The sequence below is a fragment of the Aegilops tauschii genome, chromosome 5, assembly GCF_002575655.3.
Source record: "Aegilops tauschii subsp. strangulata cultivar AL8/78 chromosome 5, Aet v6.0, whole genome shotgun sequence".
NCBI classification, from domain to species: Eukaryota; Viridiplantae; Streptophyta; class Magnoliopsida; order Poales; family Poaceae; genus Aegilops; species Aegilops tauschii.
In genome coordinates, this window is record NC_053039.3 from 445516025 (window position 1) to 445586668 (window position 70644).

Below are 70644 nucleotides of genomic sequence, written 5' to 3' on the forward strand. Positions count from 1 at the left end.
GCTATCCAGAGAGCAACAGAAGGTATGGCAAGTTACAGACCTGTGCAGCGCCTAGCTTGGAGGCGCCACACTGTACAGTGCAGCGCCTGCGAGCTAGGCGTTGCACTGTAGAGTGTGGCGCCTCCAAGCTAGGCGCTGCACAGGTCTGTAGCTATCCAGAGTGCCATACCTTCTGTTGCTCTCTGGATAGCTACAGACCTGTGCAGCGCCTAGCTTGGAGGCGCCACACTGTACAGTGCAGCGCCTGCGAGCTAGGCGTTGCAATGTAGAGTGCGGCGCCTCCAAGCTAGGCGCTGCACAAACACTTAGCGAATTTTTTGCCTCAAACTGGAGGCATACCTTCTGTGGCTCTCTGGATAGCTACAGACCTGTGCAGCACCTAGCTCGGGGGCGCCACACTATACGGTGCAACGCCTAGCTCGCAGGCGCTGCACTGTAGAGTGTGGCGCCTCCAAGCTAGGCGCTGCACAGGTCTGTAGCTATCCAGAGAGCAACAGAAGGTATGGCAAGTTACAGACCTGTGCAGCGCCTAGCTTGGAGGCGCTATACTATACAGTGCAGCGCCTGCGAGCTAGGCGTTGCACCGTATAGTGTGGCGCCCCCGAGCTAGGCGCTGCACAAACACTTAGCAAATTTTTTGCCTCAAACTGGAGGCCTACCTTCTGTGCCTCCTCCCCCCTCTACTGGGTCATTTTCAGCCACAGTTTTCAACAATTCGTATAAGAAACATTAAGGTTCAAAAAGGGTTCACCACAGACATCATTTCTTAGAAAGGACCATCACAATAAGTTCCAGTTTAACATAGAGCTACCACCACTCCAAGTTCAACGACATAACAAATTCCACATTACAGGTACGACCACTCCAAGTTCAACGACATAACAAATTCCACTCTAAGTTCAACATTATAAAAAAATGTCGATGACTAGTGCTTTCCACGCTTGCTGGCTCCTCCCCCCCCCCATCTTGACGCTTATCTTCTTCACCTTCCTAGAAAGAGGAACCCGCTCCGGCTCCGGCTCCGGCTCCGGTTCGACATCGTCATCCAAATAGTCATCCAAAGCTGCCATCCGCGAGGTGCCGACCGTCCTTTTGCCTCTTTGGCCTCTTTGGGTGAAGTTTTCAGGTGTGTACTTGTTGATTCCCTTCCTAGGCTTCAACTCGTATGCAGACCGAGCCAGGTACGTCCCCAAGGTCATATCATCAGCAACCTATGCATCAACAAAAGGTATGGAAAGACCGTGTGTGAGGATATAGTTAGCAATGCATCAACAAATGGATATATATCATCATGACATACCTCTTGGGTGACCACACCCACATCCTCATCCTCGAAAGGTTCACCATGGCTCTGCCCCGAAGCGGGATCTGATGGTGTCGCCGACCTAGACCGTTCTGGTGATACATACTCGGGGTCACGACAACCGAAAAGGTTTGATAGCCGCCTTAACTTTTGGCCCTGGCGCTGCAACATGTACAAGTGAATGAGACATGGAACGTACCAACAAATGTTAAGTGCTAGTTTGAAGGAGATGTGAACCTTAATGAATGCTCGAAGTGCACCTTCCCCATCGCTTTTGCCAGCCGGGGTTGTTTCCAGAATAGTCTCGGTCTCATCAGCTGCTTTCTTGATCTAGGCACGCTATGAACAGAAACGGTATCAAAGTGTTAGGCAAGCGAAGATGTGAATAGTGCGAATGGAAAAGCAAAAAGGGCTAACCACAAAGTTCATCATTGGAGCTGAAGGCATCACTGAGTTGCCTTTCCTGACTAATGCGTTGTACTGGTGCTGGGCTACCTCATCAAAAACGGTGGGTTCTTCCAGAATCTCCTCAGCATACGCCGGCTGGCATACCTTCACGCGGGTACTTGCAAGAAACCATGTGAGATAGTTGTTGAACGCGATCGGGCAGTGCTCACGAAGATGGGCTCGTTTTCTAGCCCTTGCTTGCTCCACACTAAGAGCGAACTGCACGACATACTTCCTGTGATGGTTGGCCCAATCCTTGATCTTCCGCTGCTTTTTCCTATCCAACCTGCAAGTTAGAAACAGAATATTAGCATCATTGAAACCGTCGAGAAGCTGCTAAGTGCTCAAGGTTAATTATATCTTACGCGTGTAGCAACTTGTCCGTGTCCTCCCACTCTGGCGGGTGTGGCTGGAACAAACCAAACTGGCGGAACACCCGATGTGGCAGGTGAAGCTCAACCGCCCAGTTGCATATCAGTGGGCACCGCATATGCCAGAGATCTCTACCCCTAATGCATATCGGATTCAGCCTGAACTCTATAGGGTTACCAAAACTCTCTCCTTTTCCATACGGCTCCCATTCCACCTGCAAAATGGGATTGAATGCAAAATTGATATCGAGTTACGATACAAGCATGATAATCACTTATGCAATGTCGGTTCACCTGCTCAGGCGTGATCGCGTCCAGCTCGCTCTTGTACAACTTGTACATTACCGAGGGGTCATCCGTCGTCTCATTTAACACATCCCACTTGTAAGCCCAAGTGGGGAGCCGTAGTGGGTCGCCTTTATCGTCCCAATCCTCGTACTTCACGGTTTTCGGTCGTCCAACCGGCAAACGCTCCCAGCTCCATATGGAAAGTGCGAGCAGACAACCACCAATACCTCCAGTGTGCCTACAACAGGCTTCGTCCAACTGCACATAAAAGAGAACATGGTCAAATTTGCCGCAAGAGCGCATTGATAATGTATCAATGAAGTGAAAAGGAAACAACTTCATACCTGTCGATACAAGTAAGCTAGTGTCGCCGAACCCCAACTCCATTTGCTATCGAAGACAGTCAACGCCTTCAGCCACATCCATGGAGCATTCTTGCCTGTGCCATCAGCAAACATTGTCCTGGATATCACGTACCACATGTAGACACGAGCATATGTCTTCACCATGTCCTCATTAGCATCATCAGGGCAATGACAGAAGTTCGATGATATCCACGTGAAAGTAGCGCCCGCTGCGACTCTTTCCTTCTTCTTATCTTCTGCTTCTGGTTCCCGAGGCTCCGGAGGAACCATACCGATAAGGGCTTGCATCTGCGCGCGCCACCCATCAGAATCGGTGTTCATACATAAAGGATTGCCATCGATAGGAAGACCGGTGATCATAGCAATATGCTGCAGCGTCACGGTCATCTCCCGGTCCGAAGATGGAAAGTGTGTGTCTCCGGCCTCCAATGATCAATAAGCGCGGTGAGTGCTGCAGCATTGTTGGGTGGCGTCGACCGGCGGACCAACTGAATGAAAGGGAGAAGTCCTGCCTCCCTTACATACGGTGTGTACCGCTCATCATAGCGCATCCCTCCAAGGCTGATCCCGTGAGACCGAAGCTTCAGAGGTGCAAGCTCCTACAAACAAACAAATCATAACATTACATATGGGGCATTTGTGTTTGAAAAAAAATACGAAATTCATAACACCGGCCACTTTCAGTATTACCCGCTGCTGCACCGACATAGCGTACGACCGGTGTTGTTTGTCCCAATGATCATCGAGAAGCCAAACCATCCTAACAATTTCAACAAAGCATTCTTGTCAACACGATTATCTTTTCAATTTAAAAAAACTAAAGTAGGTCTACTACATGCAAGATTCAAAGCATATGTATCCAAAGCATTTTTCTCAATACGAGTATAATTTCAATACAAATAAACTAAACTAGGCCTACTTCATACAAATAACTTTTCCATAGAAATAACATGTCAATCTATGTATCCAAACTATATAAATAACATGTCAACCTATCTATCCAAACCACATTCTAATCTAACAAGGGTTCCCCAAATCTAATATATGCAAGATTCAAACAAAAGTTCCCCAAATCTAATACATGCAAGATTCAAACAAGGGTTCCCCAAATCTTCAAAATATCATATTTTCTATGGATAGAAAGAAGGGGATCGGAGGAGAGTACCTTCTACGATGGATTGGTGAAGAAATGCACGGACCAAATCGTCGGATCGGAAGGATTTGGGAGAGGGGATTGAGAGGGGGAGTGGAGAGGGCCGCCGCCCTATTTGTTCTGTAACTGGCAATGGGGTGGGTGGGGGAGGAGAGGGCTGGCGCGGTTGCAGATAAGTCACAGTGCAGCGCCTAGCCGCTAGGCGCTGCACATTACATGTGTAGCGCCTAGCGGCTAGGCGCTGCACATTACATGTGCGGCGCCTAGTTCGGAGGCGTTGCACTGCTGGGTGCGGGCCCATGGGCTGCCACGGTGGACAGAGGTGCAACGCCCCAGAGCTAGGCGCTGCACCGTAGGGTGTGGCGCCGGCATGGCGGGCGCTACACAAAAGGGTCAGGGGTGTGAAATAGTTTCGCACCCAGTTCATTCTGTGAATTGATTTCGTTTCGAGGTTAAAATTGTCAAATTTGCCGCCGCGGAGTACTGGTCTCCGGCAAAGCGATCGGTCCCTCCCTGGACGTCATAGCACGATCGAGATGCCAATGCCATGGCGCGGCGCCATCGATGGACCCGTCGCCGCGGGCGCAGATAGACAGAGATAGATCATGGCCTCAGGTGAACAAGCATATTGCACGCACTAGCAGCTTCTACTAACAGCAACAGTAGCTGGTTGACAGTAACAGTAGCAGGTGCTCGCTCCGGCGGCAAATTTGACAATTTTGATCTGTGGATGAAATCATTTCACAAAATGAGTTGCCTCTAAAAAAAATTCACTCAGCTGACTTTTTTAGTGGCGCCCGACACGAAGGCCCCACACTACACTGTGCAACGCCTCACAGATGGGCACTACACGTCTGGCCAGCGTCGACCAACTCGTCTCACCGAGTGCAGTGCAGGTCTTTGTTTTAGCTAGCGTCAACTCCTCTCATCCTCGTCCAATGGGAGCACCAGGAACCGGAGGGGATCCGCTGACCTGAGCAGACGGATCGCCGGATCGGCTGGCTAGGAATATCCTCTCCGATGCACTCTTGGTTGGTTGGCTGGTGTGCTCCTCCTGTTGGCGCGAACCAGCCAAACCCACTGGAAACCTACCCAAGGGTTAATTATCACACCCACATGCATTGCACCAGCTTGCATCGCCATCGCCTCAGGATAAGAGACCTACCGGAGTGCGGAGGCACTGTTCTGGAGCCCCTACATGCGTAGCTGCTCATCTCTGAACGCGGATCACCTAGCAACTCCAACTCGCACGACGCAAATTGTCCGGCCACGTCTGCTTAAAGGTAAACGAACACAAATCACGGCCAAACGCGCAGGAGCAAACGTACAAACGTCTGTTTTTTATCCGCTTTCGACCTATTTCCTGCCCAAATTTCGGTTGCGTTTGCGTCCAAACAGACACGCGCGGACGGAGCGGGACAAATGTGTGCCTTTGTCCTTCCCGGCTGCCTCTCTGTTCAGCCCGTCCGCCCAAAGCACGACCATCGGATTTGTGCTTCTCTTGCCCCGATGGCCAACCGGTAGATCTGCGGCGGCGGGATCGGGCGCATCCTGCTGCCGGCAACTACACCTTGCCATGGATTGGCCGGGTACCTGACCACACAACCCGGCAACATCTTCGCGCCGCATGCAGGTATTGATTCTGCCTCTAGCCGCTCGGATCTATCCCGTTGGCGGTCGCCGGCAAAAACACGCCCGGTCGTTGCCCGAGCTCGGCGCTGGCACAGCGGCTCGTCGGCTCACCTTTGCCGATCATAAAGTGCGGCGACTGCCCGAGGCAAGTCGTGCGCCACGTTTCTACCACGAAGAAGAAACAAAGAAAAACCAAATAATAAAAACTAAAAAAGAAACAAAATAAACCAAAGGAAACGAAAAATGAAAAAAAAAACTAAAGAAACAAATGAAAAATACCCGGAGAAGAAAAAAAGAAAAGAAAAAAGAACAAAAAGGAGAAAACCGGCTTGACTCACTTCAAATAGGACGTGCCCCCTTTACCTAACATAAACTCTAAACTATACCTAAACTATAGCTAGACCTGGTGGCTACGTATGCTTGCTTCTTCCTGGAGAACCAGGGATCAATTCAGCGAGACATCCCTTCCACCTTGTTGAATGCGATAAATAGTCGCCACGCCAGATAAGGCAACCGGCGCTCACGCGTAGGAATTTGTGGGCCAGCCCAACACAGTCTTCATGAGCAAGCGAACCAGCGGCTGGGTGAGCGCCTTGTTCGACCGGTCTCCATGTACAACCGGTCCGGCAGTTGACCACTAACGAGTCAAACGTTGATTTTTGAACAATTTTTTTTTCAAGAAAACCCCGAAGAAATATCAAAAAATCATTAATTAAAAAATGTTCCTGGGTTTCTAAAAAAAGGTTCACAAACTTCAAAAGGTTCACCAATTTTGAAAAATAGTTCACAAGCATGAAAAAAGTTCATCTATTTTTAAAATAAGTTCGTAAATTTCTCAAAAAATAGTTATAATTTTGAAAAAAGTTCAAATTTTTGGAAAAAGTTCACCAATTTTTGTAAAAAGTTCATGAAGTTCGGGAAAAAAAAGGTCGTCAATTTTGAAGAAAAAGTTTATCGATTTAAAATCACACCTTTAAGAAAAATAAATAAGAAAAAAAGAAAAAGAAACACAAACTGGAGAAAGAAAAAAAAATTGTGCACTGAGTTGAAGTCATGACTCATGTTCCAAATATAAAAGGTCGTCAATTTTGTGTTGAAGTCATGGCTCATATTCAGCACTGAGGGCTAACCCTCGGTCTGGTTCCAGTTGAGCTTTCCACATTAACTTTGATTTCATCAGATCAGTCGGTCTAACTTCGACGAGTCGAGCTGTGCTTGTAGAAATACTTCAGACTTATGGAAGTCTACCTATCATTCTAACTTGAACAAGATAAGAACATAAGTCACAAGATAGTAATACCATGTTCTTCTTTACATGAAATTTCAATCGCTAGCGGCATCGTCCTACCTTAAAATTTCATTTACGTGACACTCCTGTGTGAGACCACATGCTTGATTATGCTGTATTTAAATCATCTTGTAGCACTTTGAGACCAATAACGTCACGGATATTATTTGGAAATGCTCTATGCCATCCCACTACTTTTTTATGGTTGGACATACATTTGGTTGATATCTTTTCACTTGTACCATACTTAGCATATTGATGGCCCCGTGTACTAACTCACCCCCGGCCCAGAAATCTCACGACCGGCCCTGGAGCCCGACCACCACCTCCCAGCCTAACAGTTGTCGGAGCCGGACGTCCCAGCCGCCGAGAGCCCCACCGAGCTCCGCGCCCCCACGAGCGGCTGGCCTACGCCGCCGCAGCCTTGAATAGGGGAGGGAAGGAAAGTCCCCGTTGCCGCCCGCGTCGCACGGGCTTCGCCCGGCGGACACCCTCCGACAACGGCGAGGTGGGTGGGGGGGGGGAGGGGGATGAAGGGGAAGGAAGTCGCCGACGGTGGATCGAGGGCCCCCGTGACGGACGTGCGGGGCGTGTCGCGGGAGCGCGGGGAAGGGGGGGCGCGATTCTATCGAGTGCCTTAGTCAAATCAGATGAACCTGGCCAGGATCATGTATGAAAACGTCTATATTCAGCGAACCACTTGTTCCTCGGTCTCAACTAGTAGGCATGAACATTGTAATTGTCATCATCAACAGAAAATACTGTAGTACGTGACATGATCTTTGGAACAGGTGTTATTTTGATTAGCTGTCGTTAGACTATGTATAATGCCGCAGCTGTACTACGAATGAACCATGCCAAGATCATGGGATTGTTCACGTTCAACGGATCACATGCTCCCAACAGTTTTTGCCCGTGCTCTCCACATTAGTTGAGGACCAGCTGAACTTTCTTTATTCATTGTAATTGTCACTACAAATTACTTAATGCATCAGACTTGAAAAAGACTTTCAGAACTAAATTCCAGCTGGCTTTCATGCATACGCCGTTGACTTTGGCGATTATATATAGTCATGTTTAGGAAAGTGCGTACCAATATTCAAGAGAACGAATACTGCTACTGTAACTACCCCCAATCTTGTAATTTTTCATGGAAAAACGTAAACGTTAACACATCCTTTGGATTTCAAATGTGCATTATAGAAAGTAATGGCCAAAGTTGTATTATGAAGATCCTATGATTATCACAAGTTTGGAACAACAACCATTAGAAGGGCCCAATGGGTACAACATTAGGTTGTGTGCAATCCCTTGAGAACATATGTGTCTGCTCGAATAAATTTATAAATCATGTACTCCCACCGATTCATTTTACTTGTCGGCTTGTTGCTCAAATGGATATATCTAGCACTGAAATATGTTTAGATACATTCACTTGAGCGACAAGTCGGAGGGAGTACGATGTAATGTGTGTGATCATAAGCATAATTAAAGCAGATAAATTCCGCAAAAAAAATGAAAGCAGGTGAGATATATATTTCACAACACCATCAAGCATATATTGGTATATCAAAAGGTATAAATATTTTATGTGTGCATGGAAAGTCTATAAACGAACCTCAGTGTTGTATAAAGAATCTTCGAACATCTTCTCTAAGAATATAACGTGGAAGCCACTTGTATCTGAATCAAAACATATTACGTGACAGGAGAAGCCATTTCTTCAGTTGTTGTTTCCTTTAGTTCCCCTCACATTCGGTAGTTCATCAGGCAACTAGAGGCGAAGGAACCCTTGGATCAATGTACGGATTGCCGTTTTTGCTACCTTAGTTTTGTATATATTTGGTGACAATGTCAACTCCGAGAAGCATGTGATGCCTTTTGTCCTGCACAAGCATTCGCATTGTCGTCCAACGATTCAACCTACCTTGGTGGTTCGACCTTTTTCGGTGTTATCGGCGTCGATAGTGGTGTGCGGTTTGTTTCGGTTAGTGATTCCCATGGTGGGATGTTTGGTTCCAAGCTGCGCTTTGCCATAACTCAAGTTAGGTAAGTTTGATCAAGTTAGATGGGTGTTTGGTTCTAGCCACACCTAGGTCTTTGTGTGAAAGTCTCACATGTCATACACACAAAAAATATATGGCAATGTGTCATTGGGCAAGGCAAACTGTGGCTATGAATTTGAACACCTAAGATTTGCTAAGTTTGCCAAAAAATAGTGTGGCAAACTATGGCAAAGTTAGCCAGCAATCAAACAAGCCCTGATTTTGTCTTTTAACTTTTTTTTCTCCCTTCAAAGTATGACGGCAAATCATCAGTTTGATGACCTGCCTTGCAAGGCGATGTGTCCCAAGACATACCGCGTATGACGATCTTCGGTTCTCACATGTTGGTTTGCGCGGTTCAAGTGCTTCTGGAATCGCTGGGGTCGTCCGGCTTGTTCAAATTTGGTCATATGAAATTCATTCACTATAAGATTCGGAGAGTGGCAAGGAACAAAACTCGAGTTTGGAAAACCTTGGAGTTGGAGGTATCTCTTGATTTTATCAGCGAGGTCTTGGTTACTTGTGCGCGCGTGATTGGGCCGGGAGACACGAATCAGTTGCTGGGCCTGAACACAAAACCTACTCCGGGCCTGAAGATCCCATTTAAATAAACGACCAGTGTCTCAAAAAAAATTAAATAAACGAGCAGGGCGAAATTAGCGGTGGAGAAATGGCAATCGTACGCACTCGTGCCTCACCTCACATTTCCAGCGCGGCAGGGCCACACAGAGACAGGACGATGGTTGATGAGCTGAAGCAGCTTAAGGGCAAACTGGTCCACGTATTGTTTCCCAGAAATAGCTGTCGGTTAGATGCCGTAACAGGCGAGTGCGATCGATGGGAAATTGTTGGTCGCAGACGCAACTCGCAGGTGCTCCCTACGTGTGTGTATACAGGAGTGGTTTCTCTCCCCCCGCAGAAAACACATGGCCCAATGCCGGCCCTAAACTAACCTCGCAGTGCTTTCGCCATCAATCAAAGGCCAAAGGTGGTGGTACTAGTACGAACGAGACGACTCGCCAAGATAGTAAACATCAATGGCTTGGAAGTTGGAACTACTTACATCTAATTTCTTCCTCCACGGAAAGCACATGGTTCATTAACCTTCTTATAACTACGTGCTCCAGCGGTACTTTAATAGCGCCGGTCGTAATCTAATGAGGAGGAGATTAGGCCGGAGCTGTGGAAGATTACATCGACGAACCGGTAGCAGTACGTAGCAGCAGCGGCTGGGTAGCGTCTCCGGGCTCCTGCGGGGCGAGCGAGGGAAAGCGACGTGGATCATGATCGGTCGTGGATAGGATAATCTTGTTAAATCCGTCTACCTGCCGTCCACGGTGGGGCGATGGAGCGTCCGGCCCCGGCAGCCGTACGAAGCACGTGGATAAGAAGAGGCGTTGTCGTGCGACGTGGCGCCCGCGATGCGATGCAAGCACCCCTTGGCGCGCGGCAAGAGCCACTTCTTCTTCTCGGGGAAGTTCTACACTTCTACTGCAATGCAAGCTGCACGTGTTGTGTGGCGATGCGTGCGAATGCGATGGATGGATGAAACATCATCTTCTTCTCTGCAAGCAGGGATGGATGGAGCTCCAGCTTGCTGCAGAAGCAGTGTCCAATTTAATTTAATGAGAGAATTCCTTATTTGGCCCTCTCTTAAAATTTAGTTCCCTTTTTGGTCCTAAAAGAATTTTTTTTCCTTTTCTGACACTCAAACTTCATTTTGTTCCCTCTATGACATTTCCATCAGTTTTGCCAACTAACACCGTTAAATACAACATGAAAAGTCCATTTTACCTCTGGTGTATTTTGTGACCAAAATGGAAGTCAAATCAGTGGCAATATGAACTGAAATATATTACCAAATGAAACAAAATCTACAATTATCCCCTGTACAGTACAGTACACACATGCATAAATTTCAATTGAAAATTTGGACAGAGCCTCCCTTGTATTTTGGAGGCATATCCCCTGTACAGTACACATATGCACAAAAAACACACATAATTGCTCCAGGTTCACATATATGCAAACATCCCATATAGCTGGTCATCTACACACATTCAGGTTCACATAAAAGTGAAATACAATAGTCCAGGTTCACATAAAGATGACATAATAGCCCAGGTTCACAACAGGTCGCATATAGCACGTAAAGAGGGTTCACAAAAGGTCACATATAGCACGTAAAGAGCCAAAGTCCACACATATATCACATAAACAGCTCAGTTTTCAAAATGAAACATGATACGGAAAGTAATGACATGAGAATCACAAACTAAGTCTCCTTTTGCTTCGTGTGCTCATTGCAGGGCTAGCAGGGTTGAATTTCTTGCTGCGTGTACCCATTGCAGGGCTGTCAAGTGGCACCATAGGAAGGTGCGGAGTAATTTCAGCAACCTCTTTGCTTTTTCTTTTGGCATGTACCTTCACAGCAACATGTGTTTTCTTTTTGGCGACATCATGTTCGCCACAAATGGGTTGTGTTCTTGATCTAGACATACACATACATGACATACAGGTAGCCCAAGTTAACAATAGAACAATGCATAACATAACATTAGAACTTCGAAACTACCATAGGTTACCTTTTTGCTCCTCCGGATCCAAATTTACCACCTTTCCCTTTTTGCTTGGTTGTTTTCTCCAAGATTTGGCTATGGTGAGAAGAATGCACTTAGAACACAAAGGCACAATTAATTATATTTAATTATGAGCATGGTTGTTGCTAACCTTGGCGGAAAACGTATGGCTGATGGAGCATCATCCTCGCAAGGCACAATTGATGATTGAGCTGATTTGGTGGTCTTTGTCCTCTTCTTTGGTGGTCCTCTACATGAGCAACAAAAAACTAGTTAACATGTATGGTTTTTACAAAAAAAAATGCAAGTGATGCAATATACAATAAAATTCATTACCTCACAGCTAAAATAGCAGCAATGTCATCTGGGTTACCCTTCTTGCATTTGTGCCAATGATGCCCATAGTCCTTGCAAATAGGGCATAAGTGTTGGCCGCTTTTTCTTTTCTTCTCACTGCAGCCTTTATACTTCTCAGTTTTAGGCCTACCCGCTGTGGCTTTTAGTAGTGGTGGAAACATGAAGAATCCATGGTCTGATTTAGGCCACTGGTTCTTGTCAACCATGGCAGGGATTAGTTGGTCATAAGCTGCTCTAAATTTGTGAATGGAGTAAAACGAGTCCACATAGTTCTCTATGCGTGCATTGGTAAGAGATGTGATAAATGCTAGACCATGTTTGCAAGGAAGGCCAGAAACTTCCCATTGTCTACAAGAACATGTCCTGTCAAGCAAGTTGACCACAAACCTAAAGCCGCTGCCTCCCAATGCGGTTACTTCAGCAACTTCTTCTGAGCTTTCAACCACCTCCAAGTTTAATTCTCTGGTCTTTGCATTCAACTTCTTAATTATGTGGGGAAGAATCAACCCAACTAACTTTCTTGTTACCTTTCTCCTTCGGTTCCACATGATCATAATCAATTGCCTAAGCTTATCAAAGAAGTCGTCCAAGTTCAAGGACTTGTGATGCTTAATCCAATTACTGAAGCGCTCAACCAAGTCGTTTGTAACATAATCCACCTTGGAAATTGTTGAGAACTGACTCCTAGACCACAACCTAGTGTGCCACTTCCTAAGATATGCAGTTGCCGCTGGCTTTGCTATGTCCATTGCAACCCAATTTTTTTCAAATAAATATGGGTTCCATGAGTAAGCAGCAGCCCAAAGGTGGTCATCAAAAACCTTTCCATGAAATTTCTTCTTGAAGTTGGACACCAAGTGAAACATACATTCCCTATGTTCAGCCTCTGGGAACACTTCTTTTACACCTATCATCACTGGCTGCCCAGCGTCGGTGCATATGGTTAAACCCCTTGGGGATCCTATGGCTTGCCTAACCAATTGCATGAACCAGATCCAGTTCTCATTAGTTTCAGAATCAAAAACACCCATACAAACTGGATACATCCAACTATGGCCATCAACGGCGGTAGCACTAGCCAGTTGCCCCTTGAATCTGCCTGTCAAGAAGGTGCTATCTACTGCCAAGTATGGCCTGCAACCACTAAGGAACCCGTCGATGCAAGGCTTCAAAGCGACAAAAAATCTCTTAAATCTGATTTTATCTTTTATTGTGTGGTGCTCAATTATCATATGCTACCGGGGCAGCACCTTTCAATTTGTGCCTTAAAACTATACAGATTATCAAAGCTTGTATCCCAATCACCATATAGTTCCTTCAAGGCTAGCAGCTTACCCATGTATACTCTCTTGTACTTGATGTTGATTCCATGGTGCTCTTTAAGCTTCTTTCGCAATGCCTTTGGTCCTAGAGTTGCATCATCAATTAGCCAATCCTTCACATGCTCACATATCCACCGCTTGGTTGCATTCTTTATCTTCTTTTTCCTTTTTGTACTTGAGCAATCATGACCACAAGAGTTCTTTCTCACCTACAAAAGACAAACATAGATGATTAGTAAAGATCTTTTAACAATTTAAGCACACATGAGTAAAGTTAGAAATTACCATTACGGTGCACCCATCTTCCATTGTAGAAGCATATATCGTCCATGGACACTTATCTTCATCCCTTCTTGAACAATAAGCCCTGGACCTATGTGGTGCACTTTTCTCGGTGTTAAACTCAAATTCATGTTTGATTGCATGTTGAGAAAGCGCCAACTTAAACTCTGCCATATTGGGATATTTTCTTCCTTCGATCATTGGGAGATCTAATTTATCATATTCTAAATGTGGTGCAAGCTCTGCCTCGTGCACTTCCTCATCTTCCTCTACTTCCTCATCGCTCTCATCCTCGCTCTCATGATCAAGAACATAGTCTTCGTCCCTTTCTTTATCGGAACAGGGAACCATGATAAGAGGATCTAATTTATCATAATCATCATCGTCTAAATAAATATTTTCCTCATCAACACCAACATGTTCATTCTCAGGTATTGGGTTGCGAAGATAATCATCATCGTCTTGTTCTGTGCTGCTAGGTTGGATATGCACATCAATATGCCACTCCGTGATAGGCTCATATGGTTCAGATGGATCACAATATGCAACAAACAAGGCTCATATGGTTCAGATGGATCACAATATGCAACAAACAAGTGCACAACCTTTGTCTTAGAGAGTTTCTCAAACATAGACACCAATTCCTGGTCAGATGTTACTTCTGGGTCGATTTTAAGAAAAGGATCATAGTACTGAACATGTGCAACTTCCAAATAGCGAGGCGAGTACTGCTCTACGATTGATTCAACCAAGTCCTTATAATTTGTTAAGTCGGAATCAATAACCTTATCATAACAAAAGCATTTGATATCCTTCCTAGCTTTTTTTGGGTTGCCAAGCAATTTGATTTTCAGCAAATATGTTGAATTTGGATCCATCCTGTAAAAGCAAAAGATCAATTGTGCATGAACATACTTACTTCGTGTTTTAAATAAAAAATGTGACATGTGTAAACAGATTATCCAATATAACATATTTGTTTTATATGAACATAATCTTTGTTTATTGTTTCATTGTAGATTTGGCAGCAACAAATATCCATCTCTAACTACTCTGTTGCATCTTCGATCCATCTCAAGTACACTGTTTAATATGAACATAGTGTTGCATTTTGAGAAAAATCATGTCAAGGAAGGTGAAGCAAATATGTTGCATTTTGGATCCATCTCTAAGTAATCTGTTCGTTCAAGGGCGTATCATGGCAGCAAATACTCAAATATAGAGAAAACATGCACTTACCCTTGTAGCCATGCCGGAGCACTTGCATCTGAGGCCGTCGCACCTGGACCTCCCTATGCCTCCCCGCCATGGCCGCCCTCCGGCGTCGCACCTGGACCTCCCTCCGCCTCCCCGCCATGGACGCCCTCCAGTGGCGCGCCTGGAACTCCCTGTTGGAATATGCCCTAGAGGCAATAATAAAATGGTTATTATTATATTTCCTTGTTCATGATAATTGTCTATTGTTCATGCTATAATTGTGTTATCCGAAAATCGTAATACATGTGTGAATACATAGACCACAACATGTCCCTAGTGAGCCTCTAGTTGACTAGCTCGTTGATCAACAGATAGTCATGGTTTCCTGACTATGGACATTGGATGTCATTGATAACGGGATCACATCATTAGGAGAATGATGTGATGGACAAGACCCAATCCTAAGCATAGCACAAAGATCGTGTAGTTCGTTTGCTAGAGCTTTTCCAATGTCAAGTATCATTTCCTTAGACCATGAGATCGTGTAACTCCCGGATGCCGTAGGAGTGCTTTGGGTGTACCAAACGTCACAACATAACTGGGTGACTATAAAGGTACACTACAGGTATCTCTGAAAGTGTCTGTTGGGTTGACACGGATCGAGACTGGGATTCGTCACTCCGTATGACGGAGAGGTATCTCTGGGCCCACTCGGTAATGCATCATCATAATGAGCTCATAGTGACCAAGTGGTTGGTCACGGGATCATGCATTATGGTACGAGTAAAGTGACTTGCCGGTAACGAGATTGAACGAGGTATTGGGATACCGACGACCGAATCTCGGGCAAGTAACGTACCGATTGACAAAGGGAATTGTATACGGAATTGATTGAATCCTCGACATCGTGGTTCATCCGATGAGATCATCGTGGAACATGTGGGAGCCAACATGGGTTCCAGATCCCGCTGTTGGTTATTGACCGGAGAGTCGTCTCGGTCATGTCTGCATGTCTTCCGAACCCGTAGGGTCTACACACTTAAGGTTCGGTGACGCTAGGGTTGTAGAGATATTAGTATGCGGTAACCCGAAAGTTGTTCGGAGTCCCGGATGAGATCCCGGACGTCACGAGGAGTTCCGGAGTGGTCCGGAGGTGAAGAATTATATATAGGAAGTCCAGTTTCGGCCACCGGGAAAGTTTCGGGGGTCACCGGTATTGTACCGGGACCACCGGAAGGGTCCCGGGGGTCCACCAGGTGGGGCCACCTATCCCGGAGGGCCCCGTGGGCTGAAGTGGGAGGGGAACCAGCCCCTGGTGGGCTGGTGCACCCCCCCTTGGGCCTCCCCTACGCCTAGGGTTGGAAACCCTAGGGGTGGGGGCGCCCCCCACTTGGCTTGGGGGGGAAGCCACCCCTTGGCCGCCGCCCCCCTTGGAGATCAGATCTCCTAGGGCCGGCGCCCCCCCAGGGGGCCTATAGATAGGAGGGAGGAGGGAGGGAAGCCGCACCACAGCCCCTGGCGCCTCCCTCTCCCTCCCGTGACACCTCTCCCTCTCGCTGAGCTTGGCGAAGCCCTGCCGAGATCCCCGCTACTTCCACCACCACGCCGTCGTGCTGCCGGATCTCCATCAACCTCTCCTTCCCCCTTGCTGGATCAAGAAGGAGGAGACGTCTTCCCCAACCGTACGTGTGTTGAATGCGGAGGTGCCGTCCGTTCGGCGCTCGGTCATCGGTGATTTGGATCACGACGAGTACGACTCCATCAACCCCGTTCTCTTGAACGCTTCCGCTCGCGATCTACAAGGGTATGTAGATGCACTTCTATCTCTCGTTGCTAGATGACTCCATAGATTGATCTTGGTGATGCGTAGAAAATTTTAAATTTCTGCTACGATCCCCAACACTCCCTCCGCCTCCCCGCCATGGACGCCCTTCGCCTCCCCGCCATGGACGCCCGTCGCCTCCCCGCCATGGCCGCCCGTCGCTTCCCCACCATGGCCGACCGAGGCCGAGACCGGCGCAGCGTCGGCCACGCCCTCCACCGCGCCGTCCATCCCGCCACCAGTAGCAGCATCGGCCACGCCCTCCTCCATCCGTGATTTTTTTAGGGTTAGGGATCGAGGGAAAGGGGAATCGAGGAGAGTAGGGAGGGGATCGGGCGGTTGACCCAGTGCAGCGCCTGACGGTTCGCTCAACCAGTTTTTTTTTCAGCGTCCTAGCAGTGGTAAGAACGACATTTCCAGTCACAGTTAACGTCGCTAACGGCAAAAACTGACAGATGTGTCAAAGAAGGAAGAAAATGAAGTTGTGGTGTCAAAAAAAGAAAAAGAAATTTTTTATGATCAAAAAGGGAACTAGATTTTAAGAATGGGTCAAATAAGGAATTCTCTCCAATTTAATTGCCTGTCTCGTCCCAGCATGCATAAACCTTGCGTGGCATCACGTGCGGAGATGCAACGAAATGTATAACTTTTTTGGTGTAGTTGGCTAAAAATAAGTCCTACATTTTGTTATAGCGGAAGTAGTAGTTAGTGTAATCCATGTGTATTATATAGGATTAAAATGCTTAACCGATACTCCCTTTATAAAGAAATATTAAAGCGTTTAGATCACTACGGGAGTAATTTCTACGATTATACATGGCATTTTTACGGTGAGTGATACCCATGGTCAAGCTCTAGTGTTAGCTGGAGGAAAAGATTGCATGCATCGATAATTCATTTATTCATTTACCTTGCGCATGACGCATATATATAAATACAGGGTGGATCGGCCTCTATTTGTCTCTCAAGATATACAAATATACGGAGGGGACAAAGGAGGTACGGCAGTACAAATACAAGATCCTAGTCCTATACATGTACATACGATAATGTATATTCAACACCCCCGCAGTCGAAGCGTCGTCGGAGACGCAGAGACTAGACCGAAACTCCTCGAAGACAGATGTTGGTAGTCCCTATGTCATAACATCAGCGAACTGCCGAGCGGTGGGCACATGAAGAACCCGAACGCACCCAAGCGTCACCTGTTCACGAACGAAGTGAATGCCGAGCTCAATGTGCTTCGTTCGATGATGATGAACAGGATTAACGGAGAGGTAGACGGCGAAGACGTTATTGCAGTAGACGATCATGGCCTTGTGAATCTCACAAAGCAACTCCTGGAGCAACTGATGGAGCCAAGAGCACTCAGCAAACGGCATTAGCCACTATGCGGTACTCCACCTCAGCACTCGAGCAAGAGACCGTGGGTTGTCGCTTGGACGGCCACGAAATTAGCGAGGGCCCGAGGTAGACACAGTAGCCTGACGTAGAGCGTCGCATGTCGGGGCAGCCAGCCCAGTCGGCGTCGGAGTAGGCGACAATGTCGGTGAAGGCGGAAGCTGTCAGTGTGAGTCCCAAGGTCATGGTGTCACGTATGTACCGGAGATGGAGTACGCGGGAGAATTCATGGCGGCGGCGGGGATTAGGTTTTGGTGGGCGGTGGTGGCTAGGGTTGTAAGTTCAACATAGGTTCGCCACTGCCAATCTGGATCTGGATTATTTCAAACGAAATTTGCCTGCTTTTCTAACGGTAGTGTTATCCTGGTATGGTCGTCAAGCTCGCCTGATGTGTCGGATCATTGAACGAGATCTGGCCGGTGATGATTGCAACGCATGTTTCACACATTTGTCGAGTTTTACAGGACGAGATCGGTGGAGCTAGCCATCTCTGGTCCAATGTTTTCAAGCTTGCAACAGCGGAATATAACGTCACACGTACCTGTCCGTCAGCTGGTATCTCTTCCTTCGGGGGCGGACGCTCGCTCGGTACTAGCTACACGCTCGTGGTGACAACGCATGCACGCTGGTCCCAGGAGCATATATCCGTCCGACACGGGACGTACGGGATCCGATCGAGTGCGCCAGTACTAGTACCACACAGAATACAGAAAAGGGCAGGGATTCATCAGGAAATCAAATGAGCCCGGCACGGGTCACGGGAGAGGAGGAGATGCGGCGGAGCGGTCGTTGGTTCTCTTCTCCTGCCGCGCGTGACGCGTCGCCGTCGCTTTTCCACGGCGCCGAGGTGTAGCCGCGTCAGAGGCCTCGTGCTTCCTTCCTTCCTTCACCCCCTTTTCCCGATGCGAATCCCTTCTTCCACGGGCGATCCCCCGCCGCGCGGTGGTGGTTTCCGGCAAAGCGACGGGGCCGGGTCCCCGGACGTCATCGCACGATGGAGATGCCGCCGTCGGTGGACCCGTCGGCACGGGCGCGGACCGTGGCCTCACGTGAGCAGAGCATATACTCACTGCTGCTGACAGTAACAGTGGCCCTTCCCGGTTGCGTGGCTGAGAGACTGCGCGCAACAGTGTGAGTGTGTGACGGGTGAACGAGGCCGGCGTCGGAGCGTGCACCATGAGCCGGGAATCTTGGCGCGTCGCTCGCCGCCGCAGTAGCTCTTCGCTCCACTTGGGACGGACTGGCTAGTAGGATCGGTTCGGCCCGTCGACTCGTCGTCGAGCACAGGTCTTTGTTTGTTTCTAGGGTAGCGTCAACTCCTCCTCCAATGGGAAATTGGGAACCTTGTTTCAGCCCGAGCAGATCGGTCGGAATATTCTCTTTCTTCTCCACTCGCCGCCGCTGCCATTGCAGCTCGGACGTGCGCTCGTCCAGCCCCCTTCCCCTCGACGCCCCCGAGCTACCCAACCACGACCACCTGATTTACGCACCCGGCTGCCGGATTTGGAGCAGACCCGGCCGGTCTTGAGCTCGTCCGGCTGTCGGAGGCCGCGTCGCGCCATGGACTGCCCGGGCACTGGGCCGGAAGGCCCCAAGCAAGGCCGCAAGGCTGCATGCAGGTAGTGGCTCCTCCTCTAGCCGCTCGGATCCACACCGTCGGTGATCCGCCGGCAGATACACGAATGGCGATCGGCCGGGCTCGGTGCTAGCCCAAAAGCTCGTCGGCGCACCGTTGCCACTCAGTAAGTGCGACGACTGCCCAAAAAAGGTCGTGCGCCGCGTGTCTACTATGCCAGAACATCCCGGATGGGCGTTCATCAAGTGCTCAAACGATGGGGTATATGCTATTTTAGCTTCAGTTGTGCTCTCGACTAGTTGTGCTAACTTCAAATTTTATTATGTAGAATGGATGCAAGTTTTTGTATTGAAAAAAGAGTACATCGATATGTTGATAGAGCGCAATTTAGTAGATGTTCGTACACTTTTAGCTAGTATAGAGGCTAGAAACGAGACTAGTGCACTTGTTGCTAGAATAGAGGCTAGACATGAGACTAGATGTGAGGAAGCAACGTCTACTTCTTTACACTCGAAGAAGAAAGACGCACGCAAGATCGAGCCTCCACAGATCAACAATGAATGCATCGAGAAGGCACTAATCCAACTTACAGGAGCAGTTATGGAAATTGGATATCTTCTAAAATATATTCTTGTGTTTCTTGTTTTTTTGGTCTTACTTTTCTAGTCAAAATTTGGTAATGTATTCTCATGTATCAAAAATCAATGATGAAAAAAGTTATGGGCTTGCAAAGAAAAATGTACGCGGACAGAATGCGGCCGGGATGCGTCCACGCATTGGGCGCACGACCAGCGCATCCCAGAAACGGCCTAGACACGACTTCATTGTCCTACCCAAATAGACAGAATCCGAACAAAACGAACGTCCGTTTGAAGTGGTGCGCTGGAGTCGGCTCGGAGCATATACTGCGGAGAACAGAACTCGTCGAGGCCACGAAGCATATCCGGAAGCACCATCACGCGAGGGGCGACCGAGCAGTGAGTACTAAACCAGTAGCAGCACTACTTGAAAAACCATTGCTGGCGAGGTCCACTGATAAAATATGGCGTACTCTGGCCAGTAGGAGTACTATACTACTAGTACTAGTGCTGGCGCCTTTTTTTTTCCTGGCTGGGTGGGTGATTAGCTTTGTGTTTGTGATGATGTTTTATATGCAGTGCGGTGGGAGTACTATTTTGGTTTCCAGTGGATGGGTTGGGATGGATCCCTCCCGTCGTCAGGTCCGGTGGGCTGGGTTGGGGGTGACCAGGGGCTGACGGATCCATCTTATCCGCGCTGCCAAATCCAAAAGCGGCACGATGCGAGCGCGGCTACCGGCTGCCGCGCGTCGGCGCCAGCCCTGCTGGGTGGGAGCATATTCCCACGCCCCATTCCATCCATCCTCCTGCGCTCCCACCTTTGTTTAACAGGTTCCCGCTCGCTCGCTCCGTCGGCCCGTCGCGGCCGAGACCCACGATCCCGCCGGGCTCCCACGTGACGCGGCGCGGGCCCGACCTGTCTGTGGCCTGCCCAGTTTCACACGAGGTGGTTACGTGCGTGCGGTGCGGTTCACCGGGCCAAAACAGCTGAGCGCGAGACCAACATCAACATCAACACCACCACCACCTGTCACCTCTGTCTGACACGCGGGCCTGCTCCTCTGGCCAACGAGTTTCGGCTAGAATTAACACTTCTTTTCGTGCCCGTTTCCGCAAAGACCAGGGACGTGCCGGGCATGATCATCGAGGCGAAATTTGCGCGTGACACTCACTGCCAAATGCTAGCCATGCAGGAGCGACATCTGCGCAACCTAAGAGCATCTACAACCGTAATACCCATCAAACGGGCGATTCGTAGTGCCCGCACAGTCGCCTTTTCCCTCTCTTCATAATCACACACCACAAATTCGCCTACTCTATTTCATACAAACACATGCAAACAACGTTGAAACATAGTAGCAATTTCGACGTCGGACGTACACATACTTCATATAAAAGGGCCGATCATCACAGCCAATTAAAACATAAAAGCTTAATTTAAAGCATACGGGGGTGACATTAGTTCACCGCTCCCTTGTCGGTCGCTTCCCCTTGAGGCCTCGACAACTCTCCGCGGAGTAAGCATCCGCAGTGGGCGGCTAGTTGTTGGCGTCCGTCGTAGAGCCGCTGTCGTCGGAACCGGAGGACGATGAGAGGAACCACGCGAAGCGCCCGGCGACACGGCTCTCTCCGCACCGCCATGTCCGACTCCTCAAGCGCGCGACGAAGAGCCGCCGCTTTCTCGGGCGTCGGCGGCGTGCGTCGGTCTCCGCCAGATGTAGGACCGACGGATAGCTAGGCGGAGTTGTGCGTTGTTGTCTTTGGCGGGCAGCGGCCGAGCAGACCCGCAGAATGCGTTTTACAGTTGGTGAAAAAAAAAAAACAGGTTTACGGGCCGGCGAGGGTGGCGGCCGAACAGACCCCGTATAATGCCGACCCGCAAAATGCGTTTACAGTTCGCGGAAAAACGGATTTATGGGCCGGCAAGGGCGGCGGCCGAGCAGACCCCGCAAAGCAACATACCCTGTCGTTTCCGCATTTGAAGAATGCCCACCCAGGGGTGTTTCAGAGTGCTAGATATTAGCCGCAGTACTGTCTGCATGCAGTCGTCGCACTGTATGAGCGGTATCGCGCGAGCCGGCGAGCCGCTGCGCGAGCGCCGAGCCCGGGCGACGGCCGGCCGAGACCATGCTGGCAAACCGCCAGCGGCGGGTAGAGAACGAACCAGTACTTGCATGCGGCTCTGGGGCTTTGCCGTGGCTGTGCGGGGTGCTCCCCGACCAATCCATGGCTTGGCGCAACCACTGGTGGCCGGAACCGCCAAATCCAGCGGCCGCGGCAAACAACCGTCGATCTGCAACTTTTCGGCCGGCGGGCAATATCTCGGGCGTGCGGCGGCCCGCAGGCGTGATCCCGACGGCTGGTATGACCGGAATCGTAGGCGGCGGCCAGGCGGCGGTGGGTGGAAAAAAGTGCGGGTTGAAATGTCCCTCCCACCAACCGCTACCGCTATATACCGGGCACCGACGGGGCGAGGGGAAGAACCCGCGTTTTTGAGGGTAGGAGTGGGAATTTTGCCGCGCCCCGCAAATTTTTTAATGGTCGGACGCGTTTGCGAGGTCTGATCGGACAACATTTTTCGAGCGGAACCATACTTTGACGGTTATTTTGCGGGTCGGGCCATTATACAGGATCCGCTAGAGACGTTCTAAGTACCCCAAATTTAAGAATGCTTATAGTAGGCCGTCCGGCCGGTTGCCTCGTGCCTAAGCAACGAACGACGCAGCAATCAAATTCAAACCGTCCAACGTACTAGCCACTAGAGCTTACTCCAAGTTTACAGATATTCGTCCAAGATGCGACGAATAACCCAATTCAGCTTCTGCTACTGGACGTCCATGGCAGGCACAGCGATTAAAATAGCCCCCCAAAAATAATAATATCCTACTCCTTACCACAGTGTGCGCCACAATGGCCGGGAAGAAGCACCGATGCAGCGCACCAGGCAGCCCGCAGGCAGACCCCAAACCCAAAGCCGAATTGGCCACAGCCCCGTCGTAGTACTACTAGTTGTATTTGCGACCGACCGACCAGATGAATTTGACTCCATTTCTTTTTCCTTCTTTTTTCTTTCATAAAGAAAAGAAATAAAGAAAAGAAAAATGGTTTCCGCACACTCGCGGGGCAGCAGATAAACTCGCACGCAGGCGGGCACGTAGGAGTATATAAAACCACTGTGGCCACCAGCAGCCACAAAAACTCTCTCTCTCTCTCTCTCTCTCTCTCTCTCTCTCGAAATCCCTCTCCCTCTTTCCATTTTCCTCCCCCTTTTCTCCTCGCCCGAGGGGATCGATCGCGCGCGATTTAATCCCCTCCCTTACGAAATCCGCGAGCGACCGAGGTCGCGGCGAGCCCGGCCCGGCGGTAATGGCGGTGGAGGAGGTGGCCGAGAGCTGCGGCAGCCACGCGGCCGCGGCGGCGGGCGGCGGAGGCGGGGGGTCCTCGTCCCCGCCGGGCGCCGCGGGGTCCGGGGCCGGGGCGGGGGCGCAGTCCAGGAAGCAGCAGCAGCAGCACCACCACAAGCTGGAGGTCTACACCGAGGTGCTGGCGCGCCTCCACGCCGCCGAGGAGCGCGCCCCCGGCTTCGACGACGACCTCTGGAGCCACTTCAACCGCCTCCCCGCGCGGTAACGCTCCTCCCTCCGACGACGCGCGCTGCCAATTCAACGCATGGGTGCGACGCGGCGGTACTGACGAGTCTCGATTTGGCGTTTCGGGTTTGCCTGCAGCTACGCGATGGATGTGAACGTGGAGAGGGCGGAGGACGTGCTCACGCACAAGCGCCTCCTCGAGCTGGCCAAGGATCCGGCGCAGCGCCCGGCCTTCGCCGTGCGGGCCGTGCAGGTGACCCGTTCGCTCCTCCTCGCGACGGCTTCTTCCCCCTCGTGCTCGTGCTGGTTTAGGAATGCGATTCGGAGCGCCACTGATGTGATCGACCGCTGTAGATGACTTGAAATTCGATTGTCCGGAGTTGTATTATATGGTCTGACTTATGTGCTCATCGTCCCTGGTTGGCTGGCCTCGCTGGGTTGGGGGTTCAGTTTTCTGCCCTTCAGATCTCCTTTTTTATAATCATTCCATCCCATCACTACTGAAGCTTAGTCAATGACACTCATTCTCGGTGGTAACACGCGTTTCATCGTCCAGAAGAATGGGGACATTTTATAATTCTCTTAAACTGGATTGGTGTTCTTATCTATGAAGGAATTGGCTCATTGGCACTTAGTATTACCACTTCCGGATACAGCAGTTGTTTATACGGTCAGCAGCACCAACTAGGAAGGAGCCTTATGGGTATCCCGTCACCACTGTATTTGAGATTTGAGAGTTGCCACGTTAGGTCTTTTGAGTGGTCTAAATGCTAACACTGCCAGGAAGTAATTTTTTTGGTATTTACTTGACTGATGGAGTATCAAACTGTTAAAAATCTGTTGTACTATGAATATGATGTTCAAAGAGTAGATGTAGGGTGGGGTCCTAGAGCATTTTTAAAATGAGATAAAAAAAAGCCTGAACGTTCCCTCTGAGTGTAGCATATTTTGATTGATTTTAACCACTTACTTACTGAGTGAAAGTTTAAGCTCACCCATTATTAGCTGGCAGCGCCGATGCATTATTTTATTCCCAAGTTGTGCATTTCTTTTTCTTTAACTGCAAAAATAGGTTCTAACTTGCAGTCTGCTGTGAAACTTCTATGCTGTTCATTGTCCTTATTTGAGTCTTGATTCATTAGGTATCTCCAATTGTTGATGGGAATCAGACTGATGCTGATTCACACACTGCAGGGGAGGAAGTTGCTTCAAGGCTGTTGAATAGGCAACAAAGGTACCTGAGCTTTTCCATCTGTTACTAAATATTTTTTGCTGATTGGAAATTGTCTAGTATCTTTCTTATTCCATGCATTGCAAAATATACCTCTACCAGTGGTTCAATTTTCCTTCATTTCTAATATGTACAAGTTATGTTCAGCATCCACCCTCCTCCTGCTTTCGGTTCATCTACAAACCTTGAGGCCCTTGCGCTTGAAGCTAGTAAGTCGCAAGGCCAAGATCAGGATAGCACCTCAGATAATGTTCGATCTCTCTACAGGTAAGACTTTGCTAGTTACCTTTGCCTCTATTTTATCCTCATACAATATTATTCTGGTTAAATCAGTATGTGTCACTTGATAGTTAACATATTATAGGTATATGATTATTGCATTTTCTCGGTTTGTAAGTGCTATTTCCTTTGTCGAGGACACTAATTTGGTTGTATTTGTATGCCATACAGACCCATGCATGAAATTACGTTCTCTACCATTGACAAACCAAAGCTTCTCAGCGAGGTAAACAAGGATCTCTGTACATTTGTGGATTTTATTTGGGATATCTGTTTATATGTTCCTAGATTTTTTAACAATATAATTCATGATATCAAACTTGAATAAATACGAGTTCGCTGAATATGTGTGTTTCATCTATTTGTTTAGTGATGCCATGTTTTCTGATGCCCCCAGCTGACATGTCTGCTTGGTGAGATTGGTCTCAACATTCAAGAAGCACATGCATTTTCGACAAATGATGGCTACTCACTTGACGTGTTTGTTGTTGTTGGTTGGCATGCTGAGGTATGTCGGTCCCTCATTTTGTCTTTGTACCCATGATTTTGTGTTTCGTCGCTGTTTAACATTTAATGATCTGTTCATTTATTTAGGAAACGGAGGATTTAATAGAAGAATTAAAAAAAGAAATCAACAAGATTGAGGAGGTGAAACAGAGACACATATACTTCATTGCAATTTAGTTAGTCCCAGTTTCACATGCTTGTTTTCTTCATGCTCATATTTTGCTTTGGCTTGAATTGGGCAGACACAAGCATGGTCTACATCTCATTCATGGTCTTCTCCAGTTGAAAATATGCAGATCGTGGAGAACTCAACAGCCGATCATGTTGCTATACCTACAGATGGTGCCAGTGAATGGGAAATTGATATAAAACTACTCAATTTCGGGAATAAAGTAGCATCTGGGTCATATGGCGATCTGTGAGTGTTCACTCCTGGCTATCATGAAAATTTATTTTGAGTTTTCGCGCAGTCATGTAACTGACTCGTTCTTTTACCAGTTACCGGGGTACATATTGTAGTCAAGATGTAGCTATTAAAGTGCTCAAACCTGAGAGGGTAAATGTGGACATGCAACGTGAATTTGCCCAGGAAGTTTATATTATGAGGTTTGTTACATCATATGCTCTGTTTTCTCAATATACTTTAAGGCTTTTGCACATAAACCTGTGTTTCCCCCCTCTGTGTATTTATGTCATCTCACTTAGTCCTGTTTCTTCTGTTACACAATGAATGCCATTCCTCTGTTTTTGAGTCGCCGACTAATCGCCGATTAGTCGCCGACTAATCGCCAAGTCGTCGCGGCGTGGCTGGCTCGCGCAGGCGACTTGACTCAGGGAGCGAGTCGCGCGACTCGCGTGGCTCGCCGGCGACTTGGTGCGATTAGTCGCGTGACTCGCTGGCTCGCTGGCTCGCGTGGCTTGCTGCTGCTGTATATGTGATCATGTGGGGACTGGGGAAGGAGGATGACCGAAGGAAAGAGAGCGCAGGGTGGGCTCTATAGGTGTTCTGCTTAGATGTAGTATATGAAAGAGAGCGCAGGGTGGGCTCTATATGTGCTCTGCTTAGATGTAGTATGTTTTCTCTGCTGTATATGTGCTCTGCTGCTGCTGTATATCTATGTGCTCTGCTGCTCTATGTACTGTTGTGCTATGGCGACTTGGGGCGACTAATCAAGCCAAGTCGCTGACTCAAGCCAGCAAGCCACTAGCCGCAGCCTCGGCGACTTGGCTTGACTCGGCGACTCAAAAACCTAACCATTCTTAAAAATATTAATCTCAATCTCTCAGATGCTCTGGTTGTCACGTTTTCTCTGCTGAAATATTTACTTTTAGGATGCTAAGATGATAAAGATCCACCCTTGCTGTCATTTACCTGTCAAACATCTTATTCTCTCAGTTCTTTGCCTGCTTTACTAACTGATGTCTGACAGTACAAGTTATGTAATTATAGCTACATGTTAAAAGTATCACCCTTAGGGATCAGTTTCTTCCAGTAGTGCTCCTCTGTTTTTCCATTTATCTTCTAAGTTCATGAAGTATACATTGGAATTCAGGAAGGTTCGTCACAAGAATGTTGTGCAGTTTATTGGTGCATGCACTAAACCCCCAAGGTTATGCATAGTCACAGGTATGATTAAACAAAGCCCTTCCCTTCCAAGTTTCCATTTTCCTAGTGTGGCAGTGACAGTAACAATGACTGAACCTGCATTTTCTTCACTCGTCCAGAATTTATGTCCGGTGGGAGTGTGTATGATTATCTTCATAAGCATAAAGGTATCTTCAAGCTCCCTGCCTTAGTTGGAGTTGCAATGGATGTGTCAAAAGGCATGAGCTACTTACACCAAAATAATATTATTCATCGGGATCTGAAAACCGCCAATCTTCTTATGGATGAAAACGGGGTAAGTATTGTCTTCTTCCAATTATTCATGATGCATGCATCCTTGGAAATAATGTTCCACAAATCATAGCCCGAACTCCTAGACATGCCTCCACTTTTCCAGGTTTTCTGTAAAAGAATAACAGGTGTTAAGTCCCCCCCCCTCCCTCTCAAAAGATGTTCTATCACAAAAATAAGAGGGGTTCTCCTATAACACAATGTTTATCTGTAATATTTGGTCTACTTAGCCAAATCTTGTTTGTGATTGATGAGTGGCTGGCCACTGGGATTGAACCTTCTTCCTGGTTGGGAGTACATGTGATGAATGTGTTACTGCAAACCGTTGTTTCGTTTAGTGCGTGATTCAGTAAGAAGAATTGGCTAATTGTTCTAACTGATTGTTTCCTTCTACAGATGGTTAAGGTTGCTGATTTTGGTGTTGCACGTGTTAAAGTTCAGTCTGGAGTAATGACTGCAGAAACCGGGACATACCGTTGGATGGCCCCGGAGGTGATTTCTCTATCATTACTATGCTACCGCTATCACAACTTGGTTGTTATGTAATACGAATGCTAAATTTAAGCTGTAAAGAGCAGATTCTCCATTAGAGGTTGCGAGCCTGAATACCCAAGCTCTGAGTTCAGATTGACAGATTGACAGGGTAGGAAACACCTGGCCACCAACTTCTTCATTGAAAAAGAAGAAACCACAGAGTTCAACAGTTGTGAACTTGTGATCTAAAGCATTCTGGTGCAACAGCAACCTATCAATGTTTTAGTTACAACCCTTGGAATACGGCACCATCGCACCACCCCAAGGATGAACACTTGTGAGACCAAAATAGAACTGCTATCCTCTAAAAAAAAGAAGTAAAAAACTGCTACCAGACCTACACAAGGATGCTAGACATAATCTTACTCAGATATTCACCCATCAGTTGGTAGTGTGTTGTAGTGTAGCAGCAGTTGCATTTTTCCTCATGTTTTTCATCTCCAACTCCTGAAGCTTTCTTTTCGTCAGTACTACATGATTCAGGGTCGCTCTCTCACCTGGCTTCCAGTTCCCCCTTGCTCCTCTCTAGTTGATTCAGTTTCAGAATTTGTCATATCTGCGTCTAGGTGTTGAGAAGCTGCTGTAAGCACCGCGAAAATATCAACAAACTAGCACATGATATTTTGTTAAAATGTAAATCATTCCTCATCTTTTTAGATTAACCATAATGCAGAAGTAATCATGTTTGCATCTTCAATTTTAGTATGACTGCTCCATCATTTGGACATTGATTCGTCACTTATCAATTCTGAAAAGCTCAGACCAAACATTCTGAATCGCCTCGCAAATGAGACGAGGCACTGCTCTGAGTTCATTTCGATGGCATTGCTTGACATGTGGGCAACATTGTATTGCTCCATATGCTTGATAGAAGCAAGGAGATTATTTTGTTTCTTTGCTATTTTTGAAACTAAACGGGAAGTTTCATTCTTAAACCTCTGTTTAATTCCCCCCAAAAAAAAAACAAAAACCTGCATTTAATCTTTAGCCAGCAAATTATTATTTATTGGTAGAGATAGTGTGCAAACCGATGTCATTAGCTCTGATTGTTACCTCTTTATCTTTTTTCACAATAAATTCATCTACTACCATTTTCTGTATCTTAATAGTGCAGTGGCGGTGAATTCAAGAAATAGAGGTCATCAGTGAAATACTTTTGATTGATATATCACCTTACAAAGTTTTATCTGTTATAGGTTATAGAACACAAGCCCTACGACCACAAAGCTGATGTTTTTAGTTTTGGAATTTTGTTGTGGGAACTGCTCACTGGGAAGGTACTTGCATCACTCTTCTGCCACTGTTAGTTCATTATGTTAACTGCATTGTTTTAAATGAGTTAGTAATTTGTTTATACATCTATTGCTTGCAGATTCCTTACGAGTACCTGACACCATTACAAGCAGCTGTAGGTGTGGTTCAGAAGGTAAAATTGCTTGTCCTTTTTCCATGACCGTAGTCTTCTTTGTTCTTGTTATGTTCAGACATGGATTCTTACTCAACCTATCATGTCCACCACACAGTACCATGATAATGATCATATATGTTTTGGGCTACTACTGCTATGTTCAGACATGGATTCTTACTCAATTTATCATATCCACCAACCATAATAATGATCGTATATCTTTTGGATTACTGCGCACAGATAACATAACATGGTTTGAGTTTCTTTTGTTCCATGATATCATGGGATTTCAAGATATGATCAGTGTTAACATACTCTTAGGAATGGTTTGCTGACGCACAAGCAAAACGAATGTTATTTGGACATCGGTGCTTTGTTTACCACTTTGCCTGATCAATGGTGTTATAGTGAAACAGTAACATCCATCTAGTCGTGTTTATGAACTCTGTGACTGCAGATAAACATACGTACTCTCCGTACTTCCTAATTTAAAGATAAATGCAGAGATATAATTACCTTATACTCCCTCCGTTTCCAAATGCAAGTCTTTGTACAAATTTCAGTACGGATACATACTGATGTATATAGACATATTTTAGAGTGTAGATTCACTCATTTTGCGTTGTATGTAGTCCATATTGAAATCTCTGAAAGGACTTATATTTAGGAACGGAGGGAGTACAATCTTATTAACATGTCAATCTTGCTTCTCAGGGATTGCGGCCCACAATACCAAAAAATGCTCATGCAAAGCTTGCGGAGCTCCTTCAGAAGTGCTGGCAGCAGGACCCTGCTGAAAGGCCAGATTTCTCCGAGATATTAGAAGCTCTCAAGAAAATAGCAGAGGAGGTTTGTGACTGAGACTTGCTTTAATGCATCGAGGTTTACGTGCTTATCAAAGTGATGGCGCAGGTTGGAGATGAGCACGACGGAAAGCACAAGGACAAAAGCCTGGGGGGATTCTTTTCGTCTCTGAGGGGGCGAGGACACTAAGGTGGCGCAGGCGTACCTGGTTTGCAATCCATTTGGACGGGCCTGAGCGAAGATCAGCGCCTGTTTGTCAGCATACCATCAGTGAACTGGGCTGGATGGCAACTTTTCAGTTGTAGTTCCCACTCATCGGCTGCAGCCAATAGTTTTTTTTTGTCTGGTTATTTACTTCCGGGTTCAATTACATGTAACATAGGGAGAGAGTGCTTGTGGACTGTACATTATTTAATCTGATCTCCTCTAACAGGCTGTAACTTGCACATGAAATAATAAGCCTAGCTTAGGGCGTGCTGTGATTCTTTCACTTGCGAACTATCTCTTTACATCCTGCCGGCAGCTTGAATGTTCTTGCATGGCTGGTTTTTCCCCAACAAAATTTCTGTCTCGGTATGATGCTATCCTGATGTTCTTATCAGCGCGCTGCGTGTTATTGTCTTGTGAAATGGCGAAGGCACATGCATGCCCAACTCTCCTCTGAACAAAGATGAGTGGGAGTTGGCTGCTCATTCGTGCCAAGATTCTTGTGATGCTCCGTGGCCCTTATGATGCTAAACTTGCATCACCAGCTTACTTTCCTGCTCCCCTTGGATGAAAGGGCCAAGAAATGAATAAAGTGGTGTTGCGGCAGGCGACAGAGCTTAGCTTTTACTCTTTGCCTGCGGAGCCACTGTTTTTACGTAGTACTCCACGAATGAAACGCACCTGTTTTACGCCGTTGGTTTAGATCAATATAACCATTTGGTTATGGTTGTACTATTATCTTAAAACTGATCGTTTGCTTCTTTTTACAAACAATAACTTCTGGTGGCCATGTAAAAAAAAAACCTAATGGTCGCATGATGTGTTGTTTGCAGTCCCTGACTGCATTGTCTGCACAAATTCCGTGTCGATCAAAAGGACATACAAGATCTGCTTCTTGTTGGATTTCCCAAGGAACTACTTTTCTAGTTTTAGGATGTCACAGCAATTCGTAAAATGTGAAGTGCTAAAAGCTTCTGTATGGTGAATTTGTTGTAAAACATGATTAGGGGGCTAGATCCATGGCCTGCCTTTTGCCTTTTCTTTTTCCCTTTGTTTCCTTCTTGCCCCTCGTCAATATTCACTCATTTTGATCTGTTGTCCTACTGAATTGATTCCCTCGTTTGCTTTCCCACTTTAAGCATCTTGTCTTTGCTTGATCAGAGAGTCATGGAACCTATCATATTGGCCAGTGGATGAGTTAATACATATACTTCACCTCATTTCAGCACTGGTAACCTAGGCTCTGGCCACCATGGCAGGGCTTGGGATTGGAGCACCAATCGTGAAGGTGTATCATGAGAAATCTATAATCTTACCGGATGTGTCAAGGGTGCTTGCATGCCTGTATGAGAAGGAAATCGACTTTGAGAGAGAGACATTCTCCTCTTACAAGAGCCTACTCAGACTTCAGGTACGTGGTGTCTCTAATTCTCAACTCTGCACGGAGTTAACTGTTCAAGACCATAGGCAGTCTAATATCAGTTTCTAGCAAAACAGTTCAATACCATCATTACATTTTGTTCATGTGCACTCTACAGGCATCGAGCCATGTTCCAGTTCCATTCTATGATGGACCTAATAAATTCCTAGAAGGTAAGGTTTCAGATTTGTGAAGTTCAATTACCATTTCACTTTAGTCCTACATGTCTGGATGCTTATCCTTCTTTCCTACAGTTAAATGATCTTGCTAGTTAGCCTGCTACAAGGACATTTATTGGGCCTTAACTAGGAATCTGTATCAGAAACAAGTGAAAAATCTAGATAGTCTGGCAAAACTTTGTATTATCTGCTAAAGCACACTAGTGTTTGTTGTCAAATTATATTCTTGAGACTTTTGGCATATGCAGGCTCCATTCTCAGTCACTCACCATACCCTATCTCCTTCATTTTGCATGGTAGTTAATCAATGTAGTTAGTACTTCCTGCTTGTCCCTAAAGACTCCCAAATAGTTTGTTCCAAAACAGCATTGTGAATTTTACTGACTTACATCACGCTGAAAGAACTACGATCATGATTAACTTGCCATAAAAGCAGACTCCAGAAATATAGCTTCCATAAAAATAATAGATCAGAGAAATTCATGTTACTTGGGGACGGCAAATCAGCTAAACACTGTTATTTTCTTTTGATGTAATTTGTTCCATCAGCTAAACACTAGTATTTATTTTCGTGTAATTTGTTCTTAGAAGCTAGATGACCCATCATGTTGTTGTTTTTACATTTTGTATGACTAATATTATCCAATGACAAACTCTTCCATGGACCATGGAAGATAAATCCTAGGTTTGCCATGGTTATGTGTTGATTGTATGGGAAAACAATCCTGTAATTCATAAATAAAATATGTAGGATGAATATTGTCACTGCTATATGTTTTGTGTGGTAATAAATAACAAAGTCGAGCATTAGAACACTATGTAAGCTCTCCCATATATTGGCTGAGCCCACACTGAAAAATCTCATCAAGAACTTGAGATGAAAGCCATGTTATGTGGGGCTGGGTAAGAGCTTCCTTCCAAACCAAACTATAACAAACTAAAGGCACATCATAAATCATGTACATGTTCCAGTCTGTATATTTCAGTGCTTGTCAGGAGCTCATTATGAAACTGCAATCATGGAAGCTGTTCTAAAATGGCTTTTTACAGTGGACAGTAATGATTATTGGTGGAATTTCAGTTTTTTTTTCTTTGTGTTAGGTAAGTTTAAGGAATGTGTAAAGACAATGATGTTTCTTCATGTGTAGATGGACTTTGATCATATGATTATTTAAGCTGTATAGACAATGATGTTTGATTAAGCTATGCCGTCCATTTTTGATTAAGCTATGATGTCCTTTTGACCGATTAAACTGTAAACTGTTAGCATTTCAGTCAAGATGGGAAATTGCTTTCTTTAAACTTGCCAACTGTGAAAATATGTATGCTGAATTGTGCCTGAAGAATTTTGGCTTTAGTACATGTTGCCATGCCAAGGACAGTGAGCGGGTTTTATCCAAATGAACACATAATTTTTCTCATGCTGTGTTTTTTTTATCACAACAACAATCCTCTTGTCCTAGATACGGTTTTAAGGCACTCAAGCAACATATTTTAAATTATGTACCAGCATAAGTATATAACAAAAATAGAAGAGCAAATAAATGTTCCAACAGAGATATAATTATGTAAGATGTGCTATAATATAGTTTCTTTCGACAGTTGATGTAATAATTGTCATACTATCTTTCTTATTAGCACTAGGCGTTAATATTTGGCGTGCTAATAGGTATAGGACTTTAGTGGGCTGAATATAAAACCAGTATACTTTGACACTCCAGAAGATCATGTTGTGACCCAAGGAGCCTGGCAGTTCCGGAGAGCACATACTTTCCATTAAGAGAGGGGATGCAACATGATCCAAGATGAACTGCTCCTCATACTTATTTCTCATAGTAGGTGGCACATAAAGTAGAACTGATGTCTATTTTGCCAGTAATAAGGAAATTTTATCATTAATACTGAAATACATATATATTTAAATTTCAACTGCTCTCGGTGTTCACACTTTATCCTAGATTTTCTTGTATTCCACTCTTCTGGCACTTTTTCTGTGCTAGTGAAAAGAAGTCTTCATGAAAATGATCATTAGTTTATGCTTATTCGAAATTTATGTTTGTCTTCAATTCCAGAATCAAGAGATATCTGCCGCCATATAGCAGAGACTTATGAAGATCATGGATACCCATTTCTCCTTGGGAAGGATTCCCTTGAGAGGGCTTCCATCGAGGAATGGCTCCACCATGAAGAGCATAATTTCAACCCTCCGAGCAGATCCTTGTTCTGCCACTTGGCCTTTCCCGTTGCTGAAGAAGATGATGATATAGACTTGCAGATGAGAAAGCTAGAAGATGTTCTGGAAGTTTATGAGCAAAGGCTTGGTGACAGTGAATTCCTTGCTGGCAACAAGTTCACTCTTGCTGACCTAGTACACCTGCCAAACTCCTACCACATCACAAATTCTGAAAAGTTTCTGTACCTATATGATTCAAGAAAGAATGTGCAGAGGTGGTGGCATGCTATTTCTAGCCGGGGTTCTTGGCAGAAGGTGCTGAAGGTTATGCATGAGGTGGAGCGGCAGAACAAACAAGAGGAACTTGACAAGCAGCAGCAGCGCAAACAGGAAGAACTTGAGAAGCAGCAGCGGCGTCAGTGGCGGAGACAGCATCCTCCAACCAGCAGATCCCCGTTCCGTCTAGACTCCCGGGAGCAACCCAGCACAAAACCTCACACGATATTGGTTCGCCCCCCTGCTAGTATCATCGCTCCCAAGGCTCCTCAAGCAGAGGAGCCTCATCCTACTGAAACTTCCCGTGATGAAACACCAGTCTCCTCAAGCCCAAGTATCCCTACTACTCATAAACCTTCAGATGTCCGAAGCAAACATACTACCATTTCTACTACACATGAAGAAACTCCACCAGCCTCCGTCCAAAGTACTCCCAGAATTGCTAAAAAGTCTCCTATTCCTGTCGAAAGAAGAATCAATTTTTTTACCCCAGCTACCTCTCCTACCACTACTGAGAAGCCCTCAAGAATTGGTGTTGATAAGCCCAGAATTGGAGACGCCTCACTAACTTCTGAAGCCACCGAAATAGACCTCCCTACTAAATCCAAGCCAAGTTCATCCAAAAAAGCACCTAATAACCTTCATGTGTTTGATTTCTATGAGGCAAGCAGACATACTGATGAAGCAGAACCTTATACTGGACCCACCTCATCAAAACCTTCAGAAATGCTGGACGAGATATCTGAAACTGATGGGCCAAGCAATGCCATTGATCATGCCGAAACCAGTCCAAGATCAGCTAAAGAAGATTCTGACCGACTCAGGGCGTCAGGTTTCTGGACTGAGAACACAGCCCCTAATGCTGATACTGAGGATAAGAAATCAGTTCGATACACTGAGCGTACTTCACAAAGACCTGTTGGAAATATTTCTAGTAGAGCTACTGACCAGAGAGTTACATATACTTCTCCTGAGAAGCCCCATTCAACTGAAGCTCATCAGAAACTGCAGTCTGAGCAGTGGCATGCTGCTGCAGCTGGGTTCCCTGCTGACCGCAGAAAAGATGCTTCTCTCCCTAAGGGTGCAGGAGATGACACTCAAGCTATTCCATTATATGATGATGATGATACCAACCAGGAAGCCAGAGAAACTGCATCTGCACCAAGGCGAACAAGAGCTCAAGATCCATATGATACCCCTGAAGGAACATCATCTAGATCACAACCTATCAGTGCTCCACATGATGCTGTTCCTCCGCCCAAGCGAGCAACATCTGAAGGCCCTTATGCACGAAAGGATGTTGTGGAAGCAAGAAGGTTCCGTGTTGACCGCAGAAAAGATGTTCCTCTCCCGAAGCGTGTACGAGATGACACTCAAGCTACTCCATTATATGATGATGATGATACCAACCAGGAAGCCAGAGAAACTGTGTCTGCACCAAGGCGAACAAGAGCTCAAGATCCATATGATACCTCTGAAGGAACATCATCTAGATCACAACCTGTCAGTGCTCCACATGATGCTGTTCCTCCGCCCAAGCAAGCAACATCTGAAGGCCCTTATGCACGAAAGGATGTTGTGGAAGCAAGAAGGTTCCGTGTTGACCGCAGAAAAGATGCTCCCCTCCCGAAGCGTGTACAAGATGACACTCAAGCTATTCCATTATATGATGATGATGATGATGATACCAGCCAGGAAGCCAGAGAACCTGTATCTGCACCAAGGCGAGCAAGGGCTCAAGATCCATATTATACCTCTGAAAGAACATCATCTAGATCACAACCTGTCAATGCTCCACATGACGCTGTTCCTCCGCCCAAGCGAGCAACATCTGAAGGCCCTTATGCACGAAAGGATGTTGTAGAAGCAAGAAGGTTTCCTGCTGACCGCAGAAAAGATGCTCCCCTCCCGAAGCATGTACAAGATGGCACTCAAGCTATTCCATTATATGATGATGATACCAGCCAGGAAGCCAGAGAAACTGCATCTGCACCAAGGCGAGCAAGAGCTCAAGATCCATATGATACCTCTGAAGGAACATCATCTAGATCACAACCTGTCAATGCTCCACATGACGCTGTTCCTCCGCCCAAGCGAGCAACGTCTGAAGGCCCTGCACGAAAGGATGCTGTGGAAGCAAGAAGGTTCCCTGTTGACCGCAGAAAAAATGCTCCTCTCCCAAAGCATGTACGAGATGACACTCAAGCTATTCCATTATATGGTGATGATCATGATACCAACCAGGAAGCCAGAGAAACTGCATCTGCACCAAGGCGAACAAGGGCTCAAGATCCATATGATACCTCTGAAGGAATAGGAACTTACCACTCTTCATCATCTAGACCACATCCTGTCAATGCTCCACATGATGCTGTTCCTCCACCCAAGCAAGCAGCATCTGAAGGCTCTCGACGTGCAACTGCACCATACCTAGCTGCTCAAGAGGTTTTCCAGCAGGGTAGGAAGAGTCCTGCATCAAGGCCAATAGTGCCTCATGATGCCCAAGGCAGCACCGAAGAAGAAGAAACTGTGGAATCATCATCCAAAGCACATCCATTGGATTCTCATCTGGCTGATGTTCGTCCACCTAACCAATTTTTGGATGAAGATGGTTATGGTGCAAGTACACCATTGCAAACAGGAGATACAGATGATCCATATAATGGGAAGCGAGATAGAGGCGCTGCTGCTCCAAAGCGGATGATGTCTCAAGATGCCTTTGAAGAAACAAAGATGACTGATTCTGCATCATTTGAAGCACAAACATCAGATCATCGGCAAGCTGATGCTCCTCCACAAAAGCAACGGCCAACTGAACATCCTCTAACTACTGCTTCACCATCCAAGAAAAGATATTCTGATGATGAAGATTCGGCCAAACAAGCTAAGCATGCTCATCAGAAACTGCAGTCTGAGCAGTGGCATGCTGCTACAACTGGTTTGAGTAACCTAAAGGGAGAAACTGATGATTTTATGCCTCCTACTCAACAAGAAAAACCTAGCAAAGATGTGCAACATATCTCATCACAAGATACAGAACAAGCAAACACTCGGCCTCTTGCACAAGAACCAGTAGGCATGGATGGACAACTGGTGCAAGGACCAGAAAGGACAGCTCAAACATCCCCAACAAGATATCCAAGAGTTGAAGAAACCAGCAAACAACCTAGAGCCCCTGCTTCTATACCAACACATATAGCAGCTCAAGGTGCTAGGGATGTCTTTAGAGTCTCAAAGGTTGCTGATTCCACACCATTGCAAAAGAGATACCCTGATGCCAAAGATGTCGCCAAGAAATCAAAAGTTACCTTTGAAGAAACAAAAAATTCTGATTCTGCACCATCACGAGGGCAACCTTTGGATTCTCAGGGAGCTGATGCTCCATCATGGAAGAAAGAAGCTGCTGATGCTCCATCACGAGGGCAACCTTTGTATTCTCAGAGAGCTGATGCTCCATCGCGGAAGAAAGAAGCAACTGAAGATCCTCGTTCAACTGCACCAGTCAAAAAGAGACACTCCGATGTTGAAGACACCACCAAACAATCTAGGGATAATGGTTTTAAGCCAAGGCAAATTGTGGGTCAAGATGCTCAAGGCACCTACAAAGAAACAAAGCCCAGTGATCCTGTGTCGTATAGAGAACAATCTTCAGATACTTGGCAAGCTGCACCCACTCCAAGAGAGAAAATAGCAACTGAAGGTGGTCCCAGTGTGACTCCACCATCTAAAAGAAGGTCTCCAAGTGATGAAGACACCATCAAGCAACCTAGGGGCACTGCTCCAGCACCTAGGCGGACAACTTCTCATGATGCTAATGTGAGATTTCAAGATTCAAAACCTGCTGATTCCATGTCATCTAGGGAGCAGCCTTTGAGATCAAGAAAAGAGGTTGAAGATTCTCGTAGCAAAACTTCAGCATTTGACAAGACTCATCCTTATGTTGAAGATAGCACTAGGCAAGCTGCAGACACTGATTTTGGGCCAAGGCAGATTGGAGATGAAGACATCACTGAAGAAAAAAAGGTTGCTGATTCTGCACCATCTGTCAGAGCAAGACACACTGACACCCCACGAACTGCACGTCCTCTGTCAAAGCTAGCAGAAGAGGAAGAAGATGCCCAGGATAAATACAGAGAAGGTAGAGAAACTGCACGTCCTCTGTCACAGCAAGCAGAAGAGGAAGAAGATGTCCAGGATAAAGACAGAGAAGGTAGAGACACTGTTTCTGCACCAAAGAAAATGGTGTCCAGAGATGCTCATGACACATATGGAGAAAGGAGGACTCCCCATTCTACATCCACCTCACCCACACCATCCAAAGCACAACCTGCAGATTCTCGGAGCCCTATCAAGGTGGAGAGACCACGTTCTATTTATGAGGAGGACCATCTCGTTGGCCAAGATAGCCATAAGCAACCTCAAACCCTCCCAACTGGTGGGAGAGCAGATGGCTCTACACTAAAGCATCAACAAGATCCTGTGGTTCCATCTATTTCTGAAGAGAAATCAAGTACTCCTCCAGCTCCACCAAGGGCAAGAGTTCGTGATGATCATCCTACTGAAGAGCCATTTAAAGGAGACATTGTTGATGACCGAAAAGGATCACCACCTCTATTGGGCCAAGAACCAACTTCCCAAGTCCAACGTGCCACAGAACTGTCACAGAAAGCAGCTCCTGATGGTGAATTGTCCACCATTGATCAATGGCGGCGCACATCTGTGCCATTACAAGGTGATGATGTGCTGGGTGGGTCTACCATTGATCAAAAGCCAACACCAATGAGTGAAAAATCAATACCCAGTGCTCGGCGTGCCAATGAGATGGTCAAAAAAGAGCAAAGAATGGTACCACCTGCACGAACAGGAGCACAAACGCCCGATGTTCAGCGTGCTCCGTCATCATTCTCAAGAGCTGACACGGCTGAAAGAGATGGAGAGCCGGTACAAATGCAAGCACCTACTCAGCATGCTCGTCCTACTTCAGTGCCTACCAGAAGAGCAACTCCTGATGCTCGTGACACTAGTGATCAAGAGGTTGCGAACAAATCTGATGCCCAAAGATGGAATGCCTTGAAAGCTAAGCATGATGTAGCCATGACCAGTGAAGATGTTCGGGATGACAGTCTGTCAACTCATGATGCTACTGTTGACAACAAGACAGCATTGCCTGCTAGTGAAGCACAAGGTTCAGGCCCTTGGCCCGGTTCAACAGCTACCCCCGTAAATGCTCAACCTACCAGTGACGATGCACATGTCAGAAGATTTCCACGTGATAAAGGGGCACAACCACCTGAATCAACTCAAGCACAACCCCCTTTTGATGCTCCACATGACTCTGTATCAACCCAAGATGTACCTCGTGACACCTTGGGCAAAACCAAATCTGCCAAACCAAGTTCAACTGAAGGCATGACACCTACAGCTGGACCAGCGCCAACTTTGAAGGCCCAACTTGCTGAACATAAATTTGCTCCATCAGGTGACTCTTAAGTATATTGACTAAAATATGAACCTTCTAACTGACCAAGCGAGGATTAGAAACATGAAAAGATCGTCAAAGCTAATTGTTTGCTTCATGAATTTCAGATCAAAAATTAGCTCGTGCTGCACAACCAACTTCAACTGAAGGCATGCCACCTACAGCTGGACCACAGCCAACTTTCAAGGCCCAACTTGCTGAACAGAAATTTGCCCCATCAGGTGACTAGTTATTCTTAAGTATCGATTAAAATATGAACCTTCTAACTGACCAAGGGAGGATTAGGAACATGAAAATATTGTCAAAGCTAATTGTTCGTTTCATGAATTTCAGATAAAAAAGTAGCTCGTGCTGCGCCTGAATCAAGTAAAGAAGGTACTGGTTTTTCTGCACCCGAGAAACCACAGACAATTTTTCGTCAAGAAGCAAGACCATCTGCGCCAATCACAAAACAAGTTCCATCCTCAGATGCCCACCATGATACCAGGAAAATCAAGCATGTCACCCTTGCTAATTTTCCCCCTGATGTTTCACCAATACCACCTTTTCCAAGTCGTGAGCAAGTTCCCCATGCACCACAAACATTCCCTAATAAAAAAGACATGGCACCTGCACCAGGCACAAAGGACTCTCTAGCCCCAGATACCCAAATTGCTTCAGAAAATGTTCAGGAAGCCATTCCTGACAATTATCGCACTGATGAGTTAACAGTGCCATTTGTCTCGAGTGGAAAACAAGGTTCCTATGCTGGACCCTTTACTGAACCACAGGAAGGACCATCTCCTGATGCTCATGGCGCTGCAGATGACAAGGACATAACTAAATATCCATCTGATAGTTATGTTCGTCCCACCAGTGGTAGCGATGTATTTCCTGCTGTGAAGAAATCTGCCCCATCAGGTAACCAGATTCTCTTTCAAGTTGAAAAACAGTGCACCTTCTAGGATCCTAAAGCTACCTTTCTCAAAACTAAATATCCTGCTACGTACTGACATCTCTTCTTGCTTTTTAGGTCAAGATTCAATTCAGTCTGCACAACAATCTTCCTCAGCTGAGACTAGGAAAGAAGAGACTATCGTTTCTGCAGCTGGACCGACACTGCCCACAACCATCGGTAAAGACACGCAAGGTTCTCGGCGCCCTATCAAGGCGGAGAGAACACCTTCTGCTTATCAGGAGGACCATTTTGTTGCCCAAGACAGCCATGAGCAACCTCAAACCCTCCCAACTGGTGGCAGAGCAGATGATTCTACACCAAAGCGTCAACAAGATCCTAAAGATAAATCAAGTACTCCTCCAGCTCCACCCAGAGCAAGAGTTCGTGATGATCATCCTACTGAAGAGCCTTTTAACGGAGACACTGTTGATGAGCAAAAAGGAGCACCACCTCTATTGGGCCAAGAACCAACTTCCCAAGTCCAACGTGCCACTGAACTATCACAGGAAGCAGCTCCCGATGGAGATATGTCCAGCAAACCTTCCACCATTGGTCAATGGCAGCGCACATCTGTGCCGCTACAAGGTATAACTCCCAATTCTGGTGATGATGTGCTGGGTGGGTCTACCATTGATCAAAAGCCAACACCAATGAGTGAACAATCAATACCCAGTGCTCGGGGTGCCAGTGAGATGGTAGAAAAAGAGCAAAGAATGGCACCACCTGCACGACCAGGAGCACGAACACCCGATGTTCTGAGTGCTCCATCATCATTCTCAGCAGCTGACAGAGCTGAGAGAGATGGAGAACCAGTACAAATGCAAGCACCAACTCTGCATGATCAAGGGGCACAACCACCTGAATCAACTCAAGCACAATCACCTTTTGATGCTCCACGTGACTCGGTATCAACCCAAGATGTACCTAGTGATGCCTTGGACAAAACCAATGTTGCAAAATCAACTTCAACTGAAGGCAAGGCACCAGCGCCAACTTCGAAGGCCCAGCTTGCTGAAGAGAAATTTGCTCCGTCAGGTGACCAGTTTCTCTTAAGTATTGACTAAAATGTGAACCTTCTAGGTCAACGAGGGAGGATTAGGAACATGAAAATATCGTCAAAGCTAATTGTTTGCTTCATGAATTTCAGATAAAAAATTAGCTCGTGCTGCACGACCAACTTCAACTGAAGGCATGACACCTACAGCTGGACCAGCGCCAACTTCGAAGGCCCAACTTCCTGAGCAGAAATTTGCTCCATCAGGTGACTAGTTACTCTCAAGCATTGGCTAAAATATATAAACCTTCTAACAGACCAAGGGGGATTAGAAACATGAAAGATCGTCAAAGCTAATTGTTTGCTTCATGAGTTTCAGATAAAAAACCTGAGAAACCACAGACAATTTTTCGTCAAGAAGCGAGACCATCTGCGCCAATCACAAAACAAGTTCCATCCTCAGATTCCCATCATGCTACTAGGAAAATCCAGGAACCCACCCTTGATAATGTTCCCACTGATGATTCATCAATACCACCTTTTCCAAGTCATGAACAAGTTTCCCATGCACCACAAGCATTCCCTAGTAAAAAAGACAGGGCACCTGCACCAGGCACAAAGGACTCCCCAGCCTCAAATACCCAAATTGCTTCAGCAAAAGTCCAGGAAACTATGCCTGACAATTATCGCACTGATGAGTTAACAGTGCCATCTGTCTCAAGTGAAAAACAAGGTTCCTATGCTGGATCCTCTACTGAACCACATGAAGGATCATCTCCTGATGCTTATGGTGCTGCAGATGCCAAGGACATAACTAAATATCCATCTAGGCAAGCACCAGTTTTAGAATATAGGCCTGATTCAACACCAGCTGATAGTTATGTTCGTCCCATCAGTGGTAGCGAAGTATTTCCTGCTGTAAAGAAATCTGCCCCATCAGGTAACCATATTCTCTTTCAAGTTGGAAAACAGCACACCTTGTAGCATCCTCAAGCTACCTTTCTCAAAACTAAATATCCTGCTACTTACTGACATCGCTTCTTGCATTTTAGATCAAGATTCAGTTCAGTCTGCAAAACAACCTTCCCCAGCTGAGACCAAGAAAGAAGAGACTATCGTTGCTGCAGCTGAACCGACATTGCCAACAATTGTCGGTAAAGACACAGAAGGTATGCGAGGCACTCCAACCTTGGATTACGATCCCACGGGAGACAAACGTGCTGATATTCAGAGTGGTAGATCTGATGAAGTAGCCCTTCCAGAACAGAAATCCGGACCCTCAGGTTAGTTATCTCAGTGTGACTATGCAGGCCTATAGATGATTACATGCAGAAAAACTTACTCTAAAATACAAAGTTACCCTTGTATAATTTTCTTGCTACTACTAATGCTGCCACTTGCGTTTCAGATCGGGATTCAGCTCGTTCTACGCAATCAAGATCCTCTGCTGAGCCTATGGATAAAGAGCTTAATTATCCAAGTTCTGCAAAACCACTTTCCTCTGCCACACCTGACCAGACAAAGGACTTACAACCTACTATTGGTCAACAAGTGCCTGCACCAGGAACATCAGAATATCCATCCTCAGGTACCCACCATACTTCAGGGAAATTTCAGGAAGTTGCTCCTGATGATCACCATATTGTTGAATCAATTCCAGGCAAAGGACAAGTTTACCGCACCGAACCTGATCTTGAGGTATCTGAAGGCCTAGTCCCTTATTCACGTAGTGTCATAGGTGAAAAGACTATGAGACCTCCATCTAGCCAAGCACGAAGTTCAGACTCAAAACCTGATCCCACCCAAAACCGTGGCGATGAGCCTTCCACAAGATCTTTACCCAATCAAGTAGCAAAACAACATGCAGAAACCCAATCACCACCGTCTCTCGTGGTTCCATATGACTCCGAATCCACCCAAGATGTAACTTCTGACACCTTAGGCAAAGCCAAGTCACTAAAACCATCCTCTATTGATCAACAAGCTACAGGCTCAGCATCAACTCCTGACACTCATCTTGGTGGTGCATCAGGGGAAGTAGCTCGCCCAGGACAGAAATTACCCTTGAAAGGTAATGGTCTTACTGTGCAAAACAGTGCACCTTTTAGCAAATTTGTAGCTGATTTAACATAATAAAGCTTCATAAAAAACCCACAGCTCTGATAAAAAAAAATCCCTTTCGGAATTTCAGATCAAGATTCAGCTAACTCTACACAGAAGTCTTCCTACAGTGAGCCACAAAAAGAACAGTCCACTGTTGCTGCACCTAATCAATCCAAGGGGTCACAAGCAACTAGTGAAGTAGTAACCCCCGCTGATCAAAGCATAGCTCCATCAGGTAATTATCCTTTCTTTAGTCTGGAGAAATAGTGTACCTTCCAGCACACCTACTATTGAACAAGAGCTTTCCTCAAAACTAGCAGTCTCACCACAATTATGCCATTTCTCGGCAGTACTCAGTTCTTCTTTCTATTTTGCAGAACCACTTTCTTTTGTTGAAACAAATAAAGAATTTACTGTTGCTGAAGCTGAAGAAAGCAAAGTGTCTCGACCAGTCAACGCTCAGCAAGACATTAAGCATGTACCGGACATTTCAGAACCAGTACTTGATAATGTTTCGATGGAAGAACAATATCAACATGCTTCTGAGCCACGTGAAGGACCACCTCCTGATGTGCATGGCACCTTCGTCGACAGAAAGACAGCTCCCTCTTCTAGTCAAGCACAACGTCCAGATGCAAAACATGATGTGCTACCATTGAGTGTTGATGTTGACAAAAAAACAGTTCCACCTTCTAGTCAAGCACAAATTCTACCATCGAGTGTTGATGTTGGTCCTAGCAGTAATGAACAGCCAACTACAAGACTTCGACGTGATCAAGAGGCACAGGCGCAGCTACCTGCAGCAACTAAGCAACCACCACCTTCTGAGGCTCCAGTCTACTCTAAATCTAACCAAGATGCCCCTAAGTCCTTCAAACTACCCTCTGCTGATCAAGATGTCATGTCACCTAAAGTGGTGCCAGCATCAGCACCAGACACTCAATTTGGTCTAGTATCTGATGAAATAACTCATGATGGGCAAAACTCCCCTTTGTCAGGTAATCAAGCTCTTTACTCTGATGAGTGTGGACAAACAATAGTAATTCTAGCAAAGCTATATTTGATTGTGTCTAACATGATTCCTTTAAAAGTTGATTAAATACATGCTCTGACAGTAAGGCTGTTCCATGCATTTCAGCTCAAGATATAGCTCGTTCTGCACAAAGGCCTTTCTTTGTTGAGCCAACAAAAGAAGATGGTATTGTTGTTGCATCCGGTCAAACTAACGAGGCACGGCCTATAAGTGGTCAACGAGGAATAACTCCTACTCCAGACAAACAAAGAATTCCTGATCTGCGTGGTGCTGGTGATGAAAAGAAGTCACTTCCATCTAGCCAAGCACAAAACTCAGACATTAGGCCTGATTCAGCACCAATTGGTGGTGATGTTCATCGTACTAGTGGCGATGAACCAGCCACAAGCTCTGTACGTGATTCACAGGCTCGGCCTCCTGCAGGAACTCAGAATGTACCTGATGGTTTCTTGGAAAATACCAAGTCACCAAGACCACCCTCCACTGATCAAGAACCTATGGCTAGTCTAGCACCAGCTCCAGATGCTCCGCAAGGTATCGCACTGCATGAAGCAACTATTGCTAAACACAAATTATTAAATTTACTCCACTAAATAATCTGTTCTTTTGGCGCACCTTTTACTCGTCAATTTTACATCAGGCATTTTTTGTGCTATAGAAATTAATCATCTTTACACTGTTAACACTGATCATTGATGTACTGCAGATCAAGATTCAAATCGTTCTTCACAGTTTTCTCCCTCTGTTGTATCAAGGAAAGATGTTGCTAATGCTGATCAAACCAATGTATCACAAGCAGGCCTGCGAGAGCCCCCGAGTTCAGATGCTAAACTTCCTTCAAAGGAAATACAAGAATCTAGCCCCGATGCTTATCTCACCAAGTCAGAGAAACCACTTCCTATGAAAGGTAAAACAGTAATGCCCTAGACTTATTCAGTATACAGAATTTTGTTTTAGCCCATGATGTTGAATCTAAAATCTCTTACGAGATCATGCTGAACAACACTAAGGACAATGTAGAAACTTGCTAGACTATTAATGAGTGATCCCTGCTCATTGAACCTGTAACAATTCCGCATAAACCATGTAAAATGCATCTGTTCCTTCATTTTTAATGTTAGGACAAACGTGTGTACTTACACAACTAAAGGTGATGAAACATTGTTCTCAAATCATATGTACAGATCCAGTTCGGCCTCCACATGAAGCTTCCTTTGATTTATCGAGCGGTGAAAAGCCCCCTATGATCAAAGGTGATCAGGCCAGCACAATATCAGATGTCAGTCCCTCAGCCAGCGAAGAAGTTGGTCAATCCAAAAATAGTGCAGTTAAAGGACCAATCTCTGCAGAGTTAGTATCATCATTCCCTCAGAAGAACCTCGAGAAAACATCACCTGAAGAAAAATGGAACCAGCAGCAGCAAACAGACCAGTCCACCACTAGATCATCTGAAGATAACAACATCGAAGCCAGTGGAACTAGAAACCCTAACACCTCAACAACGTCTAGAGATATACAACCTTCACCTCTCAAGGAAAGAATGCAGGCAGTTGAAGGATCCAGAAACCAACAACAGTCTGACCAAGCTGTCTTTCAATCCATACAGGATAACAGAACACAAATTCAAGAAACTAAGGCACGAGACACTGGATTTGACAAGCCTGAAGTGATTAGGGCCGATTCAGCACCAACCAGTGGTGATGCTCATCGTACAAGCGGTGATGGGCCAACCACAAGTTCTTTACGTGATTCACAGGCACAGCCTTCTGCAGGAACTGAGAATTTACCTGCTGTTTACTCGGAAAAGGAGTCACCAAGACCACTCTCCACTGATCAAGAAGTCATGAAACCTATGACTAACCCAACACCAGCTCCAGATTCTCCGCAAGGTAACGCTAAGCAGTCACTGCTAAACACATAAATTTACTCCACTAGATAATTGGTATTTTCTGTCTGCGTCTTTTACTGGCAATTAAGGATCAGGCAATTTTTGCGCAACATAAATAAATTACTGTTTCACTGTTAACACTGATAATCAATGTACTGCAGATCAATATTCAAATCATGCTTCACAGTTTACTCCCTCTGTTGTATCAAGGAAAAATGTTGCTAATGCTGATAAAACCAATATATCAGAAGCAGGCCTGCGAGGCCCTGCGAGTTCAGATGCTACACTTTCTTCAGAGCAAATACAAGAATCTAGGCCTGATGATTATCTCACCAAGTCGGAGAAAGAACTTCCCATGAAAGGTAAAACTGTAATGCCCTAGACTTATTCAGTAAGAGATTTTTGTTTTAGCCCATAAAGTTACAGCTGAAAACTTTTGCAAGATCATGCTGAACTACACCAAGGAAAATGTGGAAACTCACTATACTCCTAACGAGTGACCCCTCCTCATTGAACCTGTAGCATAAACCATACACAACACTATTTTGCCTTGATAGAGATAATGATAGCACACAATTTTGTACTTCCACAACCAACGGTTTTGTCCTTGTATTACAGGTACAGATCCAGTTCAGCCTTCAGAAGTAGCTGCCTTTGATTTGCCGAGCGATGGAAAACCTACTATGATCAAAGGTGACCAGGTGAATACAATATCAAGTGTCAGTCTCTCAGCCAGCCAGCCAGTTGGTGAGTCTGAAAGTGCAGTTGAAAGACCACTCTCAGATGAGTTAGTATCATCATTTCCTGAAAAACACCTTGAAAAAAGATCACCTGAAGAAAAATCGAACCAGCAGCAGCAAACTGACCAGTCCAGCACTAGATTAACTAAAGATGATAGCATAGAATCCAGTGGAATCGCAAGCCAAAATATCTTGACAACATCCAGAGATATACAACCTTCTCCACTCAAGCAAAACAATCAGGCAGCTGAAAGATCCAGAAAACAACAACAGGCTGACCCTGTCTTTCAATCAACACAGGACAACAAAAGGCAGACTGAAGAAACTGAGGCACAAGACACTGGATCTGACCAGCATGAAGAAATTAATCCTGATTCAGCACCAACCAGTGGTGATGCTAATCGTACAAGTGGTGATGGGCCAGCCACAAGTTCTTTACGTAATTCACAGGCACAGCCTCCTGCAGAAACTCAGAACGCACCTGTTGTTTTCTCGGAAAAGATCAAGTCACCAAGACCACCCTCCACTGATCAAGAACTTGTGACACCTCTGACTAGCCCAGCACCAACTCCAGATACTCCGCAAGGTACCACAACATGTGCAGCAGCCACTGCTAAACATAAATTTACTACACTAGATAATCAGTCTATTTTGTATGGACAATGTATGCACCTTTTACTGGACCATCTTAGATCTGACAACTTCTGCACACCTTTAATTAACCAACACTACTCATTACTGTACTTTGCAGAAAAAGATTCAACTCGGTCTCCTCAGTTGCCTCCTCCTGTTGAATCAAGGAGAGATATTGCTAACACCGGTCAAACCAATTTATCACCAGCAGGCTTGAGAGAGACCGCAAGTTCAGATGCTATGCCTCCTTCAGAGAAAATACAAGAATCTAGCCCTGATGCTTATCTCTCTAAGTCAGAGAAACCAATTCTTCCTTTGACAGGTAAGAACAATTATTGTAGATTTATTCAGCATACAGATTTGTTTTAGCTCACAAACTTGAGAAATTAGTCTGAACAACACCAAGGGACAATGTGGGAACTTAGTAGTTCAGACTCCAAACGAGTTAATCCCTGATCAATGAACCTATGCCAGTTTGGAAATAAAGCATATAGAATGCAACTCTACCTTCATAGTTCGCGCGTAATGTTAGGACAAAAGTCTGTACTTGCACAACTAACGGTCATGAAATTTCTTGCCTCTAAATCAGGTACGGATACAGTTCAGCCTCCAGTTGAAGGTTCCTTTGATTTGTCAAGCGATGGGAAGCCCACTATGATCAAAGGTGACCAGGCCAACACAAAATCAAATGTTAGTCTGTCACCCAGCCAAGCAGTTGGTCAATCTGAAAATAGTGCAGTTAAAGGAGCACCCTCTGATGATTCAGTATCACCATTTCCTCAAAAGAACCTCGAAAGGACATCACCTGAAGAAAAACCGAAGCAGCAGCAGCAATCCAGCACTAGATCATCTAGAGATGACAGCATAGAAGCCAGTGAAACCGCAAGCCCAAACATCTTAGCATCTGGAGATATACAACCATCACCTCTCAACCAACGGTCACCTATGAAGGAAAACATTCAGGCAGCTGAGGGATTCAGAAACCAACAACAGGCTGACCAAGATTTTTTTCAACCAAGACAGGACAACCGAAAGCAAATGGAAGAAACTGAGGCACAAGACACTTCAACTGACTATCCCGAAAACACAAATGGAGCATCTCAAAGAGCTGCTTTGGAACAACAACAGGGAGAAAATGTCCGGAGGGCTCAGCGGCAGAGCAATGACACAAACAATAGCTATGAACCAACTAAAGATGCTCCAAATATCATCCAGGCAGACAATAAACCTGAGAGCAGCTCGAGAACTCCTGAAGAACCCAGGCAACAAGCACAGCCGGAAGGCAAAACTCGAGGTGGCGAAATCATGTCGCCAGCCTCTGAAACCGGGCAGCCTGAAGAAAGCGATCTCCCACCAAGCAATAAGGGTATCACTAGTCAATCTCAGTCAGAAACCTCAGACAAACTGGAAGACCAAACTTCCTCTTCTACCCGGAACAGAGGCACAGACTCCAGCAAATTGGACGGGGCAACTGACGACACCAAGTCCGCCGACACGGACGATAATAATCCATCGTCATGAATCACGGCGGCATGGCTCCTCAACCAACACATGATGCTGGAGTGCGCCCCTGAATAAATATCAAGGAGAAGTCTGTTTGGGAACTCACTCACCTCTCTGTCTTGTTTTTTCATGGCTTTGTTTTGTTCAGATAATAAGGCCCGTCCTCTTGTCATCCTCGAATGGGGCCATTGTCATGTAGCAGTAACTTTTTTCCTGCTCTTTCTGTTGAAAACTGGCAGCTTGTTTGCTCGTGAAAGTGACTGTATTCTGTCTGATTTTTGTAATTATGGGACTGCGACGGGCAGCTTTGTTCTCTGCAATCAATCCCAGTGGCATGCTCAAGATGGTTCTCTGCAGTTGCTGGTTTTTAAGTATATGGATGTTAATGTAAGCAATGATCCTTGGTCAAACCCAATTCTCCTCGTATGATTAATTGTTGTTGGGTTCTCTTACCAAATTCACATACGAGGGTGGATGTGAAGGCCGATTTTACTGTTCCTGCTGTATCATGAATTTGATGCGTGTGTAGTGTGTCTTGATTGAGCATATGAACTTGGTTTGCTTGATGCGTTCGACTTTTTCATTGAAGAAATTTCTGACAGGCTGCAGTTTTTTTTTTGCTAGATAGTAATTTTTTCAGCATCCTGATTTGTATATTTAGACAGTATTCGAGCGTTGTTGTTACAGACACTGCAGGAAAAATTAGGTGGAGGCGCTAGAGTGTAACAGCTCCGAAGTTGATATGAACATTCAGGGAACAAACAACTAAAGAAGATGATGCAAGCAGACGATACTAATGCAGTGGCACCACGAATTCTCTCATGATATTTTTTTGGACCTCATTCTCTCTCATGGTATTAGCAAAACTAGGCCAACAGATTATCTTGGTGAAGCAGCAGGCCTGAACGGCGTGTGCCCACGCACTGGAGCAAACACGGCCAGCCCATGCCCTCGCCGGCCTGCCCCCTGTTAAGATATATTTGGATTACTTGTATTTGGTAGTCTAGAATTTGTAATCTGTCTCCTACCTTATTTTCAGGAGAGGCTTCTTGCCCTTCAAGTCTTGTACTCAATATATACTCGTCCTCGAGACTCAATAATACATCTATCATATTCCGCCAACAATCCCTCTCTCTTCCTTCTAACATGGTATCAGCATAATCGATTCAAATCCTAGCCGTCGCCCGACGCTTCCGCTCCGTGCCGACCCCGGGGGTGTCGGCCTCCATGACCACCGCTGGGGCCGCGCCGCTCGTACCTAGGGTTCGTCTGCCGGTCGTGTTGACCGGCTGCCCTAGAGAGTCTTTTTCCCGAGCCCTTGCTTCGGGTTTTTTTCTCTCTCTCTCGCCGGTCATCTTGATCGGCATTTTTTTGATTTTTATCTATGCTTGATCGGTTTGCGTCGCCCGCCGCCGCCGTCGACCCCCGCGCGCCTCTACTTCGAGCCCAACGCAACCAGACGGCCTCTCTTTTGACCCGGCGGCCATGCGCGCCAAGGCGGCCCGTCAGGGCCAGCCGCCGTCCGTGTGTCGGCCCGCCCGTCGCCCTGCGCCGGCCGTCTCCGCGCTGCTCCGACCGGGACTCCTGCATCGCCCTGACCCGTCGGCCTCGCGCCATGCGGCGGCCCATCATAGCCGCCGTTCGCGCGTCGCCCCACCCATCGATCGACACCACTCGCCTCCGCCGCGTTTGCACGACGGCCCTGCGGTCTGCCTCGTCGGCTTCGTCCCCGGCTGCGTCGGGCCGGCCACGTCAGGCTCGTCGGCTGCCTCAGCTCGGGCGCCGCAGTTACGTTGGTCGCTCGGGCCTTGCTGCCCTGGCGCCAACGCTGTTTTGGCAGCCCGGGTCCCGGCGCTGACGTGCTCGTCCGCACGCCGTCCCATGCCGTCGGTCATCGGCGGCTTCATCTCGGACTCCGCCGCCACCCCGCCTCTGCCGAGCGTCATCCCTGACCTCGCACGCGATCGGCTTGATCACCCGCTCGCCGCCGTGATCCGCCCCATCTATGCCGCACGACCGACCTGACCCGTCGGTTGCGCGCGCCTCCGCTGTTCCCGTGAAGACCGTCCCGGGTGCAGCGCGCCTCTCCACCGATCGAGCATCGGGCTGCCGCTGCGACGCCCTGTCGGGCCGCAGCACCGCCGCCCCGTGGTTCTCCTCGTGGCTGCATCGACTCAGTGTGTCGCCGCTGCATCGCCCCTTCGGCCGTAGTGCCACGATACGCGGTCCCCGCCGCCGCCCGAGGCCGTCCTCGCGGTTGCACCGACTTGCGCTGTGCCGCTGCACTGCCCCTTCGGGTTGTAACGCCGCGGCCCGCGGTCCCCGCGACCGCCCCGAGGTCTTCCGTCGTCGCCCCGACCTGCCTGCCGCAGCTGCGTCACCCCTTCGGGCCATAGTGCCGCGGCCCGCGGCCCAATGCCGTCCCAGCACGTCGACCTCTCGTGGTATGTGCCGCGCCCCCTCCTTTGGCGCGTGAACGCCACCGTCCGCGCCGGTCTTCGTCACGCTGTAGGGTCCCTCGCCTACTTCGAGCACCGCCGCCGCGCTACTAACCTAGCCGTTGCCGTCGCCGCTCTTCTTCGACCGCCGCTCCCGCTACCTTCCTAGCCGCCGCCCGTCCACCCCCTTCGTCTTCGTCCCAGCACCAGCCCGTCGCCAGCGTCACCGTCATCTACCCCGACCACTTCATCTACTCCGACGACCGTTGGTGACACCGGCCCCCACGCCGATTAGCGCTGCAATCGTCGTCGAGTCCTTCTTTGCTGGCCTCTCCGACTTCTTCGACGTGGCGTACAACTCGTGCAGGTCCCTCGTCTACGCATGCCCGGTACTAGCAACACCGGTGCATGCCTTCGTCCACACGTGTCCCTGGGCCTGGCAAGCCTGGAGCGGCGCTTCGTCAACTTCGTCTTCATCCGTCTACGCATGCCCGGTGCTGGCAACACCGATGCGTGCCTTCGTCCACGACGTGTCCCCAGGCTTGGCAAACCCGGCGCGACGCTTCATCAACACCGTCTACCTCCCGGGGCACCCCTACTTTGACATCACCACGCCCATGCTAACTCGGCGCCTCCTTGCGCCCGCGGCTCCACGGCGTTTTCCTTGACACCGGCTACCCCGACTCGACATGGACCACGGCATTCTTTGCACGGGTACCTCGACCACGGCTACACTACCCTACGCTCTCGGTTACCTTGACATCGGCACAAATGGCTATCATCCGCTTGAACAACTCGTCGGCTTCCTCTATAGTCAACGCGTCCGCGACACGACACCGTCCACGATGCTCCCGCTACGACTGCGGGGGGATGTCAGCCCGTCGGCTGCTATTCTCTCCAGTCTGACCGTCCGCGACGCTCTTGCTGTCTGCGACGCTACCGCTACGACTGCGGGGGGATGTCAGCCCGTCGGCTGCTATTCTCTCCAGTCTGACCGTCCGCGACGCTACCGCTACGACTGCGGGGGGATGTTAGAGATATATTTGGGTTACTTGTATTTGGTAGTCTAGGATTTGTAATCTGTCTCCTACCTTATCTCCAGGAGAGGCTTCTTGCCTCGCCCCTCGAGGCTCAATAATACATCCATCATATTCCCCAACAATCCCTCTCTCTCTCTCTCTCCTTTCTAACACCCCCAAAGAGGAAGAGGAGGAGGTTGGTGACGCATCCGACAACTCTGGGAGTGAGCAGATCCGGCTCGATCCATATTGCATCTTCGACGACAATTTTCGTGACGAAGATGGCAAGGACAAGAGCAACCGTGGGTGAATTTTCTCCATAGCCATATTTCATAGCTAGTAGAACATACCAATTTTGGTAGTCCGATGACATGTATGACAACTCCCGTATGTTATGTGTGTTGATTCAAATGAATATGCTATTTTTAACGTTGCACGAAGATTATACGAAATAAGGGGCAAGACTATGGGCGCAAAGATTTAAGGGGGTGACCGTGAACAATCTGCGGGCACGTTGATGTATTTTGTTGCGCTGTTAAACTATTTATGGGATTACCATGATATGTATGGTCACCTGGTATGGTCCCGCATGGCGGTTTGCAAAGGCCAAAATTTGCTGACAACCGGGTCATACGTGAATCAACCTGTGATTGGATGATTAGAAAGACAGTGATATCCACAGCCCACCAGGCTTCAAGTCATAAACTTGGCTCTGTTGCTCGCTTTTTCCTAGATTTATCTAAGGCCTTTCGGCGACGTGCGTTTAGTGGGAGAATACGTTCCCGTCGACTGTGAGGGCGTTTGTGGTGATTTTGTCAATCTCAAAATGATGTGTCGGTTTAGTATCTCAGAGGTGTGCATAGAAACAGGATGTGCATGTATGCATTCATAAAGATGAGTGTAATATATAAGCATCTAGTTTCTGTATCACGTAAAAAAAGTCCCGCACGATACCCCGGCCTCGATTCAACAGGAGAGGTCAAGGGTCAACGGTCGCGCTGCTACTCTTCGTCGCTCATTACTTGCACCGCGGTCTAGGAAAACGCAGGCCAAGCCCTCACGCACGCAATCAACGACGCAAGCACAGCACAGCACAGCACTGTCTCCTTTGGGTATCCTATGAAGACACATTTCTCCGATTTGGGTTTGAGCTTATTAGGATGAAACTTTTTCACATAAGCATCGCAACCCCAAACTTTAAGAAAGGACAAATGCATAACCCCAAAACGATAGTGGTAAATCGGTAAGAGACATCATAGATTGCACCATATCTAATAAAGTACGGTTACGATGTTCGGACACACCATTACACTGTGGTGTTCTAGGTGGCGTGAGTAGTGAAACTATTTCACATTGTTTTAACTGAAGACCAAACTCGTAACTCAAATACTCTTCTCCACGATCAGATCGTAGAAACTTTATTTTCTTGTTACGATGATTTTCCACTTTACTCTGAAATTATATGAACATTTCAAATGTTTGAGACTTCTGTTTCATTAAGTAGATATACCCATATCTGCTCAAATCATCTGTGAAGGTCAGAAAATAATGATACCCGCTACGAGCCTCAACGCTCATCGGATCGCATACATCAGTATGTATGATTTCCAACAAATCTGTTGCTCTCTCCATAGTTCCGGAGAACGGCGTTTTAGTCATCTTGCCCATGAGGCATGGTTCGCAAGCATCAAGTGATTCATAATCAAGTGGTTCCAAAATCCCATCAGTATGGAGTTTCTTTATGCGCTTTACACCAATATGACCTAAACGGCAGTGCCACAAATAAGTTGCACTATCATTATTAACTTTGCATCTTTTGGCTTCATTATTATGAATATGTGTATCACTACGATCGAGATCCAACAAACCATTTTATTGGGTGTATGACCATAGAAGGTTTTATTCATGTAAACAGAACAACAATTATTCTCTAATTTAAATAAATAACCGTATTGCAACAAACATGATCAAATCATATTCATGCTCAACGCAAACACTAAATAACATTTATTTTAGGTTCAACACCAATCCCGAAAGTATAGGGAGTGTGCGATGATGATCATATCAATCTTGGAACCACTTCCAATACACATCGTCACCTCGCCTTTTACTAGTCTCTGTTTATTCTGCAACTCCCGTTTCGAGTTACTACTCTTAGCAACTGAACCAGTATCAAATGCCGAGGGGTTGCTATAAACACTAGTAAAGTACACATCAATAACATGTATATCCAATATACCTTTGTTCACTTTGCCATCCTTCTTATCCACCAAATACTTGGGGTAGTTCCGCTTCCAGTGACCAGTCCCTTTGCAGTAGAAGCACTTAGTCTCAGGCTTAGGACCAGACTTAGGCTTCTTCACTTGAGCAGCAACTTGCTTGCCGTTCTTCTTGAAGTTCCCCTTCTTCCTTTTGCCCTTTTCTTGAAACTAGTGGTCTCGTCAACCATCAACACTTGATGTTTTTCTTGATTTCTACCTTCGTCGATTTCAGCATCACGAAGAGCTCGGGAATTACTTTCATCATCCCTTGCATACTATAGTTCATCACGAAGTTCTACTAACTTGGTGATGGTGACTAGAGAATTCTGTCAATCACTATTTTATCTGAAAGATTAACTCCCACTTGATTCAAGCGATTGTAGTACCCAGACAATCTGAGCACATGCTCACTGCTTGAGCTATTCTCCTCCATCTTTTAGCTATAGAACTTGTTGGAGACTTCATATCTCTCAACTCGGGTATTTGCTTGAAATATTAACTTCAACTCCTGGGACATCTCATATGGTCCATGACGTTCAAAACGTCTTTGAAGTCCCGATTCTAAGTCGTTAAGCATGGTGCACTAAACTATCAAGTAGTCATCATATTGAGCTAGCCAAACGTTCATAACGTCTGCATCTGCTCCTGCAATAGGTCTGTCACCTAGCGGTGCATCAAGGACATAATTCTTCTGGGCAACAATGAGGATAATCCTCAGATCATGGATCCAATCCACATCATTGCTACTAACATCTTTCAACATAATTTTTCTCTAGGAACATATCAAAATAAACATAGGGAAGCAACAACGCGAGCTATTGATCTACAACATAATTTGCAAAATACTATCAGGACTAAGTTCATGATAAATTTAAGTTCAATTAATCATATTACTTAAGAACTCCCACTTAGATAGACATCCCTCTAATCCTCTAAGTGATCACATGATCCATATCAACTAAACCATGTCCGATCATCACGTGAGATGGAGTAGTTTCAACGGTGAACATCACTATGTTGATCATATCTACTATATGATTCACGCTCGACCTTTCGGTCTCAGTGTTCCAGGCCATATCTGTTATATGCTAGGCTCGTCAAGCTTAACCTGAGTATTCCTCGTGTGCAACTGTTTTGCACCCGTTGTATTTGAGCGTAGAGCCTATCACACCCGATCATCACGTGGTGTCTCAGCACGAAGAATTTTCGCAACGGTGCATACTCAGGGAGAACTTATACTTTGATTATTTAGTGAAGGATCATCTTATAATGCTACCGTCAATCAAAGCAAGATAAGATGCATAAAAGATAAACATCACATGCAATCAATATAAGTGATATGATATGGCCATCATCATCTTGTGCTTGTGATCTCGATCTCCGAAGCACCGTCATGATCACCATCGTCACCGGCGCGACACCTTGATCTCCATCGTAGCATCGTTGTCGTCTTGCCAATCTTATGCTTCTACGACTATCGCTACCGCTTAGTGATAAAGTAAAGCATTACAGGGCGATTGCATTGCATACAATAAAGCGACAACCATATGGCTCCTGCCAGTTGCCGATAACTCGGTTACAAAAGATGATCATCTCATACAATAAATTTAGCATCATGCTTTGACCATATCACATCACAACATGCCCTGCAAAAACAAGTTAGACGTCCTCTACTTTGTTGTTGCAAGTTTTACGTGGCTGCTACGGGCTTAGCAAGAACCGTTCTTACCTACGCATCAAAACCACAATGATAGTTTGTCAAGTTGGTGCTGTTTTAACCTTCGCAAGGACCGGGCATAGCCACACTCGGTTCAACTTAAGTTGGAGAAACTGACACCCGCCAGCCACCTCTGTGCAAAGCACGTCGGAAGAACCAGTCTCGCGTAAGCGTACGCGTAATGTCGGTCCGGGCCGCTTCATCCAACAATACCGCCGAACCAAAGTGTGACATGCTGGTAAGCAGTATGACTTATATCGCCCACAACTCACTTGTGTTCTACTCGTGCATATTACATCAACGCATAAAAACCTGGCTCGGATGCCACTGTTGGGAACGTAGTAATTTCAAAAAAATTCCTACGCACACGCAAGATCATGGTGATGCATAGCAACGAGAGGGGAGAGTGTTGTCCACGTACCCTCGTAGACCGAAAGCGGAAGCGTTAACACAACGCGGTTGATGTAGTCGTACGTCTTCACGATCCGATCGATCAAGTACCGAACGTACGGCACCTCCGAGTTCAGCACACGTTCAGCTCGATGACGTCCCTCGAACTCCGATCCAGCCGAGCTTTGAGGGAGAGTTCCGTCAGCACGACGGCGTGGTGACGATGATGATGTTCTACCGACGCAGGGCTTCGCCTAAGCACCGCTACAATATTATCGAGGTGGATCATGGTGGAGGGGGGCACCGCACACGGCTAAGAGATCAAGAGATCAATTGTTGTGTCTTTGGGGTGCCCCCCTGCCCCCGTATATAAAGGAGCAAGGGGGGAGGCGGCCGGCCTAGGAGGAGGGCGCGCCAAGGGGGGAGTCCTACTCCCACCGGGAGTAGGACTCCTCCTTTCCTTGTTGGAGTAGGAGAGAAGGAAAGAGGGGGAGAGGGAGAAGGAAAAGGGGGCTGCACCCCTTGTCCAATTCGGACCAGAGGGGGGTGCGCGCCTCCTTCCTTTTGGCCTCTCTCCTCTATTCCCGTATGGCCCAATAAGGCCCAATACTTCTCCCTGGCGAATTCCCGTAACTCTCCGGTACTCCGATAAATACCCGAATCACTCAGAACCTTTCCGAAGTCCGAATATAGTCGTCCAATATATCGATCTTTACGTCTCGACCATTTTGAGACTCCTCGTCGTGTCCCTGATCTCATCCGGGACTCCGAACTCCTTCGGTACATCAAAACATATAAACTCATAATATAACCGTCATCTAACTTTAAGCGTGCGGACCCTACGGGTTCGAGAACTATGTAGACATGACCGAGACACGTCTCCGGTCAATAACCAATAGTGGAACCTGGATGCTCATATTGGCTCCCACATATTCTACGAAGATCTTTATCGGTCAAACCTCATAACAACATACGTTGTTCCCTTTGTCATCGGTATGTTACTTGCCCGAGATTCGATCGTCGGTATCTCAATACCTAGTTCAATCTCGTTACCGGCAAGTCTCTTTACTCGTTCCGTAATACATCATCTCGCAACAAACTCATTAGTTGCAATGCTTGCAAGGCTTAAGTGATGTGCATTACCGAGAGGGCCCAGAGATACCTCTCCGACAATCGGAGTGACAAATCCTAATCTCGAAATACGCCAACCCAACAAGTACCTTCGGAGACACTTGTAGAGCACCTTTGTAATCACCCAGTTACTTTATGACGTTTGGTAGCACACAAAGTGTTCCTCCGGTAAACGGGAGTTGCATAATCTCATAGTCATAGGAACATGTATAAGTCATGAAGAAAGCAATAGCAACATACTAAACGATCGAGTGCTAAGCTAACAGAATGGGTCAAGTCAATCACATCATTCTCCTAATGATGTGATCCCGTTAATCAAATGACAACTCATGTCTATGGCTAGGAAACATAACCATCTTTGATCAAGGAGCTAGTCAAGTAGAGGCATACTAGTGACACTCTGTTTGTCTATGTATTCACACATGTATCAAGTTTCCGGTTAATACAATTCTAGCATGAATAATAAACATTATCATGATATAAGGAAATAAATAATAACTTTATTATTGCCTCTAGGGCATATTTCCTTCACCGACCTGCCTGCCGCAGCTGCGTCGCCCCTTCGGGTCGTAGTGCCGCGGCCCGCGGCCCAATGCCGTCCCAGCACGTCGACCTCTCGTGGTATGTGCCGCGCCGCCTCCTTTGGCGCGTGAACGCCACCGTCCGCGCCGGTCTTCGTCACACTGTAGGGTCCCTCACCTACTTCGAGCACCGCCGCCGCGCTACTAACCTAGCCGTTGCCGTCGCCGTTAGGCCGCCGCCGCTCTTCTTCGACCGCCGCTCCCACTACCTTCCTAGCCGCCGCCCGTCCACCCCCTTCGTCTTCGTCCCAGCACCAGCCCGTCGCCAGCGTCACCGTCATCTACCCCGACCACTTCATCTACTCCGACGACCGTTGGTGACACCGGCCCCCATGCCGATTAGTGCTGCAATCGTCGTCGAGTCCTTCTTTGCTGGCCTCTCCGACTTCTTCGACGTGGCGTACAACTCGTGCAGGTCCCTCGTCTACGCATGCCCGGTACTGGCAACACCGGTGCATGCCTTCGTCCACACGTGTCCCCGGGCCTGGCAAGCCTGGAGCGGCGCTTCGTCAACTTCGTCTTCATCCGTCTACGCATGCCCGGTGCTGGCAACACCGATGCGTGCCTTCGTCCACGACGTGTCCCCAGGCTTGGCAAACCCAGCGCGACGCTTCATCAACACCGTCTACCTCCCGGGGCACCCCTACTTTGACATCACCGCGCCCATGCTAACTCGGCGCCTCCTTGCGCCCGCGGCTCCACGGCGTTTTCCTCGACACCGGCTACCCCGACTCGACATGGACCACGGCATTCTTTGCACGGGTACCTCGACCACGGCTACACTACCCTACGCTCTCGGCTACCTTGACATCGGCACAAATGGCTATCATCCGCTTGAACAACTCGTCGGCTTCCTCTACAGTCAACGCATCCGCGACACGACACCGTCCACGATGCTCCCGCTACAACTGCGGGGGGATGTCAGCCCGTCGGCTGCTATTCTCTCCAGTCCGACCGTCCGCGACGCTCTTGTTGTCTGCGACGCTACCGCTACGACTGCGGGGGGATGTCAGCCCGTCGGCTGCTATTCTCTCCAGTCTGACCGTCCGCGACGCTCTTGTTGTCTGCGACGCTACCGCTACGACTGCCGGGGGATGTTAGAGATATATTTGGGTTACTTGTATTTGGTAGTCTAGGATTTGTAATCCGTCTCCTACCTTATCTTCAGGAGAGGCTTCTTGCCTCGCCCCTCGAGGCTCAATAATACATCCATCATATTCCCCAACAATCCCTCTCTCTCTCTCTCTCCTTTCTAACACCCCCAAAGAGGAAGAGGAGGAGGTTGGTGACGCATCCGACAACTCTGGGAGTGAGCAGATCCGGCTCGATCCATATTGCATCTTCGACGACAATTTCCGTGACGAAGATGGCAAGGACAAGAGCAACCGTGGGTGATTTTTCTCCATAGCCATATTTCATAGCTAGTAGAACATACCAATTTTGGTAGTCCGATGACATGTATGACAACTCCCGTATGTTATGTGTGTTGATTCAAATGAATATGCTATTTTTAACGTTGCACGAAGATTATACGAAATAAGGGGCAAGACTATGGGCGCAAAAATTTAAGGGGGTGACCGTGAACAATCTGGGGGCACGTTGATGTATTTTGTTGCGCTGTTAAACTATTTATGGGATTACCATGATATGTATGGTCACCTGGTATGGTCCCGCATGGCGGTTTGCAAAGGCCAAAATTTACTGACAACCGGGTCGTACGTGAATCAACCTGTGATTGGATGATTAGAAAGACAGTGATATCCACAGCCCACCAGGCTTCAAGTCATAAACTTGGCTCTGTTGCTCGCTTTTTCCTAGATTTATCTAAGGCCTTTCGGCGACGTGCGTTTAGTGGGAGAATACGTTCCCGTCGACTGTGAGGGCGTTTGTGGCGATTTTGTCAATCTCAAAATGATGTGTCGGTTTAGTATCTCAGAGGTGTGCATAGAAACAGGATGTGCATGCATGCATTCATAAAGATGAGCGTAATATATAAGCATCTAGTTCTGTATCACGTAAAAAAAGTCCCGCACGATACCCCGGCCTCGATTCAACAGGAGAGGTTAACGGTCAACGATCGCGCTGCTACTCTTCGTCGCTCATTACTTGCACCGCGGTCCAGGCAAACGCAGGCCAAGCCCTCACGCACGCAATCAACGACGCAAGCACAGCACAGCACAGGCAACGTGCGCTGCGTCCGGCCCCTATAAAAGCTCGACCGGGACCAGCCAGCCACCTACACCACCACCAAGTCGACGCAGCCTTCCATTCCGTCTCCAAGCCAGACAAGCTTTGGTGGTAGGCAGGATCGGGATGGCGAACGCGGAGGAGGCGCCCACGGCCGTGGCGGGTTCTTGCAGGTGGCCGTCCGCGCTGCGCTGGAGCTGGATCCCCACCTCCGCCGACGGCATCGTCGCCGCCGAGAAGCGCCTCCTCTCCCTAGTCAAGTTTGTACCAAAACCCCCTCCGCTTAATAGTCCATCTTAATTACTCCCTTCGTTCTTAAATATAAGGTTTTGTAGAGTTTTTACTATGGATCACATAAGGATGTATGTAGATGCATTTTCAGGTGTAGATTCATTCATTTTGATTCGTATATAGTCTATAATGAAATCTTTATAAAGACTTATATTTAGGAACGGAGGGAGTAATTCAAAATATTAGTCCCTCTGTTCACAAATGCACAAATGTAAGACAACTTTGTACGTTTGTTCATCTGCTCCTTCATATAAAAATGCATGAGAGCTCGCCCAATAGTATAACTGACTATAGAAACTCTAGGATAACAAGAATGAATAGTACGTAAAAATTGCACAAATTCAAAAAATAGTTAGAAAAAGAAGTCCCAAACATAAACATAACCCTCCTAATAGGAAAAAGACTGGCTACACATAAGTTGCCCGGAAAATTATTCTGGTTAAGTTATACTCAGTCACGTGACGTAGTATATAAGAAAAAGAAAAAACTGAAAATAAAAAAAGTGTACGAATCTCCATGCAAGATCAAAGGAATATAGCATCGACTGAGACATAACGAAGTCTTAGTCGTAAGATCTAACGGTCATCTTTTTTTCTTCTTCCTTCAGCTTTCTTCCTCCTTTCACCCGCAAAAGAAAGCTTTCTTCCTCCTTCAATCATTCACCCTCCCACAAAATTGACTTATTCAAATTACAAATTCAGTCAACTTGCATATAACTCTTGTGAAAAAAAGGGAGACCAATTTAGAAATTTAGAATTGGACTAAAGGCAGAAGAAATTCAGTCCACTGAAAATTTCAGCAAGAATCACAAGGGAGATCGGACAGACAGAAAAATGAAATAGAAGCGAATTGAAATCCGTCGGCTAAAAAATAGCATTCATGCAGTATATATTAATTGCTTTGTTTAAGACCTTTCCGTTTATTATGTAACTTATTAACTTTTACAGAACTGGGTATGTCCAAGAGAAAGTTAACATTGGCTTTGCTCCAACCGGGTCAAAAGCAAGATGGTTTAGATCAAGTGAAGAGCCAAGGTTCATCAACACGGTGACATTTGGTAGCAGCAAGGAGAATGCTCCCACCCTTGTCATGGTTCATGGTTATGGTGCTTCACATGGGCTCTTCTTTCGAAACTACGATGCCCTCGCAAGCCGTTTCCGGGTCATTGCCATTGATCAGCTTGGGTAAGTAGCTCTAAGAAAGTTTAAAAGGACTTGACTAATTGTGAAAATTTTCCTTGGTACTTGTAGAAGAGGGAAATTGTTTGAATAATTTTGTGCATCACAATACTTGCACACATTGTATTTTACCTACCCATACTAGGTTATGACTCTTGCTTGTTGCCATTGTCACCGATACTATTTTGATTGCTGACAACTATTGGTGTTGATGTTGCTTGCTTTAGTTATTTATATGTAAATAAGGATACGTTAATGTGGATTTATATCAAAATTTGAATGATATCATGGTGTTAATTAGGAGGAAGAAGCAGTTGCCTCTTTACCTTTTCCCCTAGTTTTAATGTTTTCCTCTTTCATGTGATCTATGAACCTAGAATAGAGAATATGCCCTATATGACATTCATTGGAAAAAACCACCTCATCTAAAATAAAGAATTTCAAAATTAGCCTGATGGCACATGAAGTGTTTGCCAACTATTACATGAGTAATGTGTTATGCATGATAACAAGGCTTTATATTGTTTTTTCTGTTACCCCACACTGCATAGTGTTGAATTTTTCTTTCCTTTTGCAGTTGGGGTGGATCAAGCAGACCCGACTTCATCTGTAAAAGTATCGAAGGTTAGATACAAACACTTTATTTGTTGTGCGACTTTTTGAGAAGTTGTAAGATGTTTCATTATGCTAGTTGTGACCCTCGGTTGTAGATGTTATTTCTATTGTTTAGCATACTATGGAATGTAATTTTATGGCAAAACATCTCAAAATGCTCCCCTTTATTTGAGTTCTAGGTGATTTTGTAAGCAACTTCTGTGAGAACCCCACGTAGATTTACTTTGCTTTGTGTTTAGATCTTGCCACATTCATTTTATAAACAATGATTAATTTGTTCCCCTTCCTTCTTTCGGTCAACTATGTAAATAGAAACGGATGCTTGGTTCATAGATTCTTTTGAAGAATGGCGCAAAGCAAAGAACCTCAACAATTTTATATTGCTTGGACATTCTTTGGGAGGATATGTTGCTGCTAAGTATGCCTTACAGGTATATTTATGATAGTACATTTAACACGTGAAGCTACCCCACCGATGCCTATGATTGTACTAAAACCCATGTCTTATTTCAGCACCCTGAGCACGTGCAACACTTGATTTTGGTTGGTCCTGCTGGCTTTTCACCAGAAGTAGATGATAGCGCTGAGCGATTAGCCAAGTTTAGAGGAACATGGAAAGGCATGCTAGTGAACCATCTTTGGGAGTCCAATTTTACTCCTTCGAAAATTTTGAGGTAAGCCTGGTTTCGATCTTAAATTTGAATAATGTAGGTACCGTTCGAAAAATGGAGTAATCTACCTCTTCTGCCCATGGTGAAAATGTTTGATGGGCTGGATTTATCCATCTAGCTAAGCAGATGAGTACAATGTTCAGATTTAAGTAGAGAGACCGATCTAATGCGAAAGCAATAGCACTTCTGATGTGACTTTTATTGTGAAGATAACTATTCTTGTAAGGGACAAATACATTCTTGCCCGTAGTAGTTCTCACATGTGGACTTTGCCCCTAATTATTGGATCTCCTTAGTTTTGACCATAAAATTGCATTTCAGGTCACCCGAATGCCCTTCCGTCAAGATTTTGTGCAGTTAAAGGTCATTGGTTGTTATTTGATGAGAATACCTCATGTAGCTGGCAAATGGCCCATCTCCCTTACACATGGGGCCCACCAAGAAAAAAAAGCCTAGAACTAGTCCAACTACAATGTAGTAGAGTAGCCCACTCGAGGTGCAATCTCTTATCTCACCCGTTCTAGCCTAGCCTAGCCCACTAGGCCTGACCTCCTTCAACCTCAAGCCGAAGCACCAACATGCGCCCACAATGCCGTCAGGCACCAGATCCTTTCACCGCCATTTTTGACTTCACATCGTATTTATCCTCTACCAACATGATTCCCAAGACTCGGCGGTTCCATTCTTTCCCTTTGCGTAGAGATTCGAGCCCCATAGATGATGAAACCATCCTTGATCCGATCAAAGTTGGCCATTGTGCCAAGAACTGTTGCCTCTGTTGACCACCTCATCTCCTCCTTCTCGCGCCATTCGACTTGCCTTGCCACACGGTCCACTTCCTCTGGGCGCACCCTCTCGAGCTTTGTACATAGCTGGCGCCCAGTTCCTGTCGAGGTCGGCGACCTTCATCATCCCCGCAGTTAACTGTCATTTCGTACCGAGAAACCTTGTCCAGGAGGTTCTCCAGACCCCGTAATGGACCCCTATAGAAGGAACTAGGGGGGGGGGGTCAGTAATCGATGGCATGGCCATTGTCTTCCTTGCCTTCGACAATGCTCCACTACTCCCTGGTCTCCTTTGTTGTTGAGCTCCATTCTTCCTTGACAGCACCTCACCTCCCCCAGGTCATGTTAGAGATTCCAACATTGTCAACTCGGATCTCCTCGTCCTAGACTACCTTGCTGCGAGATCATGCTTTGCCGCTGCCGCCATCAACGGAAACAACGCTTTGGTGCTCCACAATGGACCCCTACCCTCTGCGGTGTACTCCTATTGGGCGAACAATCCTTTTCCCTCTTCTTCCATGCTCCCACGTGCTTTCTAGCCCACTCAATTCATGCTTCGCCCGTAGCCACCGCTACTGCTCGTTGGCGTCGTCGTTTCCAGTGACCCTAGTTCCCCGTCCCGTCTCAGTTGGTCCCTAAGAGTTGAACGCACTACCCAACCAGTCATCTGGTGCCATGTGTCTCCATCCCGTGTATCTTCGCTACGACAGCGTCCTCTACTTCTATTGTTGGCTAGATATAGAGAGAGAGGTATGGGGAGGGAGCTATTTTTTCTTTTAGTTTTTTGGTCCCACATGAAGTGACTTGGCTTGAAGACATAAGATCTTTTTTTTGCTTTTTTGGATGGGTCCCTTGTGTAAGGGGCATATATCCCATCTAGCCGCCAGCAAAAGTAATTTGGTTATCTAGGACAACGATCAAAGGCCTTTGACCGAATGGCAGATATATAGAAGATCATTTGTGTGACACAAAATGCTTAGGGGTAAAAATAAGGAGAGCCGAAAATTAGGCAAAACCCACGGGTGGAAACTAACCAAGGGCAAGAGTGTATTTGTTCTAATGCCCCATTTGTTTTTTTAAGCAGAGGATTGGGTCCTTGGGGCCCATATTTTGTTCGAAGATATACCACAACTAGGTTTGGATCGTATTCAACTGGTGAATTACTAACAAAACATGAATCTATCTTGCTGACAGGTAAACATTATTTACTACATTAAATAAACAACTACATTTTCTAAATGATGCTTGCAGCTGAACCTTACTCTTGCTTTCACATGTATGAAGATTATATTTACCACACTTTAGTTGCCAAAGCCAGTGGAGAGTTGTGCTTAAATTATACTTTTTCTTTGGGGGCATTTGCAAGAAAACCTCTTCTGAAGAGGTTAGCTCATTTTTGTATGTTCGTAGTTTGCACGAACTTTCCTGTTTATCCTTCTTATGTCTTAACAACATGCACATTAAATATGATTCTCATTAAGTTTAAAATAACATATTCTTTGAATTCTCATCAACAATTAAGAGTTTAAGATAACATATTTTTATTCTCATTAATCATTAAATTTTAAGATAACATCTTTCTTTATTTTTTACTTAGAGCTGTCAGTTCTTAGTACTCGCGAAGGACAGTACAATTCATTACTTTTCTACATGATAGGGAATGAAAATACTTAAATAGCCGCAACTATTCAGCACCCATTGGAAAAATATTTTGCTTTAGAATGGTGAAAATGGTTGTGTGGTCTCAACTAGCTAATGAAAATACCTTTTCATTTATTATCAACTTTTAAATCTCATGTAGACTGGATAATATATGTTTCTCATGTTCTTCCCTAGTAGTTGATAGTTCCCTTTTCTCTTAAATTAAAATCCATGTTAAGTTTAGATATACTTCCTTTGGTTTCCATGAACATATTCTAATTCCATCATAGCTAGTCTATAACGAAAAGTTGAACAATAATTGTAATTCTCTTATTGATTCTGATTTCCGTTTTATAATGTCATTGATCCCACTATCCCAGATTGATTCTTTTACTAGATTATGGTTTCAAAGGTTCAAAATATTCTTCACATGATGCACGCTTGCTAAGGATTTAGTACATAATGATGCAATTTAACTATTCTTTTTTTACTCCATTGCATTATATTTCCCAACCGTCTTGACAAAAATTGCCCTGTCAAGAAGCCACTTTAGGTGATACAATATTTTGTGGTAGAGATCATCCTAATATGCATATGATTACGCCATTCTTCCATTCACACTTTAAGAGAGTATTAGTGTATAAGTTATTAATCATACTATCAATGTCCATCCATATTTTTAATACTCATGAGCTTATAATCTTGTTAATGCAATAACTTATCAACACAATACTGCGAAGAATTCATAGATCATGAGTATATTTTGCGATGTTTTCTCACTATCCTGTAACCCGCAATAGCGCATCCGATTGGAAAGTGCCGACTACTTTCATATATGGACAGGATGATTGGATGAATTACCAAGGGGCGCAACAAGCACGCAAGGATATGACAGTTCCTTGTGAAATCATCCGAGTCCCACATGTCTGTTTGTTTTCCTCTATGCCAATATATACACTAAGACTAAGATCTACTATATTGGTATTGCCTACTAACGCTTTAGCGACAATGCAGGGAGGTCATCTTGAGTTCATAGAAAACCCATCGGGGTTCAACTCAGCGGTCTTGTACGCATGCCGAAATTTCTTATCTGAAGATGTAGGGGACGACTTCTCTCGTCCTGATGGCTTGATATACGCATAGAGTTCCATCACACGCGGTCTCATGTTGGTATATGATAATATGAACATGAAGCAAAACCGATACATCGATAGTATCAATATTAGCACCAATGTCACATGATTTGTTTGTGTATGTACGAATTGTGTGAATATGTCTCATTCATATCATACGTGCTTGGGTAACCAGTAGTGAAAAAAATAATGTTATATATGTAAGCTCTCTAGTCGGTCGCGATGTTCCAACAATTAGTTGATGGAGCCTATCATTTTCCAAGCATGTTTGTTTGATTTCTGACCAGTTGCAGTCATCAAGTTCTTTGATATACATCTTCTTGAGAGGAAGCCACTTTGGTCTCCATGGACCAATAGGTGGGTTAACGCTTTTCATTGGTTTGTGAGGACCTTTGCAACATCATTGATATGAAAGTTTGCACATACTCTCACCCTATAAATGCATGCACACATACCCTACCATATGAGCACCTCCGAGAGACTGAGTCGGCAAGCAGATTGACAAAGTCACCGCAGGAGCCTTGCTATTGATGGAAGTGTTGCCTCCCACTAAACGAATATTCCGCCTTTATAAGACAGAAATGTGTCTCATTATCTTTATAGCTTTAGCTAAAAATAATTGTGGCTTTCATATGTATGTTTTGCTAAAATGGTCGATAAAAGTGGTAGCCTTAAATAAGAGTCGGCAACGAGTGATGGTATGAGACCCCCTCCCTCACTCTTCCACATCCACAACCCATGTTACTCTTCTCACAGACTAGTCACATCATATTTTCAAAACGATAGTGCTATTTGTCGAAGATTGGGGCAACTTTATGAAACTCACATGTTCAACCAAACAGAACCACTTCTTATAAATTTGCACTACTTTCCAAATTAGGGTGGAACAATGGGACAAACTTCCGATCAGATAGTGTTTTTGCCATCCGCATCCCCCAAATTCCATCATTTTCCTCCTCCCCTCCTAATGTTGACCCAATCCAAAGGTGCTTAAAAATCTTCTTCACACGCACTATTACTACCATCATTTTCCCCTTTCTGTCGTTTCATTCCCCCCACCCCCAGTGTGCGGTCCGCAATCCCCGGCTATTGATTTTCAAGGTATGAGCTTGTTTTGTGGCATTTCCACCCAAGATTTATGGGCTCAGCATCACGCCCCTGCAAGATAGCCCAATGTGAGATCTACCTCGTAATTTAATATATGCCAAAGGGCATCGAAAGGCGGTGCCTATGGGCCCCACACCGGCACACCATGCGGTCAGGGGTGGTTGTGTAAACTGCACGCGTGGGCCTCACAGGTGCCCCTGGTTCCATCTTCTGGCTTGTGGGTCTTTTCTTCCGGATAAAATTTCTATAATTTTTGGAGCAACTTTTCTACACAGAAAATAACACATAGAAATCTCGCTGAAGCGTTAGTCCGCATTAGTTTTTATTCAAATTATGCAAATTAGGTGGCAAAACATAGCAAAGTGTTCAGAAAAGTAGATACATTTGAGTTGTATCAATACCCAATGCCAATTTTGCTCGCGGACGATGTGCCACCGCATCTCAGCCGTACCCATGTAGCTGTCATGGTAGCTGCGCCATCATGGTCCATCAAGCTCCCCCACATTCACAATGGTTGGCTGCTCTATTGTGCACACCCCATCGTTGAGCTCGTCCTCCGGTGATATCAGTAGTGAGGACATGGAGATCACGACCTACTCCTCCTCCAAGTCCAACCATCAACTAACATGGTTTTGAGCAGCTATAGCGTGAGCAAGAGATGGAGGACGATGAGATCATGGAGGAGCAACAAAGAATCGAGGTCTTTGTGGCCTCGTGTCATGCCAAACTTGGAGTAATGCTCCACCATTGAGAAATTTGTCATCGTGGAGGAGCGCCAAGAAATCAAGGCCTTCTTGGCCTTGTATCATGCTGAGCTCGCCTACTATGAGCACCGGGTCGCCTTTGAGGCACGGTGGAGGGCTCACAACGAGGTCTTCAACGAGCTACAGGAGGACATTGCCACTAAGGTGGCAACGGAGGAGGAGGAGGTTTGCAATGTAGCAAGGACTAAACTTGGATTATATGGTAGTTTTATTTATATTTAAGATATTTAAGCTAACTTTATTTATATTTAGTTGTGCTTATGGTAGGCTTGACTTCCGCCAGAGCTAAGTTTAATTATGTATCTCTAATTATGAAGCTGAAAGTCATGTTTAATTATGAACTGCATGTTTAAATGTTGTTCATGTGTTCATTATAAAGTGCAATTTGCTCATTTGAATGCACAAATGAAAGAATGCAGTTCAAAATATGTGACGCCCCCGATTTGATCGTACACTAATCATGCACGCAAATGTGTACGATCAAGATCAGGGACTCACGGGAAGATATCACAACACAACTCTAAAACATAAATAAGTCATACAAGCATCATAATACAAGCCAGGGGCCTCGAGGGCTCGAATACAAGTGCTCGATCATAGACGAGTCAGCGGAAGCAACAATATCTGAGTACAGACATAAGTTAAACAAGTTTGCCATAAGAAGGCTAGCACAAACTGGGGATACAGATCGAAAGAGGCGCAGGCCTCCTGCCTGGGATCCTCCTAACTACTCCTGGTCGTCGTCAGCGGCCTGCACGTAGTAGTAGGCACCTCCAGTATCATAGGAGTCGTCGTCGATGGTGGCGTCTGGTTCCTGGACTCCAGCCTCTAGTGGCGACAATCAGGTAGAAAGGAAAGGGGGAAAAGAGAAAGGAAAGCAACCGTGAGTACTCATCCAAAGTATTCGCAAGCAA

At 46.2% G+C, this 70644-nt stretch overlaps 5 protein-coding genes across 6 annotated transcripts; 3 read left to right on the plus strand and 2 right to left on the minus strand.

Moving 5' to 3' along the window:
- Window positions 1-1318: 1318 nt before the first annotated feature.
- Window positions 1319-2269, minus strand: LOC141022424 (serine/threonine-protein phosphatase 7 long form homolog). Its single transcript, XM_073498668.1, has 4 exons — window positions 2116-2269; window positions 1721-2036; window positions 1541-1642; window positions 1319-1465 (listed from the first exon to the last, which is right to left on the minus strand). The coding sequence occupies exons 1-3, from the start codon at window positions 2238-2240 to the stop codon at window positions 1634-1636; spliced, it is 450 nt and encodes a 149-aa protein (XP_073354769.1). The 5' UTR covers window positions 2241-2269; the 3' UTR covers window positions 1319-1465; window positions 1541-1633.
- An 8621-nt stretch (window positions 2270-10890) lies between these two features.
- LOC109761194 (uncharacterized) lies at window positions 10891-16721 on the minus strand. The gene is made up of 7 exons (XM_045229110.2): window positions 16531-16721; window positions 14672-14835; window positions 13436-13989; window positions 13164-13359; window positions 11623-11721; window positions 11478-11546; window positions 10891-11383 (listed from the first exon to the last, which is right to left on the minus strand). Exons 1-7 carry the CDS (start codon window positions 16719-16721, stop codon window positions 11319-11321), a joined length of 1338 nt encoding a protein of 445 aa, XP_045085045.2. The 3' UTR covers window positions 10891-11318.
- A 6500-nt stretch (window positions 16722-23221) lies between these two features.
- On the plus strand, window positions 23222-30746 carry LOC109761027 (serine/threonine-protein kinase STY46). The gene is made up of 16 exons (XM_020319823.4): window positions 23222-23632; window positions 23735-23849; window positions 24739-24830; window positions 24975-25094; window positions 25278-25332; window positions 25504-25614; window positions 25701-25754; window positions 25856-26031; window positions 26112-26219; window positions 27167-27240; window positions 27339-27514; window positions 27907-28002; window positions 29241-29321; window positions 29417-29470; window positions 30167-30301; window positions 30365-30746. The coding sequence occupies exons 1-16, from the start codon at window positions 23373-23375 to the stop codon at window positions 30443-30445; spliced, it is 1788 nt and encodes a 595-aa protein (XP_020175412.1). The 5' UTR covers window positions 23222-23372; the 3' UTR covers window positions 30446-30746.
- A 143-nt stretch (window positions 30747-30889) lies between these two features.
- LOC109761036 (uncharacterized) lies at window positions 30890-50247 on the plus strand. Of its 2 annotated transcripts, XM_020319834.4 has the most exons (20): window positions 30890-31874; window positions 32002-32056; window positions 34135-39990; window positions 40098-40211; window positions 40324-40890; window positions 41003-41962; window positions 42075-42188; window positions 42301-42861; window positions 42974-43204; window positions 43330-43509; window positions 43582-43992; window positions 44113-44259; window positions 44402-45022; window positions 45163-45591; window positions 45764-45964; window positions 46242-46946; window positions 47107-47307; window positions 47564-48271; window positions 48437-48640; window positions 48908-50247. In XM_020319834.4, exons 1-20 carry the CDS (start codon window positions 31716-31718, stop codon window positions 49837-49839), a joined length of 13356 nt encoding a protein of 4451 aa, XP_020175423.3. In that variant the 5' UTR covers window positions 30890-31715; the 3' UTR covers window positions 49840-50247. The 2 variants fall into 2 exon arrangements, with proteins under 2 accessions (XP_020175423.3, XP_020175418.3); XM_020319829.4 differs by having other exon boundaries at window positions 43330-43992.
- An 11368-nt stretch (window positions 50248-61615) lies between these two features.
- Window positions 61616-68070, plus strand: LOC109761221 (probable 1-acylglycerol-3-phosphate O-acyltransferase). Its single transcript, XM_020320042.3, has 9 exons — window positions 61616-61805; window positions 62784-63020; window positions 63592-63638; window positions 63942-64060; window positions 64143-64303; window positions 66170-66279; window positions 66370-66469; window positions 67527-67650; window positions 67741-68070. The coding sequence occupies exons 1-9, from the start codon at window positions 61672-61674 to the stop codon at window positions 67867-67869; spliced, it is 1161 nt and encodes a 386-aa protein (XP_020175631.1). The 5' UTR covers window positions 61616-61671; the 3' UTR covers window positions 67870-68070.
- Window positions 68071-70644: the final 2574 nt, after the last annotated feature.

Coding starts and splice junctions, on each gene's coding strand:
- LOC109761221 (XM_020320042.3), top strand. CDS start 61,672: ATGGCGAACGCGGAGGAGGCGCCCACGGCCGTGGCGGGTTCTTGCAGG. Junction 64,304..66,169: donor ACTCCTTCGAAAATTTTGAG/GTAAGCCTGGTT, acceptor TTTTTTAAGCAG/AGGATTGGGTCCTTGGGGCC. Junction 67,651..67,740: donor AAATCATCCGAGTCCCACAT/GTCTGTTTGTTT, acceptor GCGACAATGCAG/GGAGGTCATCTTGAGTTCAT.
- LOC109761036 (XM_020319829.4), top strand. CDS start 31,716: ATGGCAGGGCTTGGGATTGGAGCACCAATCGTGAAGGTGTATCATGAG. Junction 31,875..32,001: donor AGAGCCTACTCAGACTTCAG/GTACGTGGTGTC, acceptor TGCACTCTACAG/GCATCGAGCCATGTTCCAGT. Junction 48,272..48,436: donor AACTCCAGATACTCCGCAAG/GTACCACAACAT, acceptor TGTACTTTGCAG/AAAAAGATTCAACTCGGTCT.
- LOC109761194 (XM_045229110.2), bottom strand. CDS start 16,721: ATGGAGGAGGGCGTGGCCGATGCTGCTACTGGTGGCGGGATGGACGGC. Junction 14,836..16,530: donor GGCGGGGAGGCGGAGGGAGT/GTTGGGGATCGT, acceptor TATTGCCTCTAG/GGCATATTCCAACAGGGAGT. Junction 13,360..13,435: donor AAGATGGGTGCACCGTAATG/GTAATTTCTAAC, acceptor TGTCTTTTGTAG/GTGAGAAAGAACTCTTGTGG.
- LOC109761027 (XM_020319823.4), top strand. CDS start 23,373: ATGGCGGTGGAGGAGGTGGCCGAGAGCTGCGGCAGCCACGCGGCCGCG. Junction 25,755..25,855: donor AAATCAACAAGATTGAGGAG/GTGAAACAGAGA, acceptor TGAATTGGGCAG/ACACAAGCATGGTCTACATC. Junction 27,515..27,906: donor TTCTTATGGATGAAAACGGG/GTAAGTATTGTC, acceptor TTCCTTCTACAG/ATGGTTAAGGTTGCTGATTT.
- LOC141022424 (XM_073498668.1), bottom strand. CDS start 2,240: ATGCGGTGCCCACTGATATGCAACTGGGCGGTTGAGCTTCACCTGCCA. Junction 2,037..2,115: donor ACGGACAAGTTGCTACACGC/GTAAGATATAAT, acceptor TCTAACTTGCAG/GTTGGATAGGAAAAAGCAGC.